The sequence below is a fragment of the Phascolarctos cinereus genome, unplaced genomic scaffold (genome assembly GCF_003287225.1).
Source record: "Phascolarctos cinereus isolate Bilbo 61053 unplaced genomic scaffold, phaCin_HiC Scaffold_3;HRSCAF=262, whole genome shotgun sequence".
NCBI lineage: Eukaryota > Metazoa > Chordata > Mammalia > Diprotodontia > Phascolarctidae > Phascolarctos > Phascolarctos cinereus.
Window position 1 is genome coordinate 119308739 of NW_027555736.1, and position 72089 is coordinate 119380827.

A 72089-nucleotide genomic window follows, 5' to 3' on the forward strand; every position below is an offset into this window, starting at 1 on the left:
ATTAAGAGGGATCAGAAAAGGCCTCTTGTAGAAGGTAGGGCTTTAGTTGGGAATTGAATATAGGGAAGCCAGGAGGTAAAAGGTGATGAGAGAGAATTCCAGGCACGGTAGACCTCCAGAAGAAATACACTGAATGGGGGAGATGGAGTGTCTAGTTTGAAGAACAACAAGAAGGCCAGTGTTACTGGATCCCAAGGTGGGAGATGAAGACTAGAAAGGTAGGAGGAGGCTGAGTTATGATAGGATTTGGCAACAGATTGTATATGGGGAGTGAGAGTGTAGCTAGATTGTAAGTCTAGGTGACTGGGAGGATGATGGTATCCTCAATAGTAATAGGAAATTAGGAGGATGGGAGGATTTGGGGGAAAGATAATGAGTTCAGTTTCATACATCTTGAGTTCAAGATGATCAATTGGCAGTTGGTGATAGGAGTCTGGACGTTAGGAAAGAGGTCAGGGCTGAATAAGTAGATCTGATAATCATTAGAATAGAGATGATAATTGAATCCATGGGAAGTGATAAAATCATCAAAGGAAATCATATAGAAGGAGAAGAGAAGGCCTCCTAGGATGAAACTGTAGTTCCATAATTATGGTGTCCATATTTACCAGATTTAAAACTGGAACTATGGTCTGCTAAAGGACATCCCTTTTGCAAAACTTCATTAAGTGTGCACTCTCTTTTCTTGAAATTTTGACTGTCCTGGAAAATGTGGGATGTCTGGTTGATATCCCCATATATACTTCCATTTAAATTGATAGAATTAAAAAAATAGAGCCAGAACAGACATTAGATACCCTAGTTATGGTAGGAATAACTTGGGACCTGGATCAAAATACTAAGGATCCTTTGCCAAGTGATCTTTGTCTTCACCACATTATATTAGCTCTGTGTGTGGTTTAGGTAGAGTAGGCAGGGAGAATAAAATGAAGTCAGATAGTGATTGTCCCAGGGTAAATAGTGCAACGACTGCTGGTTTGGGGAAAGCCCAGTCTCACAGCAGCAGTGCTGGTAGCAGGAAAGGTGAACAATTCCTTTTTTGATTCATCTCTGGCTCAGTTTTCCTCCCCACTGACATCCCTGGCTCTATGTTGCCAAAGCATGAGCCCTGCCCTGTTTTTCTGCTTACTGTGAACAATCATCGTATCCAGTTATTCAGCAAGCCGTAGTGATAATACATAGACTTGAGGCAAATGAGCAGGAAGTGGAAGCCACAGGCTCTTCCAACACACCTTTAATTGGTTAAGCAAATCAGAACAGAGTTTCCTAAAGACTGGCATCTTCCCCAGTCTCATAGTAGCACCTTACAGGATGAGTTCACTTACATGTAATTGTCTGGAGAGACATGAAGCAGGGAGGTCAATTTGGAGGCTCTTATAATAGTCCAGCTGACAGGTGATAAAGGCTTGAACCAAGATGGTGGTCTCTAACAGACCATAAACTTTTTCCATAGTAGGCGCCATGTCTTATACATCTTTGTATTTCCCACAGGTCCTAAAACAGTGGTAGGCATTTAGTAGATGCTTAATAAATTATTTGGTTGACTGCTTCCTAGAAGGGATAACTGAGAGCTTAGTTAGAATGATTGGTCATGAAGGTCTAGGCTATCAAGAGTCACAAAAATGTGATTGGGGAGCTGGAATGGAAAAGTTTTAAAAGCATAAGGAAAGTTTAAACATGTGACTTGAAAGACCTAGGAAAGTGTGTTCATGGATAAACTCCTTCTAGGAGAGACATATCATTTTTCACAGGCTGAGGGCCAGTATCCTAAAAGTGGCATTCTATACTGAGAGCCAACATCCTATAAAGTAATAACTGCTTTCATCTGGATCCTCAGGACTGGATGGATGTGTTTGGATAAGACCATGACTCCCAGAGAGTCTGCTCCCCAGTAAGAAATTCTTGCCCCTGTCTTTCCACGAATTTCCCCTATAGGAATCTCCTCACATAATGGAGACCTTCCTCTAGTTATTTTACTACTTTGAGGGTACCAACGTTATACTCAAGATGTCTGCTATATCTGCCTCTCAATAGATAACCAGGTCTTCCTTTTTTCTAGTTACTGATGTCCCCACTGTGATGTCTTTGATGTCATTTCTCAGACAAAGCTAAGGTTGCTTATAAACTGACTATCCCATTTGCACTCACCAGGCTCATTCCGTTGCATGTTGCTTTACCTGTAATCACCCTTCTCCTGATGCCATGGAGTTTCATAATTTATAGCTATCTAGCATCATTGGGAGAAGGCTGTCAAATGAAATGATGCACGTGAAGCAGTTTGTAAACCATAATGTAATTATCATGTCATTGTGCATTGAGCTGGCTCCAGAGTCAGGAAGACCTGGGTTCAAGATCTGCCTCTAATTCATACTGTGACTCTGGGCAACTTAAATCATCAGTGCCCAGAGGCAACTCTCCAAGCTTATAGCTTGTAGAGTAGGTACCCTCTGCACTGGTAGAGAGATTATTGGGAGTTTCCTATATCAATGAAATCACTGATTGTCCAAAAATTAAACAACAAAAACTGTAATGTATGTACAAATGTCAGCCACAATTTTCTACTAGATTGTAAGCTTCATAAAGACGAAGATTGCATCTTAGCTAAATTTTCGATGTCACACAGAGTTCTCCCCACAGCAGGTGCTTCACAAATATTGGCTGAACTGATTTCAGGCTAGTTTAGGAACAGCCCAAGTTCTGGGAGAGGGAAGGTTGGAGAGGTATCGAGGCGTGGGGTTGCTTGTATTAATCAGTTATTATTCTGAACTGAAGTGAAACTCTAAAGGATAAAGATGAGGAGGATATTCAGAGGTCAGGCTCCCCGGAGTCATGGAAGTTTGGCCTGGAAGGGACTTTAGAGATCATTCAGTCCTACCCCCTCACTTTGCAGAGATGGAAACTGAGACCCAGAGGTTTGTCCAAGCCACAAGGCTGGTTCATGGCAGAAATTCTAGCCTAGAATCTTTTGAATTTGAAAGGAAATAGACATCCTGTGTGACTCTAGAGCCGGAAGGATCAATGGATAGATATTACAGAATGCAGATTTGAACTCATTATTGGGAAGAAGTTACTGACAATTTGTGCTGTCCACTAAAGGAAATGCATAAGATTATTTCTTTTAGTTTGTGGTGGTTTGGTCCCTGGTAATAAAAGAGGCAGCAGCAGTCCTCAATTTTTGGTTGGATGACTTCCTCAGTCTAGGTTTGGGGATTGGGGACTGTTTATTATCTGAATTGGGTGGGTGGGGGACCTCCTGAAATTATAATTCCCTCCCAGCGAGACTATGCCCTTGTGAGGGGGAAACAAAAACAAAAACAAAAATCAAAACCCTGGCAGGCATAACTGCAGCTCTGTGACAATTATGCAGAAGTGGAAAGGGCTGAGCTGGAGGGAGTCAGACAATTCTAGCATAAATAAGGATAGGAGGGCCATGCCCTGGCTTGAATTTTTCCTCAACAGGCTCATCATCCTTGTATTACTCACTTTGTCCTGAAGCAGGAACTCATGAAGCCCTTCTGACAGCGTAGGTGATTGAGCATTGGGTGTAGAACTGAATGAAGGCTTTTTGCACCCAAACCCTGATGAATTGCTTAGACTCACATTTCACCCAGGACATTGATACTGGAGGAAAAAGAATGTGGGATTCCCCTTCTCTCTGTCTCAGTGCCTATCTAAGGCACATGACACTCTTTACATTTCTACTAGGAAAAAAAAATTAAAAAGACCAGATATGACATCAAAAGAAACCGTAAGATATGTATTTGCTCTCTTCTCTTCCTTACCAAGTCAGAATTAATCTCAAATCTCCCCCTTACCTAGTTGCCACTAGAAATATGATGAGTAAAAGTGGTCATTTCTCTCTCACATCTTCCCACTCACAGTACTAACAGTTCTTTAGTTGGGACCTCTTGACCTTTCTCTTCCTCTTTTCACTATAAGGTGGGGGACCAGAGGCCAAATGTAGAAGACTTCTCCCTTCTAAAGACAGATGGAATTTTTGAAGCCCCCCAATCCTGTGTTAGCAGCACATAAGGTCAGATCTTGAGAGCTCCTGGTGTTACCTCTGTCTCACTAAGAATAGCCCAAGAACTGGTACCCAGTAGCCCCATCTCTCTGGGCAGGAGGCAGAACATGCCAGCTCATAACCTTGCTTAGTGGCTCTGCAATGCGATCCCTGCCCTCCATGGCCACACCCCCTGTCCCTGAGTTATAAGATCTCCTTTTCCCTCAAAGCCACCAGAGCACCAAGGCTTCCCCTGTCTTGATATTAAGCTCCTCATCCTCTCCTGGGTGCCTATGGCTGGGCTGCCAGGACAGTAGCTAGGGAAGTCACCCAAGATGGCATGGAATACTAACCTTCGGTGGCGACTGCCACTCACCTGTTTCATCTTAGAGGTAGTCATGGTGGTCCTTTTTGGGGTGTTTGTGCGCTATGATCCTGAAGCTGATGCACACTGGATCGAAGAGAAGAGGCACGGTAACATTTCCAGCGACATAGAGAATGACTTCTACTACCGGTATCCAAGTAAGTAAAAACACAGGATTTGCCTTCTAGGCAACTGACAGACACCCTTCTCTGGTTTCAGTTTCTATTGAAATCTCTGGCTGGACTTGGAAAACCTCCCTTCCTGAGTCTGGGACAGCCCCTCCACCTACACATTTAGTTTAGGCAACACCCTTTAAAAGCCTTCAGCACAAGGCAAATATTCTGGGCTCAGAAGGTACAAATGCCCAACTCCGTCCCCCTCAATCCCATAAGCCACGTTCCACATACATTCAAGATTTAAACTGGGTGGGACCTCACTGGGATCTTAGTTCCAGGGTCTAGTTTCATTGTGAAGGAGGGATAGTGGAAAATGGTTGGCTAAAATAAGAGCAGAGGCAGAAGAGATGGGGAAGACAGGTCTAGGTTAGTACCTTTTTCTTCAAAGGAAAAAAGGTTAAGGAGGGAACAATGCTGAACTAATTTTTAACCTCTCACTGCCCTTTAAGAATGTTCTTTCTTTGACAGCAAACATTGCCTTATGTCTGATAGAACCAAGTTACTTACTTACCTACTATACTTGGAAAAATTCCTGGGGAATGGAAGAATTTGCATAGTCTGAAACTTCAGGACATAACAGTATTTAAAATACTGGGGGCGGGAAGGGAAGCGGCAAATTTGGGATTCAAAGGACCCAGATTTGATTCTGGCTCTGCTACTTTGGGTCACCCATGCTAAATTACTTCATATCTCTGGGTCAAAACGATCCACTTGGACTAGGTGATCTCTAATTTGACCAGGTCAGGATTAGGGTCCATGGACAAGGGTTCTATGGATAGATTTCAGGGGATCCATGAATTTGAATAGAAAAAATGACAGCTTTGACCATCATTGGTTTCCTTTGCAATGCTATGTATTTAACAACATTACTCTGAGAAGGGGTCCATAGGTTTTGCTAGACTGACACCAAAAAGGTTAAGAATTCCTGAACTAGCTGATCTCTTGGTCTTTTCCAACTCAAAATCTATGATCTGATGAGCTAAAAAATAAAATAAAATTAAAAAATCCAGCTTTATATTCTGTCCTGGACCAACCAGAATATAGCAAGGGCATCTTCTTGACCTGGTCTCCCCCATATCCCTCTTTTATCCCCACAAATATCCTTATTTATTAGAAAGGATGGTGGCTACCCAGGGAATAGCTATTGGATTTGACATTAGGATATGTTAAAAGACCCTACCCCACTCTTGGATTTTTGGTTTGTATATCTGCAAAGTTTATGAGGGTGGTCTTAGTAGGGCACCACTGTGATGCTTGGGAAATACTGGGAGAACACTGGCAAAAAAGCCAAGGGCTACCAGTATTTGATTTGTGAGAATTCCATAGAAGTCCAGATCTTGGCAGTAGTGGGGCCCAGAGGAAATGGAGATCACATTCTCTCAGCCATCCCATTTGTTTTGGTAGGGCAAGATAAGGACCCAGAAGAAAACTTTTTTTTTTGGTCATATTCTTGGCTTAAGCTTGGTGGGTAAGAAAGCTTTTTCTGCCAATCCTGAGAATGAATGAGGAAAAAAGGAGATTAGGTTTTAGATACCAGGACACAGTGGGGACTTGGTGTGGGGGGAGGGAACTTTTATTTTGTAGCATAGGAATCTTGCATTTAGGATTAGAAGGTAAAGTCCACAGAGGGATATCCACACACCCATTACTTACCTAGGACACAAATAGTCCACAGGACATGTAGACATATATGTTACTATGTCTACATAGACTTTAAGCAAAAATGTGAAATAAGTTTCCTCTCTTTCTTTACCAAGTTCTTATCTTTCCTCTGATCCTCTCGCCTCAATCTGCCCTTACTTTCACTTCAACTGAGATAAAGTGAAAGGTCTTAACTCCACCTGTAGGTATTTGCATTTTAATGGAGAATCCTTGAAGAATGAATGCCAAAGGAATGACTCTCTAATGGTGGAGTTTCAGATACTTACTGGATAAGGACCAAAAATATCCCCTTTCTTTTCTAATACTATGCCAAACATGTATACAGTCTGACTCTAACAGAGTTAATGTATGACTTGACGTCTCTGTCTTAAATGCTTGAATCAGAGGAACCAGACAGCACCAGAGGTGCAGGATGGCTGTGGAACTGAAGGAAGGAATGCATTGATCTTTTTCTACTAAACTGGTTTCTTGATTTCAGCTTTCTATTCCTTCCAGTCAAGAGGGGTGTAACCATTTTAATAGGTTGAGAGGGGCAAATTTTTTTTTTTAAACTCATTCTCAATTCTTGGCAAGAGATTGCTAACACCTGTGCAGGAGCCTCATCTTCATCCATTCAGTTCCCTGCCTTCTCCCTACCCCCAACCCCCCATTAGTGGGGCTAGTTTTTCTCATTTGCTTTCCCTGGAGAGATCGGATTAAGCAAGATCAGGTCGCATAAGGAAGGGGTGGCAGAGAGGGTAGGCTTACCTACATTGTAGTCAGAGCAGCTCCTTGGGGAATACCTCTTGAGAATTCAACCTTAATCCCATAGTTAATTTGAGGGGATTTGCTAAAGAGCTCTATTACACCAACCAATGGTCCCTGGGGAAGGCTGGGTCAGCTGAGGGCAGTAGCCCAGAAAGGACTGATGTTGCTAACAAAGTAGAGTGCAGTAGAGGATGAAAACCAGGGTGGCTAGGGGTCTAGAGACATAAAAAGAAGAATTAAAAGAATAGGACCCTGGAGCAGAAGCAAAGGATCCTAGAGAAGAGACTTGGTGGAGGGGAAAAGGGATGGTGTAGTTTTGTTGTTGAGTCATAGACTCTTCATGACCCTATTTGGGGTTTTCTTGGCAGAGATCCTGAAGTGATTTGTCATTTCCTTTCCCAGCTCACTTTACAGAAGAGGAAACTGAGGCAAACAGGGTTAAGTGACTTGTCCAGGGTCACACAGCAAGTAAATGTTTGAGGCTGGATTTGAACTCAGGAAGATGAGTTTTCCTGATTCCCAGCCCAGTACTCTATCCATTGTACCAATGGCATGGTAGTTGTTCTTAAATATTTATAGACATATTGAGAGGTAGCATGGCACAAGAGAATGAGCACCAGATTTAGAGTCAGTCATAGAACTCTGGGTTTGCTATTAAATCAATATCTGCCTAACCTTGGCCAAATCATTTCCCATCTCTGGGTCTCAGTTTTCTCATCTGCAAAATGAAGCCCCTTCCAGCTCTAAATCTAAATACGTAATATTGGAGTTATTGGATTTATTCTGTGTTGCACTAGAAGCCAGGATTGGTACCAACGAGTGAAAGTTATAGGGAGGCAGATTCTGGCTTAATCGAGCACTCTTCTAACAGAAGTGACCAACAGTGGAAAGGGCTTCACTAAAAGCATGTAAGTAGAAGTGGGATGTCACCTTGTCAGGAACATTAGAGTGACTTCCTGAGCTAGAGGTTAGACAAGATGTCCTGTAGACAGGGCATTCCAAATCTGCAATTCAATGAGCCTGGGACCTGCTCTGAAGCAGAACCATAAACCAGAGCTGGAGTAAAACTGGGCTGCTCTCAAGAGGCCAGGTTTAAAGGGTGTCAAGGGTGCTTGGAGCTCTGGCAGAATCCAGCTTAGCACATAGCCAGAATAATGGGCTAAAACAGCAGGTGGGGATGAGTGTCTCCCTGTTCAATCCTGCGTCTCACCGCTCCACTCTAGATCCCTCTCTGCCCCTCTGCCTGGCTGCAGCCTCATGGCAGGGGCCCTGGTCCATGGCGACATTGTCTCACTCCTTCACCGATGATATGCTTAGTTAATCTTCTTGCCTGGAGCACAGTTTGTGGTGGTTGCATAAGCATAAAAATTCCTAGATATACCTCGGTTTTGAAGTTGGGGGCAGATATACTAAGAATAGGGTAGGGAAGAGGTGAGGAGATTCTGCTATTTAAATAAGAATATTGACATATTGACTGTCTTTAGGATTAACCTGAGGAAATTAGAGGGAGCTCTGATTATCCCCTGAGGACCACCAACCATTTGCCTGGTGCCATTCCAGCTCTGCTACTTACTAAACGATGTACTGGCTGTCAATTACTTGAGAAAGTCTACTCTCTTGGCCTCAGTTTCCTCATATACAAAATGGGGCTAATACTAGCACCCATATCACAGGTTTGTTGTTGAGGATCAAATGAAATCATGCGTGAAAAGAGCTGTAGAATTGGAAAGTCTTTAAGCTCCATAGCAAATGGTAGCTATGAGGAAATAATCTCTAATTTGCCTTCCAGTTCTAAACCCAGTAACCTGAATGTTTGCAGCATTTAGGAGAAAGCAATGGTGGCCTGTTAGCATGGTGGACTGCCTCAGGGTCTGGTATCTTCAGGTCCAGCTGACCTGCTTTGTGGGGTCTGCCCCATCACTGCCTTAACTACTTTTACTCACTGTCCCCCTCTTTCCCAGAATACCATCCCTCTTCTCTCCACCTATTTAAATTCTACCCATTCTTTGAGACCTAGCTCAAATTTCTCTTTTTTCCTTGAAGTCTTGCCTGATCACTCCAGGCCACATCTACTTCTTTCTCTAAATCCTTGAGGCTCTTACTATACATGCCACTGATCTTTGCACCCAATAATATATAACTTCATATTATTATCCAGTTGTTAACTATGCATCTTTGGCATTTCTTTAGTCGTAGCCCCTACTCTTAACCAAGCATGTGCCTACTGAAATGCTGAATAATGATCGTCATCATTATAATAACTGAAAATAAGTATTTATATACAAGGTATCTCAAAAGTCTTAGTGTAGTTTAAAGCTATTTTAATAGCTTTAATAATAAGCTTATTATTAAATGTAATAAGTAAGATGAAATATTATATTTATATTATATAAAAGTAAAATGTTAAATTATTAATGATAAAAATAAGCATTAATAACTTAAGCTACTTTTTAAAAAAGCTTAAAATGGCACTAAGACACCCTATATAATTTGGGACACCCTATATAATAATCTAAAATTTACAAAGTACATAACTCATGCAATTTGATCCTCATAAAAACTCTGTGAGGTAGGTTGTTGTTGTTGTGTTTGTCCTTTGTTCTTGAAGAGGATCAGGACATCAGGGAGATGGTGACATGACTTGCAATTGACTTTTATTTGAGTGAGGGAGCCCTGTGCAAAGTCACCAGGCTTCTCACTTTCTCCTCCACATCCATCTGGGTCCAGTGGCCCAATATTCATCAGGAAGGATGTGACTGCAGGTGGCCCAGGATGCAATGGGAGACTTTGACCCTTTTAAGCTAAGGTCTTTTCTGGTTCTCACTCTGAGTGGGGCAACACCCATTCAGTGAATAGGCCTCTTTAAGAAGTGAGTCAAGGGATGGCCCCTTTAATTAAAAAAAAAAATCAGACTAGGAGGAGGAAACCCTCAGGGTTGCTGGCCAAAAGAGAAACAGTTACTATTTACATTTATTCTGAGCTAGGAGGGCCCAAAAAATAACCATTAAGTGGTGCTTGGACAGGGACCTATTGTTGTCCAATCTGTGAACTCCAGAGTGAATTGGGTTTCAGGCTTGGTCTTTGAGAAAGAAATCTAGCCAGTAACTACAGCCTCTATTAGCCTCCCTTCCCCTCTCCCCCCTTTAAAAAAATCGGGAATTTAAAACTCAGAAAGGTTATGATTTTCCTTTGCTCACAAAGGTAGCAAATGTCAGAGATGGGATTTGAACTTAGGTCTTGGCTAACTCCAAAGTCCAGGGTTTTTTCTTCTCTATTGAACTACCTCAAAATTCAGGTTTGCAAATATTTTAACTGAAAGATACTATAAAGGACATATGAAGAAAGACACTATCTTCATCCAGAGAAAGAACTGATAAATAGAAATATGTATAGAATAATTTTACACACACACATATATACACTGTTTGTGGCTAATGGTAGCCATCTCTCAGGTGGGGTTGTGGGAGCAAAGGAAAAAAAAAAGAAATTTACGTGATAACTTTATTATATATTTAAAAAGAATAGCTAGTTGTACAAAATAGATTTTGCAGCCTCATATGTAACCACCTTTTTATTCTACTATGTTATGGAAATGCTTGTTTTATTCCATACATTTAAAAATAAATAAACATACTATAGAGGGAAGCTTTTGAATTGTCTACAAATTTCAGTTACTCTTTAGGGGTTGGAGAACCTGTAGCCTCGAGGCCACATGTGGCCTTCTAGGTCCTTATTTTTACAGAACAAACCCTTTTATTTAAGGGGATTTGTTCTATGAAATTTGGATTCAGTCAAAGGCAAGCACTTGAGGACCTAGACTAGGGCCATGTATGGCCTCGAGGCAGCAGGTTCCCCCCATCCCCATCTTGGGTCCAGATCTATATAACAAATTGATTGTACCATCCACACTGCATTGGATAATAGAATTTAAAGGTGATCCAACTCCCTCATTTTAGAGTTAGAAAAACTGCTGCCCAGAGTTCAGTAGCTTGCCTGAGGTCAGACAAGCAATAGGTAAAAGATCCATGATTTGAGCCCAGGTCCTCAGACTCAAATCCAGCGTTTTCCCCTCCAAACCACATTGCCTCTAAGTAAATAACAGACATTAAATAAAAGCTTTTTAAATTGAATTGAAAGGAAAGGGCCATAGGGAGAGAAGCCAAGGCCAGGGCTGGAAACTTGCCTGTGGCAAACTTCCTGGCCTCTACTCCTCTGTCTCTAAGAGTGCCAGGTCAGAATGACTCACACAGGTAGGGATGGCTTGATGAAACTTAATCTGGAAGGACCAGATTTTTACAATAAAAAAGCCATGGGGGCAGGCAGTAGTTTTTTGTTTGGTGGTTTTAGAAAACTGGCCATTGGCCAAAAGCCAGAGAATTCCCCACCTCTGGCTGGTATAAAAACAATTATAATCCTCATCTATAAGAATAAATAATTAGTGCCTACTCTGTTCTTAAAGTGAGTGATATAGAGATGTCTAAGACACAGTCCATGCTCTCAGGAAACTTATGATCTAGTTGGGGAGACAAGGGGTATATAAAAATATGAGTAACAATACAGGGAAATAGTAGTACATATTAGAGGCAGGATTTGAACCCAGGTCTATTGTGAGTTTCAAGTCCAACTTAATATCACAATGCCCAGATAATAGTTGAGTATTTAGTTTGAGGTAAAGGAGTCAATGTAGAACCATTGAACTGATTCTTCTTTTTCATCCTAAGAGAAAGCAGGAAGGCTTAGTCTTTGAGTAGTTTAGTAACAGCCTTTTTTTTTTTTTAAAGGCAGTTGGGGTTAAGTGACTTGCCCAGGGTCACACAGCTAGACGTGAAAAGTATTTGGTCTGAGGCCAGATTTGTACTCAGATCCTCCTGGCTTCAGGGCTGGTGCTCTATCCACTGTGCCCTTAGCTGCCCCAGGAACATCCTTCTTAGAACACCTGCCCCATGAATATGGAAACTTTCATATATTATGGCTAATGGAGGGAATTAACAGAAGTAGAAGAGACAAATAGAGGTTGGCAAGAATATACAGAGCTGTACACACAATGGTATGGTTACTGATCTAGAGCCATACATTCTAGAGAATGAAGTCAAGCGGGCCTAAGGAAGCATTGCTAACTATAAGGCCAGTGGGGCTAGCTGAGCTATTTAAAATCTTAAAAGGTGATGCTGTTAAAGTGGTGTACTCAATATGCCAACAAATTAGGAAAACTCAATAGTGGCCACTGTATTGGAAAAGATCAGTTCATGTCCCAACCTTAAAGAAGGGCAAAGACAAAGAATGCTCAAATTATTGAATAATTGTGCTAATTTCATACACCAGCAAGATTATACTTAAAATTCTGCAAGCTAGGCTTCAGCAATATGTGAACTGAGAATTACCAGAAGTGTAGGCTGGTTTTCAAAGAGGCAGAGGAACTAGAGACCAAATTGCCAACATTCACTGGATTATGGAGAAAGCAAGGAAGTTTCAGAAAAACATCTACTCCTGCTTCATTGACTACACTAAAGCCTTTGACTATGTGGATCATAACAAAATGTGGCAAGTCTCAAAGAGATGGGAGTACCAGTTCATCTCACTTATCTCTTGAGGAACCTGTATGCTGGTCAAGAAGCAACAATTAGGGGCAGCTAGGTGGCACAGCGGATAGAGCACCGGCCCTGGAGTCAGGAGGACCGGAGTTCAAATCTGGTTTCAGATCAGACACTTCACACTTACTAGCTGTGTGACCCTGGGCAAGTCACTTAACCCCAATTGCCTTGCCAAAACAAAACAAAACAAAACAAAAAAACAGAAGAAGAAACAATTAGAACTGAATATGGAACAACTGTTGGTTCAAGATTGGGAAAGGAGAACAGTAAGTCTGTATATTGTCACTTTGTTTATTTAACTTAAATGCAGAGTATGTCACATGAAATGCCAGGCTAGATGAATCAAAAACCAGAATTAAAGTTGGTGGGAGAAATATCAACAATCTCAGATATGCAAATTATACCACTCTGATGGCAGAAAGTGAAGAAGAATTAAGAAGCCTCTTGATGAGGGAGAGTGTAAAAGCTGGCTTGAAGCTTAACATAAAAAAAAAATTAAGATCAAGGCAACTGGTCCCATTACTTTCTGGCAAATAGAAGGAGAAGAAATGGAAGCAGTGTCAGATTTTATATTCTTGGGCTCAAAGATCACTGCAGATAGTGACTGCAGCCATGAAATTAAAAGATGCTTGTTCCTTGGATGGAAAGCTATGGTAAATCTGGACAGCATCCTAAAAAGCAGAGACATCACCTTGCTGACAAAGTTCTATGTATTCAAAGCTATGGTTTTTCTTTCTTTCTTTCTTTCAAGGCAATTGGAGTTAAATGACTTGCCCAGGATCATACAGCTAGTAAGTGTCAAAGCTATGGTTTTTCCACTATATATGTGGCTTTCTCTTGGGAAGAAAACAAACAAATATCCAAGACTCTGTGACAGCTCTCACTCCTTCAACTTGATGTAACCACAGGGTCTCCTCTCATCTTGCTCTAGAACTTGTGTTCCCAATACCTCCCATCTCCAACCCCTGTTCTGTAGAAAGAATAAGGCAGGATTCAAGACTGGGTTCATTGTTACTGAAGGACCTATTCTTGATTTCTTCTTAAATTTTAAAATTTTATTTCATTAAATATTTCCCAATTACATGTACATTTTTTAAACATTCATTTTTAAAAATTCTGAGTTCCAAATTCTCTCCCTCCCTCAGCACCTCCCTCCTCCTTGAGAAGGCAAGTGATTTGATACTGATTATACATGTGAAGTCATGCAAAACTTATTTCCATATTAGTCACATTGTAAAAGAAAACACAGCCAAAAAAGAAAAAATGAAGTTTTTAAAAAAAGTATACTTCAATCTTCATTCGGAGCGTCAGTCCTCTTTCTAGGGGTAGATAGCATTTTTCATCATGGGTCCTTCGGAATTATCTTGGATTATTGTCTTGATCAGAGAAGCCAAGTCTTTCACATTGGTCATCCTTAAGTATTGTTGTGACTGTGTACAGTTTTCTCTTAGTTCTGCTCATTTCACTTTACATGAGTCTTCCGAGGTGTTTCTGAGAGCATCCTGCCCATCATTTCCTATGGTACAATTAACTCTTGATTTCTAAACCTATGATTCCCCCACCTCTACTTCCAGATCCATATTTTGCTTCTTGGGTCTATGTAGCCTGCTCTAGGGAAACACATTGCTCTAAGCCTGGATTCCAGTGGCAGACAAGATGATGAACCATGAGCACAGACCTCTTGTCAAAGGCAGTTCAGGAGTCCTAAGGGCTAGGGTCATAGAGAGACCAAAAACACGAAATAGCTATGTTGCCTTTATAATAAGAGTTCCTGCTTTTCCTTCTTCAGGCTTCCAGGACGTCCATGTTATGATCTTTGTGGGTTTTGGCTTCCTCATGACCTTCCTGCAGCGCTATGGTTTTGGTTCTGTTGGTTTCAATTTCCTCTTGGCGGCTTTTGGAATCCAGTGGGCGTTGCTGATGCAAGGCTGGTTCCACTCCTTCCATGATGGCTACATCCTCATCGGTGTGGAGAAGTAAGGGGGACTGGGTGATTGGGGTGGAAGGCATGGGTTCTGAAGGAGCTTTGGGGTGGTGAACCAACCCGCTCAAACATTCTCCCATCATATTTTACAATCCCAAAATCTGAAACCAAAGTAAAAGAATTGAGAAAGATCCTAGCAATCACCATGTACTATTCCCTCATCTTATAATTCCATTAATCCTTTATTCTTCATGCATTTATTAAGGACCTACTATGTTCTAGGCATTGTGCTATTTCTTGAGGCTGCCCACGAAAAAGTGAACTGGTATTTTCCCTCAAGGAGGGCATTCTACTAGAGGAAGAAACAACATGAACTAGAGGAAGAAACAACATGAATTCAAATAAATCCAAGTAAAACATATCTAAAATAAACAAAACATAATTCTGTGGGATCACGGGCACTGACAGCTGGAGGAATCAGGAAAAGGTTTGAGCAAGAGTTGACACTTAAACTGAACCTCAGAGGAAGCTTAGCACTATTTGTGACACGTAGTAGCTGCTTCATAAATGTTTATTGAATTGAATGAAGAGTTATAGATGATGAGAAATTGCATTCTAAGCATGGAGAGGGTAAGTGGGCAGCTTGAACAAAAGCACTGAGGGAAGGTGGGAGGAATGGAATGACATATACAAGTAACAATAAGCAACTGAGGTCCAGAGATGTAAATGCAAGATGACTTGCTCAAAATCTCATATTGTGACAGTGTCTAGCACAACTGCCCTATACATCTGTCTCACACATACTGACTCTTGGACTCCACAGATATACATATACTCTTCCCTGCACTGTCACCTAGGACATTTGATTCAATTCAACTTACATTTATTTAAGCAATTACTATGTGAACATGATTGCACTAGGCACTGGGGATTGTTTGGGGGGGCGGAGAGGAAACATCAGTGGGATCTAGATGCTGCAGGAAGGTCTGGGGAAAGTTGGAGAGGGATACTTATCCCACATTTTTTCTGTGTTTGGGTGTTGGGTCCATAACTAGCCTCTTTGTAGTACTGAGTATTGCTATAACAACATAAGAAATGCCACACTGAAACAAACAAATATCTATCCAGCTTGGCATTTTGTTTAGTAGTGGCACCTGGGGATGTGTGGTGCTAAAGCATAGTTGCCCGTAACAACCTCAAAAGTCTAGTAGTGGAAAAAGCAGTGGTCTAGGAATCGGGGAATTTATAATTTAACCTCTCATTGATCCTCAATTTCTTCATATATCAAAAGGGAATAAGTAATGTCTTCCCTGTCTACTAGACAATACTGTTGTGATGATCAAATGAGATCATAGCAGATGCTGGGCCTAGAGTGAGGAAGACCTGAATTTGAATCCTACCTCAGAAATTTAATAACTATATGACCCTGGACAAGTCACTTAACCAACTTTTGGCCTTGCCACTGCACTCTAAAGGATGATTGGGACTTTCCATTTGACTTGCAGCCAAAATCTTCTCTCCTAGCTTCCTAGTAAAAGTATTACTTTCTTTGGTCCTGAAACCATCTGACAAACTTCAAGGCATGTGACCTAGTCTTCCATCCTGGGGTTTGATGAATAAATGTAAGTTCTTAGTCTTTAGTGATATCTACTCTTTGCCTTTGTCTTGAGGTTCCATTTAATGAGTACTTCCTGTGTTCATGGCCCCGTATGGAATATCAGGCTGAATCAGGCTGAGACCCTGTGCTTAAAGAGCTTAGAGTCCAAGTCAAAGAGTTGAGACATGTATACCGATAGCTGTGATAAAGGCAGGATGCAGTAAGTCCCATAAGAAGTGAAACCAATTGTGATGGGAACTCAAAAGAGGGAGGGATCACAGCTGATTAGGGAAGTCAAGAAAGGACGAGGCCTCATTACAGCAGGCCCTTGAAGTGAAGGGAGTAATAAAGGAAATGGTGGGAAGACATTTTCATTATAGAGAAGGGTATAAGGAAAGGCATGGTGGATCATAGGCTTAGAGCAGGAAAGGACATTGGAGGCCATCTAAGTCCAGACCCCTCATTTATAGATGAGGAGACTGAGGCTAAGGATGACTTACTTGCTCATGGTCACATAGCTAGTAAGTGTCAGAGCCAGGCTTTGAACCCAAGTCTTCCTGACTGTAGGCCTAGCACATGAGAACTTGAAGACAATAGCTAGCCCATTTTGGCTGGAATGTAGGGCAAGTGTAGAAGAAGGGTGGGCAATAAGGTTGGACAAGGTAGATTGTCAGACAGATCACAGAAGGTCTTGAATGTCCAGTTAAGCAATTTGGACTCTAGAAAAAACTGAGAGCACAGTCCCTGTCTTGAAAGAATTTCTAGGGTGCCCAGACTCTTCTTCACCTCGGGGATCCCATGCTATCTGAGGGGCCCAAGGTAACTCACAAATTCCTCTGAAACTGTCTCCTTACAGCCTCATCAATGCTGATTTCTGTGTAGGCTCTGTCTGTGTGGCCTTTGGAGCCGTCCTTGGCAAGGTCAGCCCGATACAGCTGCTCATCATGACCCTGTTCCAAGTGACCCTCTTTTCAGTGAATGAGTATATCCTCCTCAACCTTCTCCAGGTGAGGTCACCGTGGCCTCGATGTGATTTTAATTTAGATGAACCATAGTAGACCAGCATGATCCTGGCAGAAGCAGGAATCTAGTTAGTCCTTGGGCCTTCAGTCTAAGAGACTCATTTCCCCTCCCTTGTCTGGTTCTGGCGACCTTTGGTATGAGCTCAACTTTAGCATAACTCAGAGATTGTTTGTGAGTGGACAAAATGACCGGCAAGGCTACAGGGAAGAATGGGGAGAATAGAGAGTCTAAAAAGAGAGGAACCTTGATGGTCTCAAGCCTATATTCCATATCAGTTCAGGCCTGGGGAACCTGCAGCCTTGGGGCCGCATGTGGCCTTCTAGGTCCTTTGGTATGGCCTTTTGATCAAGTCCAAGTTTTATAGAACAAATCCTTTTATTAAGGGGATTTGTTCTGAGAAGTTTGGATTCAGTCAAAGGGCCACACTTGAGGCCTAGAGGGCCGCATGTGGCCTTGAGGCCGCAGGTTCCCCACTCCTGAAGCCTTTTGAGAATTGATTGACATTGACATCCTTCCTAAGGCCACAACCTCTGTCCTTGGGGGAGTGACCCAGACAAGCAAGGATTAACTCTCCATTTTCATGCCCAAGGTAAAGGATGCCGGTGGCTCTATGACCATCCACACGTTTGGGGCCTACTTTGGACTTACAGTGACTTGGATCCTCTACCGACCCAACCTGGCACAGAGCAAGGAGAGGCAGAGCTCTGTGTACTACTCAGACCTCTTTGCCATGATTGGTGAGAAATTGAGCCCAGAAATTGGCAGGGACCAGGGGTGGGCTGTATTTGACCTTTGAAATCTCTGTTTACCTGGCAACCTGGTGGGATCTTCATCAGCCAGCACCCTACGCTCTTGACCTCCAGTCTGAAACTCAGGAACTGTCTCTCCCAGCAGTGAACCTTCAGGTTGTGGGATCCCAGAGATATCCATGGTGGTGAAGTAAAGAGAGAGGGATTCTGGGATTATTCATTCTCTCCCTGAATCTCAAAGCTCTGTCCCTTAGCCTGTTTACCTATGGAGCCTCATCCCACATTTTCTCCAATGTGTCCCATTGGCAGACACTGTAGTAGGCAGAAGTTCAGTATCAGGACTGGTGAAGGTGGCTTGTTATCCTGTGTATTATTTTCTCTATTTTATTACAATTATTCTTTGTAGTATAAACTGTTTTAGTGCCTAACTTCCTTTGTACCAGGCACCTTGTTCTTGTGGATGTACTGGCCTAGCTTTAACTCAGCTGTTTCCAACCATGGAGATGCCCAGCACCGGGCAGCCATCAATACCTACTGCTCCCTGGCTGCCTGTGTGCTCACCAGTGTGGCCCTCTCCAGCGCCCTACAACGGAAGGGCAAGCTTGACATGGTGAGTAAGAGGTAAGATGTGGGGAGGGTTCTGGTGTTTAGGAAACACAGCTAGATGCCCCTTTAATATTTGGAGGGTTGGGATGATGTAAACCCAAAGTTGGACCAGTTGCAACTCAAGAAAGTTCTCCCTAAGATGCAACAAGTATTTTCAGTCTGAATGAAAGCTTTTATCAATGCACTTGTCTTATTCCTACCATCTACTAATTTCATGAGGATAGGAACAATTTCTTATTCGCCTTTTTATATCCACCCAAAAGCTCTAGTATAGGGCTTTACACATAGTAGGCACTCAGTAAATGGTGGATTTTAAAATTTTTAAAATCAAAATCAAAATTAGGTAACTATCTTAGATTGTGTGAGCTTATGAGTAGAAACCAGATGGACAATCAGAGGGTTAACATCTACTGATGTACAGTAGGAGCTCAAACTCCTAATTCTAAGTAATATTGAGAGAGGGGAAAAAAATGAGAGATACTAAGGCTAGCTCTAAACACAATTGTGAAATGTGTCTTTGGAGCCTTGTAATGTTCCATACTGCCCTCTGGGCTACCCATTACTTTCTTCTTTCCTATGTTGTATCTCATCTTCACGCTAGACTCTCTGGATCCCTATGCTGCTCAAGATTCTCTGCTAATGTACTAAAGAAGACTCTTAAGGCCCTTCTACCCCTAGATAGCAAATGTGTATTTGGACGGTTTAACGTGAGCCCTATGGAGACAACATTCTACTCTGCTTTTCATATATTATGTTTCATGGATTCCAACTGTTCTGTGCCATGTGAATAAGGGTTTCACCAATAAATTTTGATAGCATTAATTTTTTTCCTTCTTAAATATTTGACATAATTGTATACAAATTATGTAAAAATGCATAATATAAAACAAAATAATATTAAGTGTGATGTTATCAGATAGGCTGAATTTTCTCTATTTTGCTCCAAAATTTCCCTGACCTAACTTATTTTAGGGCTATTTCCCAACAGAGTTGGAAATCCATCTTACCCAATCCATTAGAGTCCATTTAATCCAATCCATTCTTAAATAAGAATCCTATCTATGACATACCTAAGAAGTGGCCATCAGCCTCTGCTTAAAGATCTCTCATGAGGGAGAATGTCAAACAACCCAATTCTACTTCTGGATAGCTCTGTGGTTGTTTTTTCCTCATGCCAAGCCTAAATTTGCTTCTAAAGCTTTGGCCCTACTGCTTCTAGTTCTATCCTCTGGGTCCAAGCAGAACAAGTCTACTCTTTCAACTAATAGTTCTCCAAGTATTTCAAGACAGCTACCCTTTTTCCTTCTGTCTTCTCTTGGACTCTAAACTGTGTATGCACAGTTCCTTTGATTGATGCTTTCTGAAACCTGTCACCCTCCTCTGAACCCTGTCCAGCTAAACTGAAAGACACAATGATGTAGTGGAAAGAGAATTGAACTGTAAGACATGAGATACAGGTCCTTTCTAAAATATAGCACCCAGAACTGAGTGTATTACTTTTAGATGATACTCCTAGATCAACCAACACCAAAATATTCCACGGTCAGGGCTATACTGAAGCCAGCTCTTACCAGTTGTTAATTTTCAGTGTAGCTGTACCATGAAAATTGGCAAATGCTAGCTTGATTTGGGCCTGGAGTCAGGAAGACTCCTCTTCCTGAGTTCAAATCTGGCCTCAGACACTTACTAGCTGTGTGACCCTCAGGCAAATCAATCAACCATGTTTGTCTCAGTTTCCTCATTTATAAAATGAGCTGGAGAAGGAAATGGCAAACTATTCCAGTATCTTTGCCAAGAAAACCCCAAATGGAGTCACGAAGAATGGGACATGATTGAAATGATTTAACAATAACAACAAAGCTTGATTTATTGTTTTGTTGACTGCCTAGACTTTAGAAAGTGATGGAGAAAAATGTTAATAATGTAAAGTAAACCTAAAAGTGTGTTGTGTGCATCATTTTCCTGCCTGAGAGCCGGTCAATAAACATTTACCAGCACCCCCTTGTCCATGGCCAAATTAGTTTGAGAAAGATTGGCTAACTGCATTAGTGATGCCAATGGTAACATTTCAGTTCAAAGGGGAGATGAGGACAGAACTCAGGCTGGGTTGGGAATTATGCAACTTTGGGGCTGGTAGGGCTCTCCAGTTTCCTTTATATCATACTATACCAGTGGGTACACACCTATGTATACATTCATTCTTGCTAACTTTCATGAAAATAAAACCATATTGAAACAATCCAGTACTCTAGAATTTACCATACTACACAGATATACTGATGTGCACACATATAAAGGGTTGACATGCATTTAGAGTAGATAGACAATTTGGAGTGGTTGTATATGCACACGCAACATAAAAGAATGTGAACACAAGTCTGTAGTCAACTGCACTGCTTTGTATTTATGGGATTAACCAATATCTTTGGCTTTCTTGACTGAATGTATATTCTGGCCCTTAAGGCTGAGATTTCCTGTCTGTAGCAATGATTATGTTCCCCTTCCCCAACAGGTTCACATCCAGAATGCAACACTTGCTGGTGGCGTGGCTGTGGGGACAGCAGCTGAGATGATGCTCATGCCCTATGGCTGTCTTATTGTTGGCTTCATCTGTGGCATTGTATCCACTGTGGGCTTTGTCTACTTGACAGTAAGGGCTGCCTAATGGTGGTGGAGAGGAAGGAGAGAGATAAAGGAAGAAAAATAAGGGATGAAGCGGGGAATCATGATGAAGGAATCATTTCTAGATGGGGACAGGATGATTCTGGACTCCCCAGTTCTGGGCTTTGGTGGCCTCTCCATTGCTAGACACACAGCCAGCGCTTTTCTCTCCCTAGCCATTCCTGGAGTCTCGGCTGCGTATACAAGACACCTGTGGCATCAACAATCTGCATGGCCTGCCAGGCATCATTGGGGGCATTGTAGGTGCTGTCACTGCCAATGAAGCTAGTATAGCTGTCTATGGACAAGAAGGGTGAGGTGGGGATGGGATATGGGGGATAGGGATGATCTGGGTCCTCCTTGACTTTTGTTTCTACATTAACTCATTCCTGGCCAACCCCAACCCCCTATAGGCCCACTCCCCCAATGTTTCTTAGGGACCTCCCATCTTTTTCTTTCTAGATATTCCCCTATTGTTTCGATTTAATTCTTCAAACATTTATTAAACTACTATGGGCAAGGCACTATTGGGTGGACATCCAGAGGCAAAAACGATTCTATTAGATTTCTCCCCCTTCCATCCTACAGTTCGAGTTTCTGGGAATCCTGACATAGGACTTTAGAATGTTAGAACTAGAAGGAACTTAGAATCACTTAGCTCAATTACCCTCTCATTTTAAGTTGAAGAAACTGAATTCCAAGCATTGAGAATCTATGATCTTGGTGGCCATTTAAACTAAGGGGCATTAGCCACAAAGGAAGCAGGTTACCATCAACACCAAACATTTATTGAGTCCCTATTCTGCTTAGGACAGGGAGGTTCAATGCCACTCATGTCTTAGCTTACTTGGGTGGTGGGGTGTCTCTCTTTTCTCCTCTAGGCTCAAGAAAGCCTTTGACTTTGAAGGTTCTAAAAGTAGATGGAGCCCTCAAAAGCAGGGCCAATACCAGGCAGCAGGCATCTTTGTGTCTCTGGCCATGGCCTTTGTGGGAGGTGCCATAGTAGGTGAGTTATTGGGGGTGTATAAGGGAAGGGAAGGCTTTGGTACCTATGGGGACATATGGAGTGGATGTAAATTGCATTTGGGATGAAATGGGAGCTATAGGATATTGATTCAGAGAAGATTTACATTTGGACTGTGGGTTACTATAGAAACCAATCTTTATTTCCCTGTTAGAGTGGCAGCAATATGTAGTGGATAGGGTATTGGACTTGGAATCAGGAAGAACTGGGTTAGAATCCTGCTTCAGATACTAGCTATAAAACCCGGGGCAAATGACTTAACTCTACGAACCTGAGCTTCCTTCTCTGTAAAATGGGGAGTATTTATTAAGAACCTACTATATGCGGGGCACTGAGGGTAGTAACACCTGTGGTACCTGCTTCACAGGTTTTGTTGGAGACTCAAGTTAAAAGAATGTATGCAAAAGAACTTCACAAACCCTAAAGTGTTATGTAAATGTCAATTGTTCTTTCCTCTTTGGGGATCTGGGCCTCGCTTTTCCATTCTGTAGCTTGCTGTTGTCACCATGTGGCTAATTTTGGTATTACAATGGCACCAGCTCCCACTTCGGTCTCTGGAGGATGAGAAATGAATTCCTATAGGCTAGTTGACAGAATGTGAATCCTGGAAGGTATATATTCACTCCTCTAATCCAGTTTTCTTATTTTAAAGAGGAGGAAAACAGTCCCAGGGACTTGTTCAACTTATTAGTGATAAAGACAACTCTGAAACCCAAGTCTACTGACTCCCAAGTCTAGTGAACTTTCCTACTAGAGATGAAGAAACTCATCTTACCATCTGCCCAAGAGCCAGACAGGATAGACCAAGATGGAAGGTGCCTCTTAAGGAAGTAAACCCACTCTTATCCTCTGCTTCAGTTTCCAAGCACATATTGTCTCCAGGGCACTGTGCTTGAAGCTAGGGGACATACAAAGATTAAATGAATCAAGTTCTTTGCTTTCGTGGAGATTCAAATCTAGGAAGGGGGAAAGGACAAGCATACAAAATGTTGTGAGGCCCTGTGGATAGAGAGCAGGCCTCAGAGCAAGGAAGAGGTGGGTTCAAATTCTGCTTCTTACATGCTGGCTGCTGCGTGACTTCATGAGCCACTCCTCAGTGCTCTAGGCAACTCTCTCAAACTATAAATTACAGAAGGTGCTGACCTACCCTTGTAGAGGAAATTTCCTCTTCTGGGAATTCCCTGTGCTAATTGAAATCGTGGTCCAGTCCTGTCCTCATCCCCAAATTAATCACTACAATGTCAAATGACACATGGGAATTACCTAAGAAGGAAATTGCTATGCAAGTTTGTTTGTTTGGGTTCAGAGGGTGGGAATTATTGCTGATATTGAAGGATCAGGGAAGGCTTCATGGAGGAAGTAGCATTTCAGTTGAGTAGGATTTTTCTGTTTTTGTTGTTGCTGAGTCATTTCAGTCATGTTTGACTCTTTGTGATCCCATTTGGGATTTTTTTGGCTGTGATACTAGGGTGGTTAAGTGAATTGCCCAGGGTCACACAGCTATAAGTATCTGAGGCCACATTTGAACTCAGGTCCTCCTGACTCCAGGCCCAGCACTCTAATCCACTGCACCACCTAGATGTAGATGTCTATTGAGTAGAAGAGGTAGGATTAAAACAGGTGAAAGATGAGAAGTAAGAAGATAGAGATGGGCTCCCAAACATAGGGGATGAACAAGAACATGGCGGTAGGATTCCATGGAAATGTACAAATTCACCAGAGCATAGTGAACATAGTGGGACTGGACTGAAGCTCATGTTGAAGGAAATAGTGTGAGGTCAAGCTGGAAAGAGTGGGGAGAGGTGGGGTGCACATTGTGGAAAGTCTTGAATATGTGGCTATTCCCATGCTCCTCATTTATCTATACATGCAGAGACTAGCTTAAATTGGCTTCTCAGCAGAACAGGCTGGGTGAGAGCCCTGGAATAAGGGCATTCTCAGAAAGGGAGTGGGACGAGAGAGGAAAGACTTGTTTATTCTCTCCACTTGACCCTATTTTGGGCGGTTTTATTTTAAGGCTTTATTTTGAAACTTCCATTTTGGGGACAACCTGCAGATGAAAACTGCTTTGAGGATGACGTCTATTGGGAGGTAAGTGTCAAAGGATGAGCAGTCCTTTTCCAATCCAGCTGTATTGGTGTTTTCATTTTATAAAACCAGGAAATAATTGACTGTGGTCAGGATGATGGACAGAAACTTGGTTACCTGGTGATGTTCTCCTTAGCTGCTGGGGATTGTGGAAGCAAAAATGCTCTTTTACTCTCAGAATCTTAGGGGCAAGAGGAAAGTATATTTCTGGGTCTCTTAATACATCCAGGGTAACACAAAATGGGTGCTAATTAAAATGACTCTCAAGAGATATCTGGTGTGGTTCCAGATATTCAGGGCAGAATTATAAGTAAAATATGGAATAAAACCTCAGTATTTCAGACTTCATTAATCTAGAATTTGAAATTAGGTAATTTCAAATTAATCAGGGATAATCAGTTAAGAGTTTTTCTTACTCATCTATTTTCAAAAAGGTTTTCCTAAGTAAATTAATTTCACTGGATTCAAAAAACTCTGAGTTTCTCCCAGGCATAAAACTTTAATATGTGTCCACTTTAATATCTATCTACTCAGAAAGATCGCAACCTCTCTATAACCTAGTATAACTATAATTGTAACTATACATGTACAACCATCTTCTGTCATCCCTGAATGACCAGGGAAACCCTGGGGGAAGGGGACCTACCTGCTAGCTGTGGGTAGGGGAAGGCTTACACAGCATTAATCAAGTTCCAGTGTTCTAGACTTGATTGTGAACTCAGATGGACTAATATATCTGTATATTAACTATGTTACTGTAAATTATATGTATATATTACTATTTTAGCTAAATCCTCATCTATACACTTACTCTATGGTATACAGTAACCAAGTTCCTGTGTTTTAGACCTTGACTGTGAAGTCAGCTGGGCTATTATATCTGTTTATTAACCATATTACTATATATTATATATGTTACCATATTAGCTAAATATTCATCTATATACCTACTCCATGGTGTACAGTAACCAAGTTCCTATGTTCTAGACCTTGATTGTGAACTCGGGTGGGCCAATGTATCCGTATGTTAACTATATCACTATAAATTATATGTATATTACTACTATATTAGCTACATACCCACCTATATATCTACTGTATGGTATTCAGTAGTCAATCAACAAGTCATAAGTCATTAAGGCTTGAACAGTAATAGGCAAGGTAAAAGGCTAGGAGTTCAGGTGGTCCGGACAAAAGTCAAGGGCTTTTCAGACTCAAGAGATTGAGAGTCCAGGAGATCAAGATGAAGACCCTGAAATAGGTCAGAAATTGATGAAGAATCAGTAAGCCAGGGAGCCACTTGAGTGACTCATGGTACCATTGATCAGACTAAAGGTTGTAAAACTGACATGTAAGCAAGAGGTGTCTGAGTTAGGGGCCCAAACTCTTTGATTGGACAGGGATTGGAGTTAGGATATGTTGGGGACCTTAGTCTACAAGTTTGAGCAGTAGAGTAGCTACAGCTGGCTGAGGAATTAGGAAATTGATAGAGGCTATGGCAAGGGAGAGAAAGACCTGAGAATACATCAAATTACAAGTCATTCTTTCCAAGTCATGAAATAAAATCCCCTAAAAGACTCTTATCTCATTTCTCCATACCCAATGTGTATATGTGTGTGTGTGTATAGATGTATATATGTATATATATATACTACTCAGAATCCCTGCTATTTTCTCCCAATTAGTCCAAATTAGTATGGTTTGATTCTGAGCATGAGATGGATACCATTACCTTTGTCAAAAAGTTCCTCTCTGGAAGTATAGTACAGCAGAAAGACTGCTGAATTTGGGATAAGAACCCCTGGGATTAAATCCAAGCTCTGCCATTTACTCCCTAGATGATCTTGGTTGGGGGAGTCACTTAATTTCTCTGGACCTTAGGTTCATCATCTGTTAAGTGAGGGAGTGGGACTAAATGACCTCTCAGGTCCTTCCCAGCTCTAAATCTGTGATCATATGAATATGTTACACTATTCTGTTCTTTCTCTTACTAACCAAAAATGTGAACTGTTATCTGTGGAGGCTTTCAGTAAAAAAGAACATCCACATTATCTTTAATTCTGCCTTGAATAACTGCAATCTGGCTCTTGGGAGTCATCTTAACTAGCACCTGCACTTCAACACCTCCAGGAAAGGTGGGATATTCAATCTTCAACACGGACACCTATGTAACTATTAGTCTCTCTAGTTGTGCCGGCTGCTTAAAAATTCAGAGCTGAACCTATTTTAGATTACAGCTAAAATGAGAAGGGGATGTATTAGTCTCATGAGTCCTTTTATGTAACCAGCTCTAATATGTTACCTCTTCTTACCCTCAGAAACTCAGTCTAATTTTGTTCTGTTTTGACCTTCATAATTTATTTTAAAGATCGCATTACACCTATCTTTGCTCTGTAAGTCTTTCAATGGCCTCTGGCCAAAAGCAATAAGACATAAAAATCTTGATCTAACAAAAGTTCTGAAAGTGAAGTTTGTCCCCATAGACCACTAGGCTGAAGGATGCTTTGATCCTGAGCATGAGATGGATTTATCTGGTGGGAAGATGTCAATTCAGAGATGTGTAATATGCTAAGTGACCACAAGGTGGCACCTGTGACATACCATATGCCCTAGTGTGGAGGGTTTCCGCCCCCCCCATCAGTCTGACTGACTCTTATCAGGTGCACCCCTTCATTGCAATCACCATAGAGCAATAGGAAAGGATTAGGAGAGAGTATGTTGAGGTGGCCTAATGACCTTCTCTTTATGCAGGTGCCTGAAGCTGAGAAGAACAACAGCTACCATCATGAGGATACTACCCTCAAGCCTGTGGCATCATAACACAGACACCAACTACCCATGGAAGAGGAGCAGGTGGGAGTGTGCCTCGGAGTGGAATTTCTCTGGTTTGGGGAAGCCCCATGAAAGCAGGTGCATTTTAGGACAAAGGCAAAGTACAGCCTGGACCCTCCAAAAGAGCAGACATAAACCTGCAAATGGTCCGCAGAACTGATCATATTAGCAGAACATGATCAGCCAGGGCTGGGCTCCATCACCCAATCTCTCTAGTCCAAGGTCCATAACCTCAGAACCAGCCTAGAACTGAGCTGGCCTCTTGAAGTAGGGACATGGGATGAACAGCCATTTCTCTTGTTAAACTCTACCTGCCACTGTCCCTTGGAATTTGGGATCCTTTGGGTGGCAAATCAAAGAAGAAAGAGGAAGAATATGGGTATTCTGTTGGGGTAGAAGGAGTGTAGCCTTTTACCACTCTATCTGGGTGGTAGTCAATCTGTCCACAAGCACTTACTGTCTTAAGCACTCACTATGGGCCAGGCACATGCAAAGAAAGGCAAAACTGTTCCCTGACCTTAAACTTACATTCTAATGGCAGAGACAACATGTCAATAACTATGTATGTACAAGATGTCTATCAATCTATCTGTATGTTTTATGTGTGTATGTGTGTGTGTGTGTGTGTGTGTGTGTGTGTGTGTGTGTAGTGTAAATGAAAGGCAATCTCCAAGGGCAGGCACTTGGAGTGGGAAGACTCTGAAAGGCTTCCTACAAAAGATGGGATTTGTGCTGAGTCTTAAAGAAAGCAGGGTTGTGCTGGTATTTAATTCTCTTGTGATGTGTAGTGTGATATATTTAGCAATGAGCTTCACACATATTGGGCATATGGTAAACATGTAGGGGAGAGCACTGGATTTTGAAGACTTGGGCCCAAGGTTCTGTTCTGGCCTTTATCACTTTCTAGTTATGCCATGCTAAGCAGGCCACTTCACTTTCCTTCATTTATAAAATGGAGGGTACTAATACCTACCCTGCCTACCTCACAAGATTGTTGTGAGGAACACATGAGCTAAGAGAGGGACATGTAAATGTAAGGAATTGTTATTGAATCCTGCCAAGGCTCTGGGGCTGAGAAATTTATCTGTAGGCCTGGAAGGTGGCTAGGCCTTCAGCAGAGGCCAGGGTTGTGCTCAATAGATAAAAGGCTTGGGGAATCCAGCAAGATTAGGTATGCAGGGGATCAGAGGGTAAAGGGAAAGGTGAGCAGCAGCCTCCTTAACCCCCTTTATAGAGGAAGAGTAAAGTCAGCAGGGTCCAAGAGTTAGGGTCCCTAGCTTTCATAGCCCTCTGGGCTCCAGTAGGGCAGTAGACATGTGACAAAGTATTTTTGGCTTCTTTCAACTTCAGGCCTCCTTTGGACCATCTCAGCCTCGGTGACCTCAGGAATGAGAGTATGTTTTTCCTAAGAGCCAGACTTGATGCAACGACCTGCTCCTCACTTCCACCCTCTGGATTCTCTACCCATCCACTTCTCCTACCTCCAAGCACAGGATTTTGTACTCTTCAAAGAACCTCCAAGGCAGAGATTGACATGCTGCCTGGAAGAGGTCTGAGTACAGGGGAAGAAGAACAGATAAAGGTGGGGGGAGTAGCCTGAGATTGGGTTCTAGAGGGATGAGAACCAGGGAGTCTATGTTTAGGTTATAGGACCCATGGGAGTGGGCAGCCAGGGCCTGGGTCTTCCTTTTGTAAGGGAGGGGAGGAGCATGGGCAAGTTTCATTTGGACCAGGGGTCTTTCTGGGCTGATAATCTGGATCTTGAGAGATGACGGGTTCTGCAGAAGAGAGAAGCAGACAGTAAAGCCACTATGCCTGCCAGCTCATGCCTCATACTCCACTTCCCTAGTCCCCCTGCTCCCTGCCTACCCTACTTCTTCATCTTGTATTGCTGTTGATGCCAGCCTGAAAGAATAAAATGGCCGTGACATCTACTGCAAAAAGTGTGAAGGCTTCTATGGGAGTAGATTTAAAGGGTTTCATAATGGAACCAGGGGTAGGATCCAAGCATCTTGCCTTCTAGTTCTGGGATTAAAATAGAGACACCAAGGAAACAAATTCAGCCTGGAAAAGAAATTCAGTAAGGTGAATTTAGAATGTAACCCCAGAATCCTCCCTCTTTCTGCCTCTAGTCTGAATGCCTTTAAGGATCTGGGATGCTACAACCCAGCCTCTTCCCCACATTTTCCTTGTCCTTAAAAACTTCAGAGGGTGATATGTGGAGAAAAGGGGAGATAAGTCAGAGTTGTATTCCTTTTATCCCTCATTGCAGCAGCAGAGCGTAGAGGCAGAGGGTCTTTGATTTGGTCCATGGAAAGGCTCTGTGTAGCAAAGGACATATCCTTGGTTGTCCTGGGGAAGGACAGGGTGTGGTATTGATAGACCAGAATCACCTTCCCTTGCAGATATTTTCTGGCTGGTCCCTACCTCAGCCTATGCTCTTAGGAACACCCCTTGTTTCTCCCCACCTTTGTCTCTAAGTGGCAGCATGACCAGAAATGAGCTCTGGGAAGATTCTAATATATCTCCCTTTGAAGAAGAATCACATGAATTTGGGAGTTTGCTTGCAATCAATCCCTTTGTTAAGCTCACTTCCAATTCTCCCCAGCCTTTTCCATGAGATTTGTCCACCGCCTTATTCAAAGACAAGCCTTCTCCTTCCTTCTTGCAGTGTTGTTGTCCTCTACACTTGGGTCCTTTCTCCCAAAGGAATTGGAGCTTTCCTGGTTACTTGATCCTCTGAGAACAACTCAGCCTCATTCTGAGGGGTTCTGAACCTGAACTGTCCTTCAGTCTATACAGTTCTGCTGCCATCTTGGTCTGGGCTTTACAGTCAAATTGCACTACTGAGTGGAGGAAATTAGTGGAGAGCTGGAGGTTCAGGGAAGAGGTGAAATGTAGCATATGGGTATTTTCTGAGGCTGTGGCTGAACTGTTTAGTTTCCATTAGTCCGTCACCTTCACCACTCACACCCCTCACACATACACTCCTCCTCTCCTATCCTCACCCCAACCATCACTTTAGACTACTTGAGTCAGTAATTCTCAGCTCTCCCCATCCTGGGGATGTTGTCCCAGGGAACCTAGCCCGTAGGAAAGATCCTACCTACCATGCGCTCTACATAGCCCATTTCTGAAATTCTCTCTGAAGGGATAGGGATGGGAGACAGCCTCTCCTGGTCAATTTCTTCAAATACCTCCTTCCCATCCCCACACCCTTATCCCAATCTTGTTTATCTCTTGCTCATAAACAGGACAACTGTTCTCAATGGCACGTCATTTGGAGGAGACCGAGATCTCAATAGCCTAAATCTGCCCCTGGGGAGGGGGTGTTGGGGGCGGGACGAGCAAAAGACCCCCCTCCCCTTTAAAAAAAAAAGCACTTTATTCCTTGCACCTGAGGAGGGATTTGAAACGTAACCTATTCATGTTCCTGGAGATGTAACACCCCTCATTTTCCATGCTGGGTAAAGACAAAAACCCTTTACAACATGTTTCTGGAACTTGTCAGCAGCTGCCAGGAGGGGCATGTTAATTAAACGTCGGCAAAGATGGAAGCAAGAGGCCCCGGCTCTAATTGGACAGTTTGCTTCTCGGAATTGAAAAACATTGTGACAAAGGAGGAGGTGCGGAGCGGCTCACAAAGGGGTGCCGCGGAGGGATCCGGCAGGCGGCAGGCGGGGAGATGGCTTTGATTTCAGCTGATTCAGGTCCCCGGAGCTCCCCGGCTGGGGAAGGGCTGGGAAACCCCCTTCCAGGGGGCTGTGAGGGGCCGGTCCCTACCCCCCAGCTCACTGCCCCGCTGCCCCCAGGCTCCAGGGGAAAGGCAGACGGGCCAGAGCCTGGGGATTTTTTTTTTAATCACCCACAGATAATTTCGTCCATAGAGTAATTTACCATTTTCAAAGCCCTTTCACACGAGCAGTTTCACTTGATCCGAGCTCAGCTATAGCCCTGTGAAGTAGGCGGGGCAAGCATCCGTAGTCTTCTTATTAGTTGCAATATGAATGCACATTTGTGTAGCCCCTTAAGTTTTAACTAAGGCTTTCCTCACAACAGTCTCTTTGAGGTCATCAGGGCAAGGATTATTGATTCTCATTCTTCAGACTTGGAAACAGACCCAGAGAGATGGTGGTGGTGGTTGTCTGTCCTTCCTTCTCGTTCGAGGTTTGCAAAGCGCTTCGAATTTGTTATCTCACTTGATCTAGTAACAACCCTGTGAAATCGGTGCTATTATCATCCCATTTTACAGATGAGGAAATTGAGCCTGAGAAAGACTAGATGACTTGTCCAGGATCACACAGCTATCCCGTATAGGAGGAAGGTTGGAGAGGTTTTCCTGACTTCAACTGCAGCCCTCTATACTAGTGGTGTCAAATTAAATAAGAAGTGGGGGCGCTAATTAGCACAAAAGGATCCCTCATGGTTACATATTGATTTAGTTTTAAAATGTAGTATTATCTAGATTTTATTGTTTTTTTATATATTTTAACTATTTCCCAATTACATTTTAATCTGGTTCCCAACGTACACGAAGTGTTGGGGGGGGGGGCTCATGAAGCTGCTAGACCTTTGCTCTTTTTGTTGTTCAGTCATTGTTTCAGTCATATCCAACTCTTCATGACCTCATTTGGGGTTTTCTTGGCAAAGATACTGGAGTGGTTTGCCATTTCCTTCTCCAGCTTGTTTTATAGATGAGGAAACTGAGGCAAACAGGGTTAAGTGACTTGCCCAGGGTCACACAACTATTAAGTATCTGAGGCCAGATTTGAACTCAGGAAGAGGAGTCTTCCTGCCTCTAGGCCCAGTGTACTAGCTACTGCACCACCTAGCTGCTCTTAAATCCTATACCACCTGTCTTTAAAGTGACTTGTGCAATGTCACATAGCTAATAAATGAGAGTTAGGATTTAAACCAGGTTGACTTGATCTATGTCCAGGCCTCATTCCATAGCACTGCACCCAAACTGAAGAGAGTGAAGCTCAGAGAGGTTATTTTAACCTGCCTAGGTCACATTGCTTAGTAAGGGGCAAATATAGTCCTGGAGCCCAAATCTTTTTACTCCTACTTAGTCTGATGTTTGCCATTTCCCCACATTCCCTTTCAGAAACAAAGAAAGGAAAGAAAGGGAAGGCCCCTGGAAGCTATTCTCTTGGATAAACTTTGAGCCAGGCATCCCTCAACCTGAAGGGGCCTGTCTGAGAGATTTGTGGTGGGAAAAGTGTTCAGAGATTTCTAGAAGGGACTAGAATAGCTAGAAAAGAAGACAATACTCTACTGATGAACAGATGGACTGTCTCTATCAATAACTCTAAGGGTTTAAGGTTTGTAGGCAAATTAGACATTTCCTTTCTTTCTGCATCTGCCCACTGCACATAGAGTTGAGAGTTGGAAAGGACCTTAAAACTTATCATCTCAGTATAGTAGATGGCCTAGAGATCCTATCCACCTACTTTATGCTGAGAGATAACAGAGATCAGGGCTCAGAAGGACAAAAAGCTGGTCTCTAGCTTAACCAGATCCCCAGGGACCAAGGGACAAAGGCAGTCTCTCAGAATTCTGAACTGCTTTCCCAAAAGTTATGCAGTTGAAGAAATAGAGAATGGTCATGGGAAGACCTATAGGAACTATAGTAATAGCTGGAGAATAGTCCAGCACTGACAGATGCTGCTCCTTCACTCCCAAGAGGTTCCTCACCACAGTCACCCTGTCTGACCTCCACTCGAACTGGCAGGCTCAGGTAGCAGCTTCCACCTTCCACCTTCTAGTGGCAATGAGGCCAGTATTGAGAATGTTGTAATAAGGCACCATATTGCAATCACAATGTTCTTAAACATTTGTCCCAGCCCTGGGAGACAGGATCATGGAGTTAGTTGGCTCATGCCCATGCCTGAATCCCACCTTCTGCTCTCTGATTCTTCTCTTCTTCCTGTCTTTACCTCCTTTCTTCCCCATCCCTAATTCTCCTTCAATCCACTCCTCATTTATTGAATGGTAAGCCATTATGCGAGACACTGCTTCATCCTTTTTTGCTCTTCTGTAGTCCTTTGCCTGACTTTCTCATTCCTCTTTCTTTTCCTCCACTATCACTGCATTCCCATTTGGGGGAGGTGGAAGGGAGGGGGAACACGAGTGAGAGTCTGGTTGGTATCATTGTGAACCAGAAGGAAGTGTGGGAAAAGATGCCATTGTAGGCCTCAGGCCCAGGGGATTAAGAGGTACAAATTGGATGGGGAGGGCTGAAGCCATTGACCAAAGCTCCCTTGAGTCAAGTTCCCAAGGGGGGGAGAGACTGGAACAGCCTGTGTTCAAGTGGTCTCTAGGGCCCTGCTGGCTCCATGGATAATCTCCCAGGAGCTCCTGGCCCAAGGAGCAGAAAAAAGTACTCATGTAAATATGGCCACCTCCTCAGGAGTGTGAGGTGGAGCTGATAGTGGGTCTGAGGAGGTGGTAAGAGAAAGAAAGTCTCTTAATCCCATGGTTAATAGGCAGGCAGGTGGTCTTAGATCACAGGTCTGATTCGTAAAGGGCAGCTCACTCTGTGCTATTAGGAGAGCTTGAGGGCATTGCCTTTGTCAACCTGGTTGGGAGAATTCCAGAGAAAACATTTGTTCTGAGCCAGGTGATTTGGCAAAAATATAGATAGGTAGGTAGATAGATAGATAGATGATAATGATGATGATGATGATGATGATGATGATGATGATGATAGCTAACATTTTTACAGTGCTTACTATGTGCCACACATTGTGCTAAGCACTTAAATATTGTTTCATTTGAACCTCACAACAACTCTGGGAGGTCAAGTGCTATCATTATCTGCAGTTTGCTGGTGAGGAAACTGACACAGACAGCAATTAAGTGACTTGCCTAAGGTCACACAGCTAGTAAGTGTCAGTCTGGATTTGAACTCAGGCCTTCTTGATTCCCAGCGCAGCATTCTATCCATTGATAGATAGCTAGAACATTTATTAAGCACTTACTATATGGTAGGCACTACATGTGCTAAGTGCCAGAAATACAAAGAAAGGCAAAAACAGGATCTCTGCCCTCCCAGAGTTCACATTCTAAAAAGGGAGAAAACAACATAGGGCAGGAAGCTGGAAAGCAGAGCAGAGTGAGAGAAGGCTACCTCCTCTGTGTATGCCTGTTGGTATGGGTGTTCTGCTAGTGTGTCCTGCTGTTGGCATGAGAGTTGGACCTTTCTATTTTCAGGAAAATTGGGGGACCTAGTATGTTGGAAGTTGGGAGAATTCTTTATGTATGTATGTATGTGTGTGTAAGTCTGAGTCAGAAACTCTCTCAGTGATTGAGGCTGTGTTCACCATGGCAGAGAGACTTGAAAGAAGGGTGTCTGTGGGTAAGGGGATTCTCAGTTGGATGCATCTGGACAGGATGAGGGGTGTCACAAAGAGAAAATGAGAGACAGTGTACCTCTTGTAAGTAGGAGGAGGGTGGGTGCTGAGAATACATGTGCTTGAGCTGGGTGTGTGTGTGTGTGTGTGTGTGTGTGTGTGTGTGTGTGTGTGTATGTGTGTGAACGGCCCTTCAGAGCCTTCTGAAGGAGTTCTGTAAATTGTAATCAGATTAAGGCAGCCAATCACTTAAGGCTCTTGAAAAGGGCACACGATTTCTAATCAGTCCTGAGCACTGAGGCTCACAAAGGCTCTAAGGAACTCAGCAGGAGCCAGGCCCTCTGGAGGGCGGGGGAGGGGACTGCCTTTCTTTTCTCTCTGTCTCTTGTAATTATGTCAATTTGCTAGCCAAATTGTTTGCTTGAGTGGACAGTGGGGGCTTGTGCCCCTATTCATGTGGTAATGTGGGAACAAGCCTGGCCTCCTGACTGGGACCAGGAGATGTCCCTGACCTTCTCAGTCAGGGTGGAAGCTGCCTCCAGGCCAGGAGTGAGAAGTCCCCATGTTCTCTGGTTACGCTCCAAGAGGGATGGACGTAGGACCATGTGGCCTTTATCTCCTAGACTCCCCCAGCAGGGAAACCTCAAATGCTGGTGCCCGATGGTCACACAGGCTTCACTCTTCCTTCGGGAATTCCAAAAACTTCAGGCTTTGGGACTCCTGATGCTTCCTTGATCACCTTTGAGAGCATAGAATCTAGATTCAAAGCCATATACTGCCCCAGCTTGGGACTAGGCGGCAGAACCACTGAGCTGGGTGGAGAGTGGTGGGGGTGGGGAGAAAGGGAGAAGCAGTAGAAGAGTAGACCAGAGAACAGAGCTGAACAGAGAAGGTAGGGCTTATGGGAGAGGTAACTCTCTCTCCTTCCATCTATCTCTTCATATATATATAATATACACATTGCTTATTTATGTATAAATACATACACATATTTTACATGCACACATAGCTATACATGACACAGGGCAAGAATGACAGTATCTAAGGGTGGGAAATGAACCACCCCCTGGCACAGAAATGGTTTGTTTTCCTGCACAGAATATGACATTTCACAGGTGGCTGCTTTTTGCAATCTCACTGAATGTCCTTGAACAGATGTCCCATTCAAGGAGAAAACCAATGATCTTCTGGCCCTTGGCTTGTACTCTGAAGGCTTTTGTGAGCAGAGGCTAGGTTTCCAGGGTTTCTGTTCCATCCATACTAAAACACTCGTTGTGGTCTAATAGATTATTGAATCATAAATAGAGCTAGAAGGGTCATCCAGTCTAACTCCCTCATTTTACAGATGAGGAAACTGAGTCTCAGAGAGGTTAAGTGACTCATAACTAGTAAGTGTCTGAGACAGGATTCAGACTCAGATCTCCCTGACCCTGAGTCCAGATCTTAATCCACTGGGACACCTAACTTAAAGTCAGGAGGAAAAACATATTTCTGACACTAGCTGTATAACCCTGGGGCAGGGTGTCCATATTGAACAACTTTTGTTTACTTTAGGAGCTTTTCACGTTCTGGCATGTGTTTTAGTTTTGATCTGACTATAAAGGGTGCACCTAGTGAGGCTGAGCTTTAAATATTCCCCCAGATCCCTAAAGATTCTTTTCCCATAATTCTCATGTTGTCCACAGTAGACATGGATAAGCCTCTGCTGTTCCTGGAAAAGAGGTAGGAATAAGCTGAGAATCAAGACTCTGGATAGACAAGTCAGGCAATAGCCCAGAGGACAAGTCATAGGGTGGGGACACAACAGAAAGTAGTGTTCAGTATTACTTTTCATAGATGCACCTATCTTTAATGCAATAAAACTTTGCTCTTCATAGCAGAGAGATATCTAATATGGATAGTCAAGGGCTGGGTAGTGCAGTGAAGGATCCAAGCCAGTGGTTCTTAACCTTAGGTCTATGAACTTGTTTTCTTTTGTCTTTTTAAAATGTTTTCATGATTATTTTAATATACTTGGTTTCCCTTGTAATGATATATATTTAATTTTATTCATTCAAAAAGATTATTCTGAGAAGGAGTTCATAGGCTCGTCAGATTGTAAAGAGTCCATGACACAAAAAAGGTTAAGAATCCTTGTTCTGATTGTACCATGAACAAGTGACATAGGGGGTACAATTCTCAGACCCTAGACCCCCAAAATTCTGGGGGAATATTTTTGCATGGGGCCTTTGGTTAAGATGAACTCAGAAGAGCTGGCTGAGTGCAGCAGAGAAGTCTATTGTAGTATTGTAGCTCATAAGCTCAGGATTTTTGGAGCAGGAATGAACCTTAAAGTTATCAAATCCACCCCATTATTTTACAAATGAGGAGACAAATACCCAGAGAATTCTGACTCCAAACCTTCCTAGTCTACCATATTGACTCAAAGAGAGCCTAGATAACTACCCTAATGGAAGTGATATGGGGGGAGGGGTGGTTCCCTATAGTGAGTAGGAGGTTAGACCAGATAACTTTTAAATTCCCTTTAAAGAGTTAATGAATTTAGGGCATTGGGGTAGATTGAAGAGGAGAAAGAATAGAGAAGAGAAAGGCCAGAGTGTCAGAGGAAGCAGAAATGTAGGTAGGTCTACAAATACAGGTCTGAGCCTTATAGAATCAGATAGATGTGAGTTGAGCAAGAGAAGATTTGAAGATCGATCCATCTTGATAACTTCAGCCCCCTAATGCCATTAGAGTCTTGGTTTTTTGCTCCCCCTCCAAGTCATTTTAATATTCCCTTCTGATGGGGATATTAATTCAACACCTGGGGCCCCAAAGATGCAGGAGATCATTCCCCTATTGCTTAAAGAACCATTTACTCCAAGATATCTTCTGTCTTCTGACTCAGAAGACTCTTGAGCTAAGGAAACTAAAAGCACTATATCCTTTTTTAAAATTTATTTTTCTGATTATTAAATAATTATTTTCTCTCCCTCTTTCTCCTCTCCCCCAACTGAACAATGAAAAAAGAAAACCCTCATAAATAAGTATAGTCAAACAAAATCCCACCTTGGCCATGTCCAACATAGGCATTATTGGTATTAAAGGAACATGAGACCCTTTGGTGTAGTAGAAAGAGCACTGGGTTGAGTCAGCAAAAGGGGGAATTAAAGCCTAGTCCTGCTACCTTCTACCTAGGGGACCTCAGGCAAGTGACACAACCACTCTGAGTCTGTTTCCTCATTTGTAAAATGAAGTAGTTGGATTATATTACCTTTAAAGTCCCTTCTAGCTCTAAGTCCTATGATGTTTGAAAAAGGGAAAGATAGCATAAGCCAGGGGGAGAGTTGGTTGGGAAGCACTGAGCTGTCAATTTTAGGGATATTTCTAGCTCAGGAGTAAAGGATGTTATCAAGAAATTATACGATAGGAGGAAATGATGGGTTGGTAAGGATGAGGGCTGTCAGGCAGACAGTCAAGAGTACTGTCCTCTGCTACCCTCAAGATATGGGGAGAAATTAAGGAAGGTCCCCAGCATTTTGGGTGGATCCTTGGGGCAAACTGGTTAGACAAGAGTTGAATAGGATAGACACCCATCTTAAATAGGTTGCAATCTGAACTTCTGGAGGCATTTTCCAGATGGGTGAGATCAGAGGTCCATTCATATACTCTCAGCACAACTCTTACCCTTCTCAGGTTGCTTCAGGCTGGTGCTTTCCTCCTAACCATAGTATTTGCCTTGATACTCTTCCAAGTAGCTGATGACAACCTGGTTCTCTGTCCACACTCCTGCCTTGAAGGCTCAGGGAGGTTAAGTGATTTGCCCATAGTCATACAGCTGGTTAATGTCAGAACCAGTTGCTCTTGGACCTAGAAGCTGACCTTGAAGCTCACTGATTCTAATTATGTTAAATCCTGGGATAAAGAGGACAGGGAGAAAGGAGGGAGACATAAAAGAAGCCTAAGATGTGGTCACTACCCTCAAGCAACTTAGAGTCTTATTCAGGAGAAAAGGTTAATATAAATGTAAGAGTTATTAGTATAATAGTTACCCTTTCTACATCGAAGGGGTCAGGGACACATTGCCCCTGTGATCTGGAAAATCTGCATAAAATCTTTTGGCCCTCCCTTCATATGAGAGAAAAGTCTTAATTTTTCCTTTTCTTTTATGGGGTGTTTACAGTACCTCATTATAAAACTTGGGTTAATAGTTGGTCATAGGCTCTGGGTCGTCTGCTGGCCTTTATGTGTCATCTGTGGCTTCAGCAAAACTCCCTCCAAATTCCCATTTAATTTCTTATGCCAACCCATGATATAGCAAAACTGTGATGTGAAAAGTTGTGATGTAGAAAGAATAACTATATAGAGAATTAAATGCTAAAATGAGTAATAATACAGCTAAAATATGTTGGAATTGAAAAAAAGGGGGGGCCTATATTGCCTTACCTCGTGCTCTAACCTAATATGGGGACTCTGTAGTATTATTAAGGTAGAAAGATACAAGCAGTAGCCACACCAGTCTAGGAGAGTTCACCTACCAACCTGGAAACTACTCATTTGTTGCTCTAAAAATTTGTGGTTGAAGGCAGTGAGAAGTTGGTGGAATAGCTGTTAAAGGCTAGGGTCCAAGTGAATCTGTGGACATTGTAAAGAAAACCAATTGTGAAAGCCTGAAGAATTTTGATCAATGCAATGACCAATCATGATTCCAATGGACCATGATAAAACATACTGACCGTCTCTTGACAGAGAGGTAATGGACTCATGGAGCAAACTGAGACATGGAATTTTTGGACATGACTAACACAGGAATTAGTTTTGTTTAACTATGAGTATTTGTTACGAATGCTTTGTTTTTCTTTTCTTTTTGATGGAGGAGAGGCAGCAGGCCATAAGCATTTATTAAGTGCTTCTTACATGCCAGGTTCTGTGCTAAGTGCTGGGGATATAAATACAAGCAAAAAGAGAGATATTCCTTGCCCTCAAGAAGCTTATGTTCTAATGGAGGAAGATAAAACATAAAAGGGAATTGTAAAGGAAGGAGGGAGAATGAAGGTACTTGCTCTGAGGGAAGTTCCAAAGTAAGAAGGCAGATGAGTCATAGTGGTAAAGTCTAGAGGAGCCTAGCCAGGAGAAGAATGAACTGTGGTCTGCCTCAGTCCATCCCCCAAGATGGAGGCACCTGGAAGGAACTCACCAATGGCAGAAGGGGAGTCAACAAGGTGGAGTGCAACTCGGGGTGCAAAGACAGCTGAGTCATAGCGACAGTCTAAAGAGTCAGAAGCACAGCTGAGAGGGAAATAAGTAGGTGGAGGGAGAGAAAAATAGATTTTTAATATTTAAAAAAAGTTAAAATTTAAAAATGACTCTGTGGTATATGTGTATGTGCATATTACCTCAGAGAGAAGTAGTGATGCTACAAAATTGAGGAAATGATGGGTTTGGTACAATAGAGTCAAGATAGCAGCGGGGTAGGAAATTGTGAATAGGACTGAATTGGAGACTAATTCTTGGAACTCGACCTAAGTATGAAACTAGTCACTAATGGCTCTTGTTTTAAATATCCTTGACTCCTCTTGTTCACCAAACAATAACAACTTAATTTAGTGCTTTATCCTCCCAACAACCCCATATGGGAGGTTGCACAAATATTATTAATAGTTTTCAGAAAAGGAAACTGAGACTTAGAGAGATACAGTAACTTGCCCAAAGTCACATAGCTGAAACTTGGAATCGAGGCATTTTAGCTCCCAAGCCCAGGGTTCTTTTCACTGTCCCACGTTGTCTCTCCTACCTTGCACATAAGCCAGTCTGTTTCTGCCTGCCCCATACCTGGATGACCCCAGATGCTTGTACTTCAGCAGAACTCTGTGGTTGGTGCCAGTGGGAATTCTACTTTTGCTACCATGACAACTGAAGCATAGTGGTTCTGGGCCTAGAAAAGAAGGTGTAGTAAGGTTATCTTATAAGCGTCCAAGATTGAGAGGTTGTTACTAAGTGAAAAAAGATAGATTGTTGATTTGGAAGACTTATAGAAAATACAAGATGATTTAACTCTCCTGAAGATTCAATGACTTTTTTTTACCCTCTCTATATGACCCCTTCCATTTATCCCCATCATTCATTCATGCATTTGCATTTATTCAGCACATATTATTTAGGAAACCAGGGAATACTTGGGTAAATCACTAGGTAGCTAGGAAGGGAGAAAATCCACAGTCCTTGCCTTCATGGGACTTATCCTCCCATTTTCAAGGTATATTCAGGGGAGACTTAGGACAGGGAGAACTAATAACAAAATCCTGGAAGGAAAGGAAAAAGACTGCCTGAAAAAAAAAATCAAAGAAAACAGACAGAATGCATTGTGCCCTTATTGCTATACCCTCTCTTTCCTGGTTTCGTCTTTACCCACTCCTAGTTCAGGCCCTGGCAACTCTAGGATGGGGGGAATGAAGGGTTCTGAGTTAAGGATTTATTAGGGGCGTGACCTGTGCCTCATTCTAGTTAAGCCTCTACCTCAAGTTTATAGGTCATTCTAAGCAAGTCTTTTGCTGTGCCCTTCCCATTAGCTCTTATTTCCCTGGTAACTCCTCTGCTGCTCTGGAATCTGGCCTCATCTCTCTGGGGGTGATGGAAGGGGGGGAGATAGTGGGTAGGGAACAGTAAATCAGATCAACTCCAATACAAGCCGGTCCACAAAATAATTTAGGCCACAACAGCAGGGCCCAGGCAGGCTCCTGACTGGAAGTCTTGGTTTATTTCTTATTTTTCAAAGAAGGGACCCTGAGAGATGGATTGACAAGGGTGTGGATGTGGAAGAGGCTGATGGAAGAGCTAAAAGAGGTAGTAGTGATAATGAAAGCAGCCTTGGGTTACAAGTCCCTCTGAAAATATGGATGCCCCTTCCCTTCTTTTCAGAAGTGGCAGACTATGGGTGTGGAATATTGCAAATGCGGTTGGCCACAAAGATGTGTTTTTTGATTTTGTTGTACTGCTTTTATGTCTTTTTTAAAAAAAATCTTTGTTATAAGAGATGGCTGGCTATGTAGGTAGGAGGGGTATATTAGAAAATAAAAGTAATATAGAGACAAAGGAGATCAGAACACAAGATTAAAAGAAAAACAAAAGAAAATGTGGTTGCCCCTTTCTTACCTTGCTTGGTCGGATTTAGAGACAAAAAAGTTTCTAAATGGAAACAGGCTTCACTCCACCTCTTCTTCATCCAGAGGGGCTCCCTTGGCCCCTAGAATGAGTCTCACTGAGGAAGCCCCTCAGACAAAGCATTCCTTGCCCTATGGACTGCTCCAACTTTCACTTTCCTTCCTCCCTGGCCTGGGGTTTTCTAGGTTCAGGAACACCAATCACCCTCTTCCTAATCTAGCCAAGAGAAAAACCTTAACCTACTCTCACTTCTCTGAACTAATATATTTAGACCTTCTCAGCTAAGGCATGTCATACTATCCATTCATCCTGAAATTTGTATTTGGTGGGGTGAGGTTTTTGGCAAGTAGACAGTGAGCGTATCTTCATTAGCTTTATAGGGGAAAGCTATGTGGTCCTAAGTGAGATGGGGCCAGGAGCTGAAGCTACCCCTTCCTTATATTTGCCATTCTAATCTTTTATTTCTTTTCCACATTCCATTCGAATCTTTTCTTTTCTTTCTTTATGGTGTGGGGTAGTGGACCTGCAGGAGATCTCTGATGGACAATAATCTGACAATGTGACTAGCTTCATCTTTTTTTGCTGGCAAAAGAAGAGAAGAAGAGTAGGGACAATTCCCTCATTTCCCTACCCCCAACACAGAAAGGAAGGAAGGCCTTTTTGGGGGTGGGGGCAGGTGACCACCAGTTGCTGGGTGAGTTTCAATGATAAAAGTGTAACTACTAGTAATTCTAGTGCCAGGGGCAAGACACCAAGAGCCTCTTCCAAGTAACTTTTTAAGACAAATTTTGTTGAGGCAGGAGAGAGACCTTGGGAACACACCTTAGACATTGGAATATGAGACCCTCTGTGATGTTTTTTAGAGAGTCCTCTTTCTTGTTTTCCTTTGGATACTGAATTGATTTCTCCACCAACAACAAATATTTATTACACACCTGTTATGTGCCAGGCACGAGAAACACAAGTACAAAAAAATGAAATAATACTATGAATAAGGAACTTACATTTTAATGGGGAAGACAGTAAGTGCATATATAATTATATACAGCATAAATATAAAATGAATAAATGTAATTAGATACAAAGCAATTAATATAATATTGTTTGGGGGGAGGGTGCTGGTAATTGGGGAAAACAGGAAAGGCTTCATGCAGAAGATGATATTTGAGCCATGTCTTAAAAAGAGAGACTCTGAGATAGAGGTAAGGAGGGAATGCATTTCATTGGGATAGATAAAGCAGTTATTTAAGTACTTACTATGTGCCAGGCACTGTGCTAATCCCTGGAGATACAAATATCAGCAGTCAAAACAGTCTCTGCCCTCAAGGAGCTTACATTGTAAAGGGGGAAGTCAACAGGTAAAGGAATGTTGGAAAGCAGAGGCTTGACAGAGATTGTGGGAAGTGTTGTGAAGGCTTGCTATTGTTGCTGTGTCATTTTAGTGGTGTTAGAGACTTTGTGGCCCCCTTTGGGTTTTCTTAGCAAAGATACTGGAGTGGTTTGCCATTTCCTTCTCCAGCTCATTTCACAGATGAGAAAACTGAGGCAAACAGGGTTAAGTGACTTGCCCAGGGTCACACAGCTAAGTAAGTGTCTGAGGACAGATTTGAACTCATGAAGATGAGTCTTCCTGATTTCAAGCCCAGGGCTCTATCCACTGTGACACTCAGCTTCCTGGAGGGTTGGAACCCAGTAAAATAAGGCAAAAAGCTCACCTATCAGATCTTAAGGAACATGGGGAGAATCTAAGTTTCTGGGAAGAGGGAGGTGGGGATGGTCAGAGAATATGACCATGGCAAAACTTGGGGAAGAAATTTTTGTGTTTGTGGGTAACTGTTAAGTACATATTAAAAAATAAGAATTCAATACTTTAGAAAAGGTACTGGGTGGGTTAAAACTCTGGGACATTGTGACATTGCTTCTGGGGAGACTGATAAGGGAGGGACCAGGGTGGGCCAGGTTAGGGAAGCTGGGAGCTTCCTATTTTAACTATTCTTGTTAATTAGATGCTAAACTCAACAATAAGAATTTATTATATTCCAGATACTGCTTTTTACCTGTTGAAAAAGGAGAAGTACTAACCATAGCTTTTAAATGTCTGGGCCCTGGGACAAAGCTCTGGCTGTTGTACCCTCATGACAGTTGAGCTCAATGGGCCCACTTAGTCACCCTAGGCTTCATCTCATCTAGCACTAGGTTAAAGGGGTATCAAGCTCTGAGAAGATACCTGTGGGGAGAAATTGCTTTCCTCTGAAGTATTTGGCAGATTGGCTCAGAGGCCAAGCCTGCCTGGATAATCCCAGCAACAGTTACCCTTGCCATTCTTAGTGGTATTATGGGTAACAACTTCTGGAAAAAGTGGAGTGGGATGGAAGAGGCACTTCCTTCTATCAGTGGCCAATAATATGCAGTAAAGAAATGGAGACAGAAATGGGCGGCTCTGTGTTTACTTTAGGGTTCTGAAAGGAAAGTCATAGAGCTCTTTCTCAAGAGATCCCAAGTTTAGGGCTGGGTCATATGGCTTCATATTCTTGGCTGAGATTTATAAACCTCACCTCCCTGTTCTTTTCCCACACATGCCTTCCTTTTCCATAGCAGCCCTGGCTTTCCATTTGTTATGCAAAGAAGGCCCCTTCCCATTCTCTTCCCCTATAGCTCCCCTGCCACCCACCCACCCACCATATACACAGAGCTTTAGTGGAACTCTGGTATTTAGGTTACTATGTTCTCACAGTTCTGTGGCCTTGAGGGGGGTGAGAGGTAAGGATGGTGAGACACTAATAGCTAAGTATTTCCTCTACTCCACCAGGGACTTGATGCTTTCACCTGGATGAGTCAAAAGCCTTCTAGTCCTCAGACCCAGAGGCCCTTGGTTCCAGAGAAGAAGGGGAGAATTAAGAAGCCATATTTGTAATCTCCCTAGTGTCTCTCCATTAAAATCCTTCTTCCTGAAGCCAGTAAGTTCTAGGAGAAGGAAGTTGCCTCCTTACAGCTACCAATGGTCTTTTTCCAGGCTAAATTTTAAAAATTTCAAGAGGCATACTAGAAGAAACCTTGGAAAACACCCAGTCCAAAGGTTCTTAGTTTTGTATATGAGTCATGGACCTCCTTATACGATGTCTGATGAAGTCTATAGTGTGTCATGGACCTCCTTATATGCTGTCTGATGAAGTCTATAGACTTAGAAATCTGTAGACCACTTCTTAGAATCATATCTTTAAATATATATAACAAAATATATCAGGTTATAAAAGGAAACCGATCATATGAAATATAAATATCTATATCTATATATTTTTTTTCCACCATGAAACAGAGGCTTTATTTGGAGTAGTGGAAAGTGGTGGAAGTTGAGTTATAATATCCCAAGAGATGGAAATCACCACCCAGGGAACCAGGGAGTCTGGTTTCTCAGGGTTGTTTTTCCATTGAGGTTCCAGGAAGCCTGTAATGGAATAGTTAGTGCTTTCTCTGCTGTCTTTCATCTAGAATCTGAATATATTTTTTAAGAAAACAAGTTCATGGACCCCAGGATAAGAACTCCTGGAGTTTAGCTTCTTCATCTTACAGATAATAGGATCATAGTTGGGAGGGACCTCAAGGCCACCTAATTGAATCTCCTTGCTTTATGTAAATATGTAATCAGGAACGGAGACTCAATGGGATGAGTGATCCAAGATCACAGAGCCAGCAAGCAGGTAGTAGGGCTGGAACTTGAACCCTTGATTCCAAATTTAGCATCTTTCCCATTGTATACACTGTTCCTTGTAAGCTTTTATAGTTGTCATTAAATCTAAGAGACTGAAGCTTTCGCCATCATAGAATAACAATTAGGTGGACCCTGGGTCTACTCCTTATGTGCTAAGCACTATGCTAATCATTGGAGATACAAATACAAACAATGAAAACAGTCCCTCCCCTCAAGAAGCTTACATTCTAATGGAGCAATACAACAGGTAAATGAGTGTTGGAAAGCAGAAGCTTGGCAGAGACTGTAGGAGGTATTGTGGAGGCTTGGAACTTGGCAAAATAAGGCAAAAAGATGGTACAGTGGAATGAGCACTGGGCCAGGAATCAGGAAGACTCAACTTCCTGAGTTCAAATCTGGCTTCAGACGCTTAATAGCTGTGTGACCCTGGGCAAGTCACTTAACTCTGTTAGCCTCAGTTCCTCATCTCCAAAATGAGCTGGAGAAGGAAATGGCAAACCACTAGTATCTTTGCCAAGAAAATCCCAAAAATGGGGTCATGAAGAGTAGGACGATCAAAACGACTGAACTAAAGGAAAGAAAGCTGGAAATGGTCACTTGAGGTGATTCCTAGAGCTGACAGCATGAGGTGCCCTTGGCTAAGGTATCTTACAGCTTGGGGCTATTTTTATATCTCTTTGGAACCCATTGCCCCATTCTGGGCCCCACCAGCTCTTGGGTCAGGCTGATGAATGCGCCATGATGGGAACTAGGAAGCTTCTGTTCCTTGACCAGTACAAACCCTCCCAGTGGCATTCTTTTTGATCTTTCTTTCTCTTGGTCCCTCTTTTCTTCTAGGGCAGCCAGGTAGTATGATGGATAGAGCACTGGGCTGGGAATTAAGAAGACCAGGGTTCAAATTTGCCTTCAATCACTTACTAGCTATGCAAAGCTAGCAAGTCATTTGACTTCTGTTTGCCTCAGTTTTCTCACCTATAAAATGGGGATGATAATAACAGCCTTCCCAGGTTATTGTGAGGATCAAATGAAATACTTGTAAAATATCAGCACAGTCCCTGGCATGTAGTAAGTGCTACATAAATATTAGTTATTGTTATTATATTATTATATAACAATTATATTATTATATATCACACTATAATTACATTATATATTTATATTATTATAGCTTTTAGCTATAATATGCCTGGCACATAGTAAGTGCTATATAAACATTAACTATTCTCCTTCTTCCTTCTTTGACACTCTCTTTCTCTGTCCCCTTGTTTACCTCTCCTTATCTTTCCAGTTCTCTGTGATTTTTGTTTTTTTTGGGGGGGGGTAAGAAACTAGTCAATGCGTAGGTTTACTTCCTTTCTTGGAGGCTCTGGCTCTTCCTTTAGATGTGATGTTCCATGGTCCATCTTTATGACACAAGGTGCCAGCTTTTTCCTTCCTTGTAACAATGCTGCCCCCTTACTTAACGACATTGGCCAAGAAAGTGAACAACATGTCCTCTTGGATTTGTTTCAGTTCTGAGAGTCATGATTCTATGAAGGCTGAGAGGAAAGTCTGGTGGGAAGGTGAGCAAGCCTCATATCTTCCCTGCCTCTTCTCCCACACAGTATTAAATAAAGTACTTTTCTTCAAATGTTGACCTTCATCAAAGGTATTGGTTCACTTCTCTATCCCAGCTATCAGGAGGTAAAATCAAAACCATCCTGACATAGGTAGCCCGGTGCATGGATTTTGTCACTGGATACCTCCTTGTCTCTAACACCAGAAAACTTTATTTAGCGGTCCCATTTACTTAAAAAAAATGTCCCTTTCTAGGCTTTTGTAGTGTTCATGAAATTCCTAACATTGAAGCTATGCATAGACTATACATAGACCTATACATACCTATACATAGATAGCAAAGGTACAGTATAGGAATAGTGAATCCAGAAGGCCTCTTTCAAAATTAACATAGCTATGTTTTGGCTTATTAGCACAATAGCATAGAATTTTTTAAAACTCAGATTAGTTAATATCTTAGATTTATCACATAAGCTGGTAGATACCTTGGGCTCTGAGGGGATAAGAGTTGGATGGGTAAGTTTCAAGCCTAAGGAAACGGAGGGGACCAGCAAAAGGAGTACTTATGGCCAGAAAGGGTGGGTTCAGGCTTAGGGCACCCATAGTAGTAATTTTGAAAGTGAGGGTTGGGTATTGAATATAAACTTTACCTTCACAATTATTTCTAAGGCTTGTTTTTTTCATGGAGCTAGCTCGTTGAGATTATAGGCATCATTATTTTCAAGGCTTTTGTGAGTAGGTTGGCAATAGGGGACTCCTCTGCCAGCCCTTTGAACAGTGAATTGTATTTATTTGGTGTTTAGTCAATGTTTGTTGAATCAATGAACGGATCTGAAAGGATATACTCAGATCAGAAAGAATAGCAACATAGGGGTAGGTAATGAGTCTATCCAATGTCTAATGGTCATCAGAAGTACAAGAACATGGAAAACACCTTTATGAGAGAGGGATTCTGGTGTCATCGTGCCCCACAACTATAACCATATGGCACTTACCTTGGTATCACGGGTTGATTCCCAAAGTGACCTGATACCTAACTTGCCTAACTTTTCTCAGATTTCAGATCCCATTTGGAGCTCAGGAAGGAATGTAGGTTACAGGGTACCATTCAGTTGAAATGGTTCTATGGTGTGGTATAATCCCAGGCACAATTGGATTTAGAAGAGAGGAGATCTGAGTTCTAGTCCAGCTTTTGTCAGGGACCAGCTGTGTGGTCTCTGACTAGTCATTTAATGTCTCTAGGTCTCAATTTTCTTACCTTCAAAATGACAGAAGTGGACTTAGATGATCTCTATAATACCTTCCAGCTTTAATGTTCTATCATCTAGGTCATCATACCATCATCCTGCTTTGCCTGTGTCATCCCCAGGAGAGTATCATAGAACTTGGAGGGAAAGGGTTCTGGCAAGAACATGAGTAGAAGTCATAGGCATATGCAGCCTGTGGCCTGGAATTGGACCACTGGGCTCAAACAGATCCAGTTCAGTTTAGTGGGCTTTTCTCTAGCATCTGTTTAACTCAGTCCCTAACCTAGAGTATCCCTTGTGAACATCAGCATTTGGTTTATGTCTAGGTCCCCACAGAAAAATGAAAAGGACCTTTGTTACCCATGTAAACCTCCAGGCTAGCAAGATACTAGACATAGGATAGATTTTATTTTATCTGATGGAAAATGCTAAGGACTCATATCTGAGCCCATACATGGCCAGGTCAACTGTTCTTCCCTGTCCAGCAGAAACCTTTGTATCTGATCTCTAGCTCTCTAGGTCTTCTGCTTGGAATCCGTGGGCATTCTCCTCAAAAAAAAAGGAGTATACTGAAAGGGTATATTGAACTAACTGTGCCTTTCTTCATCCAGGTATTGATGTGTCAGTACAGAAACTGGGATCCAGGACAAAGGAAGTTTACATTTTTCTAAGTAGATATCTTCAATTCCAAAATAGAAGGACTCATTATTGGAGTATAAGTACTTGGCCTTTCAAATAATTGACCTTGTCCAGAGAATTTCATACCTTGTTCAGGAGGGGCTGCTTTTGGGAGGTATATGAGTCCACTAATTACACTAATATCACACTGCAGTAAGGCAAGGAAATGAGGAGTCCCATTTACCACCAGAAATCTTATGCATTTACAATGCAAAAAAAATCTGAGGGGCCTGTTTGAATTTTTTTTTTGCAGGTTCAATATTATCTATACTTAGAAGAGGGGCTCTTTACCAGGATAGTACCCTAAGGCCCCAGGGAAAGTCATCTTCCTCCCCTTATTTCTGTCTTTCATAGGAATCCCAACTGTATTCAAATGAATTCAGTAAATATTATATGAGCACCTTCTGTGTGCCTAACAATGTGTTTACCCAAGACGTTCAATCTGAGATGGGAAGGACCTTGAAGTTAAGACCAAATTAATTCAGAGGCCAGTCAGTTTTAAAATTCTAACTCACCTACTCCCTTTTCCTCCCTCTCTGGTTCCCTAGCCTCTCTTCAAATTCACCCTCCTCCCCCAGACCTTTCTCTTATCCCCTGGAACACTCTCAATCCAGTGGCACATGGCTGTGGGCCATCCCTGCACATGGTGCTTTTCTCTCTCTCTCTCTCTCTCCCTCCTCTTCTCTCTCTCAGGCTTTTGATTTTTTGTTCCTGTCCTTCTCCTGGAATGGGTGTCGTCGGATCATACCAAGCCTGGGAGGGAAGGTCATGGATCCATGCTGGGACCTGTACAGGCTGCCATTAACCTGTCACTTCTGTTTCTAGTTGGGTAAACAGCAGTACAAATGAAAGGAAAGGAAATGTGGTAATTGGAAATTAGATTTCTCAGTGAACAGGATGGACAACTGGAAACAGAAACAATGCAATTCACCGGGGTCAGCTGGGCCCGTGGCATCCTCCATCCCAACAAAGGGACCTTGGTGTGTTCAGTGGGCTGAGCAGTGGTTCTTCCAGGCGGCTCCCCTCAATATATTCCTTGGAGTTAGGAAAAGAGACCTGAGTTTTCCATAGGGTGGCATGTTACCTTACACACACACACACAGACACACAGACGCAGAGAGAGAGAGAGAGAGAGAGAGAGAGAGAGAGAGAGAGAGAGAGAGAGAGAGAGAAGAGGGGAGAAAGCAAAGCTGGACATCATTCTCTGGGAGAAGACTCTGACCTGTGGCTGACTGATACAGAAATTATAGTCCCCTTGCCCCATCCTACCTCCAAAAGGTCTCTTTTGCTGTCCAAGGGACAGTGAAGTATGTAGAGGCATAAACTCCAAAATGGGACTAAGGAAACCATTGTTCTAGTCCTGGCTCTGTGACACATTCCTGTTTGAGCTTGGACAAGTTATTTTTACTGTTCTGGCATCAGTATGTGCAGGGGTGTGTGTGTGTGTATGTGTGTGTGTGTGTGTGTGTGTGTGTGTGTGTGAGACAGAGAGAGAGAATATCCTTGTTCTCATCCTGATTCTGCTGCTCATTCACTGTTTGCCCTTGGGCAAGTTATTTTACTCTTTTGGCAGATCTATCTATCTGTCTACCCATTCATCTATCCACCTATATATTTATCTATCTGCCAGAAATAATATATGTATATATTATATATATGTATATACACACATGCATGTACACATAAACATATATGCACATGTATATATGTGTGTGTGTAGATCTGACTAAATGATCTTTGATCTCTTTGCTCTTTAAAATTTCATACTATGATGTGAAGACATGAACTTCTAGCCAAAGACCTGTCGAATGTTAGAGCTGGAAAGTACCTTGGAGATCTCCTCCTACCCTACCCAATTTACTGATGAAAAAACTGATCCCCGAGAAGTTAAGTGATGTGCTCCAGATAATGCTGCAGTCAGAATGCAAGTCTTCTGATTCTCTCTTTCTACTGTGCCATCCTGTTTGATCTATGCCACCTCTAATGTTTGGTCTTTTAAATTTCAGGTCTATTTGTAGAATTTTTTTTTAAATCCCTTACTGCTTCCCCCTTCTACTTACAGAAGGGAGACCAGAACAATCCAATTCCCTTTCTCTACTAATGTTCATGGTACATGACAGAAAAACCCTGCTCCCATCAGTCTGGGGAAGAAATCAGTATTTAATGGAGCTGGAATAGAAGTTCCTTAATTGGGAGAGAGGAGGGTAAAGAAGGAGAAAATGTAGCCTTTTCTTTATAAGTGTTTCTACCACCCCCATAACCCTATATCTTCCTTTTAGAAAGAGTCAGGCACTTCATGGTCCTTGCTCCAGACAACAGGTCCCAGGCTGTAAGGGAGGGGGAGGGGAGGGCAGCTCCATCAGTATGCAGAAGGGGTCGGTGCTGGATGCTAGATTAGCATAAAACACTCTAGGAGGTAAATAGACCTACTAGAAGACACTGTGTGCAGTGCAGGGAATGGGCTTTGTCCTGGGCACTATTGTTCCAGCCCCCTCTGCACAGTGATGGAGTGGGGCCCTGAAGTTGGTCTCTTATACTTTTGACTGCCAGATGAAAGGGGGGAACATAAAGAAAGGAGGGGGGAGAGTGGAGGACTTTTTTTTTTTTTTATCCATCCAGACAAAGTTACAGACTCTGTTAAACGTCAATTATGGCTGAATAAAGACGTCTGCTTTGGGCTTAGCTTTGGCTCCTTTCAGCCCAGGAGGTGTTTCCAGTCCAGATCTGGGATGCCTTTGGCAACCTAATTTGGAGATTGTAACTCTATAAACAGACGCTGGCATTAATCAAAGCTGGGGAGAATGCTAAATCAGTACAGAGGCTCCCACTCTGGCTCCAGCTCAGCCTGGTATCTTGGAATGTGGGGTGAGAAAGTGGGAAAGAGAAAAGGAGGAGGCATTCCTCTCCTCCCCTAAGGCAGGCAGGGGGCTTGGGGACAGAGGGAATCTTGGAGTCACACAGATCTCTTTTTGTGTCCTTTCTGACTTGAGACATGTCTTGCCTCTGGGAGACTCCATGATATTCCACCTCCTTTTGGGGGTGACCTGCTCTGAATTGGATATCAACGATGCTTCCTTTGGGAAGGCTACAGATTTCTCCCAGGAGAAGTAGGGCTAGGCTACTGATGCAAGCCAATATTTCCTTGGGTGGGTGAGGGTGCTGGAGTAGAAAGAAAATGCAAAGAGAGCTCTTGTTATGGCTTACAGGCCAAGCTTAGGAATGCTTCTTATTTCTTGCAGTCTATATTCCTTAAACCACATAGAAAGCAAAAGGGATTGTCTCTCCCCTCTCTCCCAACTAAAAGTGAAAGGTATTGGATGGTCCCTGGGTTTTTGGGGAAAATACCCTTATTATTAGGAAGACTGAAGAAGGCCAGATCAGTCTTTAGCTGAAGGAGATACTAACCTTCCCTAAATTATCCTGGTTTCATTTTCTTCCTAAAATAGTCATAGTTGCAAAGAACTTAATTCTTCATGGTTTCAAGTTTGAGTTCATTTCTCATTTCCATCTTAAAATTTCTTCTCAAAGCCCCAGACCTAAATGATACTAAATTCCTCTTTCCTCCAATGTGTCCTTTGGTCCTAAATACCAAGCAGCACTCACTATTAGAATAAATTCAGATGTCAAGAAAGCCCAAAGGAGATGACTCTTCAGAGACAGTTTGGGGAAACAATTGAATAGGGTAGTAGGAGAATAAGATACTATCAGGGACTTGCCATTTGATCAAAAAAGGGGGGGGATTTAGGATCAGGGCTAGGGCAATTGTGTTCAGGGCTGAGTTCAAATTGCATTAAGGATGGCAACTTAATTTTCTGGCCCGAGAGGACCTAGAGTGAGGGTCTGGAAGGTGAGAGGAGAGAGATTATCTTTCGTAAATCTCCACATTTAATATACTTGGATAACTGTATTTGGCCTCTTGGCTGGAATTAGCCAAGGCACTGGATTGATAATGATGGTCCTAGAGTTGGTTCTCTTTTCCCAATAATTAGATCCAATCCCATGTTGTCATTGTACTCCTGGGAATATAAGTCCTAGGTCATGCATATGGGTATATAGTGTATCTTAAGTGGAATATGTGTATTTGGGAATCTGTGTGAATCAAGGTACATGACTACTTTGGGTATTATCACATATATGTTTATGTACCAACATAGGAGGCAGCCCTACACAGAAACCAAAACAATGATAACAATAGCAAAACTGATGAGGGTGTCAAAAGACTTGAGTTCACATCTCATTTCTTCCATGAAATATATAGGTAAGAAGATGCTCCACCTTTCCTGACTTCAGTTTCTCCATCTGTATAATTGAATTAGATGACCTCTGAGGCTCCTTTTAGCTCTAGAAGACTACAGTTCTGTATATCCACCTAAATAGTGACCCTTCTAATTTACTTCAATCCACCTCATGCAGAATTTTTTGTTTACATACACACAGCCAGCTTGCTTATCAATAGGTAAACACAAGGGCACATTCCAAGTACAAGAAGCTCGAGGGCAGTGGTACAGTTAATACTCCATAGGGTTTAAATCTAAGATTTGTTCATAGGGACGTTTCCAAGACAGACTTTAGCAAATGAGGTAATATATGCAAAGCACTTTGCAAATCTTAAAGCCCTATATAAATGCTATCTATTGTTACTATTGTTATTAAGCCCTGAAGTGCTATGTAAATGCTAGCTGTCGTTATTATTTTTTTATAATATACCTAAAGTAGGTACACACAGCAAGGGTTGGGACTTGGTGCTTAATCTTACTGCTAGGAAGATACTAAGGTCTTGCTATATGAAGGCCTAAGTAGAAAGGCAATCTGATTCAAACCAGTTTTGTTTTTCAAACTTCCTGAGCCTCCTCAACGCAGAACCTCAAGCCTCTATTGAAATGTTGGTTGGGCTCTGGAGGTGATAGAGCACAAACAATGACTTGGTTAACAACATCTCCCTTTCTTCCCCAAGCCCTTAAAAATTGACACACACACAAAAATATGACAAAGAGCCATTATTTAACAGCTAGGCCAAAGGATATGGACAACCAGTTTTCAAAGAACAAATGCAAATGATCAGTAATCACTTGGGAAAAAATTGCTCCAAATTGCTAATGATAAGAAAAATGCAAATTAATATAATCCTGGGGATTCACCTTGCACCCAGCAAATTGGAAAATACAGAAATAGAAAACATTAGGCACAGTAGTGCACATTGGTAGGGCTGGGAAATGTTCCAACATTCTAGAAAATGTTTGTAACGATGCAATAGGCAGTGTCTATAGCTTGTCAGTTAATAAACATTTATTAAGTGCCTACTGTGTGCCAGGCCCTGTGCTAACTGCTTATAGTCTCTGCCCTTGAGGAACTCAAGTGGGTATCTAGTGGGTAATAATAATCTAGTGATTTGAAGTCAGGAAGATCTAGATTCACATCCCTCCTCTGATACTCATCAGCTGTGGGACCATGGGTAAATCACTTATCCTCTCGGTGTGCTTCAGATTCCTCACTGGTAAAATGAGGGGGTTGGGCTCAATAACTTCTAAAGACTCTTCCAGCTAATAATCTATGATCCTATAATAAGAACATTTACTCATTTTTTTTCCCCCTGAATTCTTTGACCTGGTGATCCCATTACTGTTCATGGACCTCAAGGAGGTCAAATGTCAAAAGAAAAGTTCCATATACAACAAAATATCTATAACAGCACTTTTTGTGGTTCAACAGAAAAAAACAACTGGAAAGAAAGTAGGTTGATGCAATGAACTATCGAACTGTATGAAATAATGGCTATGAAAAATTCAGAAAAACATGGAAAGGCTTATATAACCTAGCATAGAATTAAAAAAAAAGCATAACCAAGAGAATACTGTACCCAACGACCTCAATAATGTAAGTGAAAACGACATTGAAAGACATTAGCATTTTTGTGAAATGAAAATCCAAATCTTGGCTCTGGAGAACTGAGGCTGATAATCACTCATCTCAGCAGAGAGTTGGTGGACTACAGGTACAAAATGTTGCACATACTATCTGATGTAGTTACTGTGACAACTTAGTTTATTCAGTCGTTCTTTGCAACAAAGTAAGGTTCTGTGGAGGGGAGGGGTATTGGGAGGCAAGAGAGTGATATGAACATGAAAAGCATATCTCACATAGCGGCTGTAGACACACTTATGTGAAGCCCCAGGGCAAATGACCTGTACTTATCCCTGTTCTTTGCTAACTCGACATTTCATATGTCTAGGTGCGTTGCTAAGGCTTCCTGACTTCTCAATAGGGGAAGTAAATTACATAATTCTCACATTCATTAGCTTATTGCCTCTGCCATAGGAAATATGCTGTTTATAGAATTGATAATTAAAGCAATGGTTGTGGAGTCAAAAGTATAAGGGTTTTCTCTAGAAAGGATTGGGGGGGGAGTAAAAAAGGCACTTGGTGTATACACATAAATCAAGTATGTTATAGGTAGTTTATTCTTACAAAGAGACAGGAATGCTAAGTATAAGAGAATAACATTCATTACAGAATGGTTAGAATAGAATTCAGGAGCTTAACTTATTACTACCAGAAGAGTCAGCTGGGAAGCTAATATTCAAGCTTCATCACAAACAGTTTTTTTTTTGAAGCTGCTAATTAGCTATGCTGCATTCATCTGGCATTGTCTGATCAGTTAGACATTTGATCTTTCGGTGGCTTCCTTATGATGCCAACTCCTCCCTTGGCACCATCCCACTCCTGCCTTTGCTTAGGCATTGTCAAGTTGCTTGATTCAGGCACATCCCCCTGCCATCCCTTTCTATTTGGGATGACACCACCGTTGCCACCATGCCAGGAGGAAATGCTGCCATTTAAACCATAGGACTTTAGGAAAGGAAAGGAAGGAAAAGAATAAACATTTATATGCCAGACACTGTACTAAGTGCTTTACAACTATCTTATTTGATTTTCACAGCAACCTGATGATGGAGGTGCTGTTATTCTTATTTTACAGTTGAAGAAACTGAGGCAAGGGTTGTGACTTGACTAGGGTCAACAGCTATTAAGTGTCTGAGGCTGAATTTGAACTCAAGTCTTCCTGACTCCAGGTCACAAAATGGAGGTGCACCGAGAAAGGAAAAGAGTGAACAAAAAGATCTGGGCCTATATCTTGAGTAGGTGGGGGGAGGGGAGCCCACACGACCCTTCCACTTTTAGCATGGTTCTTCACTCAAAGCTATTGAGTGTCATCTTGTTCCCTCAGACAGCAGTGCCCCCAAAGCCATAGCTGGTGCTGACTCAGGCCCTTTTGAAAACAGAGACAGTTCTAGCTATCTAGCCAATGTTAAAAAACAAACAACAACAACAAAAAAAAACCTCCTTCTATCCATATAGTAGGTCAACTGGAACCAGTTCCAGAAAGTCTACATATGCTCCAGTCCTAACAGTTCTCCCAAAAACAGGACCTTAGTGTCTTCTATGTAGATGATATCATCAAATCAAACTTACAAGGTCTGAGCATGTTCCAGATCTCTATTACAATCCACAGTGTGCCTTCTGGTACCTGCTACCTTCTGGGTTTTCCCTCTGACCACTTTAGCTCTTGCAGTTTTTCTTGAGTTCTGAAGCTGGCCTCATCTTGCTACCATGACCTCCCACTATTTCTGGGACAGTCCTGATCCTTCTACCTATCCTGACACAGGCTTAGGAAAGTAAATAATAATAATAATAATAATAATATAATAATAATAATAATAATAATAATAATAATAATAATAATAATAATTCTTTGTCTCTTGGTTTGCCTAAAATAAGGTGAATTTTTCAAAAGAAAATTTTACTAAGAAGTTTTGCTAAGGATCTAAGGAGAGATACAAGGATGCCTAAAGCATAGCAATTTATAATTTTATATCATGTAGGGTTTTTTAATCTAAACTTATGTCTGTTCAGATGTTATGTAGGCTGGTACAGCCAGTAGGGATTATAGGATCACTGGTTTAATAAGGGGCCTTGAATGTCCCCAAGTTCTTAGTTGACCTCAACCTATGCAACTCACTCATTTTACAGATGAGGAAATTGAGGCCTAAAGAGGTCTAATGACCTAATTATTGTCAGGATTTAGAAATGACGTTTTCTAAGCTAGAGGGAAGAAAACTCTGTTTCTTTATTTGTGGTGTACTAGGCTTAGAGTTGGCTCTGTTAGAGAACTACTTAATCACCACAGCATTCAAAAGTCATAATATATAGTAGTAGAAGAGTTCCCCTTCTGTTTATTGTCTTTCAGCACCAGTTCCAGAGATTAAGGAATATAAGGAAACAGGGAATTCTGGGACCAGTTCACTATGATCATCACTGCAGTGTTCTTTTCTTATCTTCTTTTTGTGTAGGTTTGTTCCTTGTGTAGGAAAATGTGGTCACTTATGGGGAAGGTAATACCTGCATAAAGACACTGCTCCAGGGAGGAGGTGAGGAGGAAGGATTCTGTTATAGAAACATCCAGCCTTACTATGTCTGACCATCCAGGAGAGGAATCAAAAAGATAACCTGAAAAAATATTATTGTAGTATAACAGAATATTAGTACTTAGAGGGACTTTAGAAATTATGTGGGCCGATCTCATCGTTTTCCATCTGAAGACACTGGAACCTTGGGGTGGAAAATGGCCCAACCAAAGACACAACTTGATAATGATAATGGGCAGAACTTCGATTTGCTGATTCTTAGATTACTCTTTTCCAACTATACCACATTATCAATGATAGAAGTAAAATGGAACCCAAAGAAATAGCAAACACTGGAAATGATGCCAAAGGGTCCCACTGGGAATTTTTAGAGTTTGAGTTCTGTACCCCATCAAATAGCAAGAAGGGCCTGGGATTTTGGAGATAGGAGTGGGATAATGGAAACTAAGATTTTTGAGGCTACTGACCAGACACCTTCTTTGAAACAATTAGGCAATTATAAAAGTGAGAGTGGTGAGGTTTCTCCTCCAGATATTCCAGAATTCAATTGAATGTGCTATCCTCATCAAAGCAAACTAGACTAGACTAGAATAAGCCTTTCTAGAACAGAAAAGGACCATAGAGAAAATTCAGCCCCTCAGTTCACAACCGAGAAAGCAAGGGCTTAAAAAGATGGTCACTTATCACAGATCACATAGGTAGTTAGTCACGATGGAAGAGAAAACACATATTTTCAAAAAGCTGTCACTGCACAAAACACTTTGGGAATTGCTGTCCTGGCCTATGGCACATTTTCTGAATATCCTCAATGGTGGCAAATTTTGTGTCCCATTTTCCTCAGCTACTAGTGCCCTGGCCCCTCTCAAACTACCTAGTATTTAATTACTTTGTAGTTATCTTCTTTATATTTATATTTATTCTGTATGTATTTATTAATGATGAGCATTCATATAGTGCTTTAAGGTCCACAAATATTATCTCATCTTAGCCTCCCAACAATCCTGGAAAGTAGGTGCTATAATTATCCCTATTTTATAGGTGGGGAAACTGAGGCAAACAGAGGTAAAATGACTTGCCCAGGGTTACACAGCTAGCACGTGTCTGAGGGTAGAATTTGAATTCAGGTCTTCCCAACTCCTGGTCCAGCACTCTATTTCAATACCTATCTATACGTACTTGTTGTCTACTCCACTCATTTGGAGCAAGGACTGTTTCACTTATCGTATCTGTGATCTCCAGTCCTTAGGACAGTGTTTGACACAGAGTAGGGTCTTAAATGCTTGTTGGTTGATTGATTGATACATGGCCCCAGAAACTAATCAAACTCCTGCCTTAGTCTAGACCCTAAATATTTTAGGGGTTCAAAATATACATTCCTTCGTTCATCTCTTTCTTACCATTCCATTCTACTGTTCTCCCCACTCCTTTCTAAAATTTAGCTCTTCATTGTGTGGCTTCCTCAACATCTAAATTTACTTTGAAGGGAGCATTACTAAGCAGTTGTGACCCTGGAACACTTTGAAAAGAAGAATCTCACGTGGTTTTGTTCTAGACTTTTGAATAATGCTGTTTTTGTTTAAGAAATAACAGTAGAAAAATTAGATATTTAAAAAAAAAGTGACACCACTAGCTAAAGTGTCAATTCCCAATGAGAGGTTCCCTAAACTATTTTCACTAGTGGCATCATTTTTCAAATAAGCCTATAGTTCTCTAAGGGGACTGCTCTGGAGAGGGCAACACTCATTCGGATGCTAAGCTCTAAGTGTATTTGCCTGGCTTTAAAGTCAGCCATATCTGATATTTATCTTAACACCTAGTAAACGGAGCATTTTCTGCAGGCATCCAATAAACAACCTGGTATCTAAGAACATTTCCTACAGGCTCTCTTGGGTTAACTCCTTGCTAAAAGTGGACTGTGGCCCTTTCAGAGGGCTCTAAGAGTGGGCTCAGGGAATTGAGTGAAGAGCTATCAATTCCGAACTGCGCCCATGCTTATTCCTGTGAGAGGACCTTACCTGGATGAGGAGGAGGCAGAACTGCCTTCTGTTTTTGTCTCACCTGATCCAATGACTGTGCCTACCTCTGTTCAGGGGGCGGGACCTCACCTCTTTCTCTGTGATAACTGGATGGCTGGCAAGACAGACAGGCTGAGTGACAGCTGGGATGGTTTAATTGCTCCTCGGTTGGTCGATCTCTCTCCTTCCCCTGTCTCAGATCTGCATTTCAATGTGAGAGGACCTATAAGTAGGATGCTGCTCAAAGGGGTTAGAATGATTAATCATTTAAAAAGCAAGGTCTTAATTACAGGCCGCAATTTTTGCTATTTAAGGAGTCCATTAGTTGCCAGAAAGAAGAAGAAATAAAATTATCACAGGTTATTCTTCTCAAGTATAGTGGAATGGGGAAAAGAGGGGAGTGGGGGCAGGGGTGTGAGTAGAATCAGCTGCTTGTTTTAACAGGGAGGGGGGTTGGGGGACCAAACCTTGTTTGGAGGTGTCTGGTGGGAGGTGGGAGAGTGGGTATTTAGATGTATGGAAGGGAGCAAGAAGTCCTATTTTGAGAGCCCATAGTCTGCTGAATAGGGAGCCTGCTGAAGGGGAGGGGCAGTGGAGGGGATTTCAAATGAGATTCATTTATTGTTTCTGAAGCCCCTGGGAGGTTGAAGCCTTCTTGCTCCCTGCTTCATACTGATGGAGCCCCCAGAGATTGGTAGAAGCTCTTGTTCTCTATGGGCCTATCCTGAAAACTAGGGTTGGAATTCCACCTGTTGGTAGCCCCTGAGAGTCTTGCCCTCCCAGGATTTGGCAGCTGGCAGCCAGACCCTTCCTAACCCTTGACCCCTTCCCTGCATCAGGATGAGGGGTTAATTGCCACATCCCTCCCCTCTGACCCCCCTGTGGGTTTTCCCTCTTGTCTGGTCATTTAGCCATCACATTATACAAAAGGGGGAGATTAAACAGAGCCCAGGCCCTTCATGCTGTAGTGGATTAATTTACTGATCCCCTGGGGATTAGAGGTCACCAAGATCAAGCACCACATAGCCTCAGAGCCCCTCGACAGCCAGGGATGTGGGCCGAGCTAGGCCAACAGGAAAGCCTTGATTCAGGAAGGCAGTGTGACATGGTAGAAAGAACGGTAGCTGCAAGTTGAGACCTGGGTTCAAATCCCTGCTCTTCCTCTAATAAACATAGAGTAAACTAGTTCACATTTCTAGGCCTCAGTTTCTTTACTGGTTAGATTTGAGTGTTGGAATAGGTCAGGGATTCTTAATCATTTTTTTGGTCATAGATCCTTATTACAGTCTGGTAAAGCCTATGGCCCCCTTTCCAGAATGTTTTTAAATGCATAAAATAAAATATATAGGATTGCAAAGGAAACCAAAGGTTAGTGAAATAAGGATGTATTTTTTTTAACCATTCAGGTTATAGACCCCTGAAATCTATGCATGGACCTCAGGATCTCTAAAGAAACCTACAGCTCTGACTCGATGATAGGGTGCTTTCTTCTCTTTGTTAAAGGTACCATAGAACACATGTACTAACCTACACAGGAGACACTGTGCCCCAGGAGACCTGGAAACAGGAGGGGTTTTTTGATTCCTTCATTCATGCCTAGACACAAGTAGCCTCCTCAGATAAACCCAAATGCCTCATATTTGTGGCTGGTTGTTGAAATTTGATAATTCATTACTCTTTCCTCATTCGTTCCTCAACAGGCAAGTTCTTTTGTCCTTATTAACTAGTCTAGAGGTATCTTTGTTCCTCATGGAGACCCCCCTTCTTTCCCCTTTTTGGTGCCACCTCTCAACCCATTTTTATTCTTTCTTTTGACTCACTATTTCTGTTTTTTCCCTTGCCAGTTTCAAGAATTTCAGAAATCCATATCCAGATTGCAGAATGTGGTAGTTTGCTTCAGATTTTATAAAACATGTCATATAAAAATATGTAACTTGGGCGAACCATTAACTTAAATTTAAACTTGGAGTGAGTCATGCCTGAAGACATGCTGGTTGCTATGATAAAATGTATATACTTAAAATAACCTTGCAAATAAGAATCAAAGTTTACCAGCCCACTCATGAAAAAAAAACCACAACTTTTTTTTTTACCTTCCCCCAAAACAAACAATACACACCAGGAATAAAGAAAAAAGGGAAAGAGATGGGGACCAAACCTATGATTTCATTGATAGAGAACTCTTTGGTGAAGAAACTCCTTTTACCTATGCAGATTAGCATCTTCTCTGCAAGTTACAATCTTAGAGAGTTGCCAGAATACTAAAAGGTTAAGTGACTTCACCAGGGTCACATCCAGTATGTGTGAGAGTTGACACTTGAACCCAGATCTTCCTGGCTCTGAAGGTGATACTCTATTCATTATGCCATGTTGTCTCTTTAAAAAGAAGGAAAATTATCTACGAATATTGGATCCTCTCATCCTTCCCCTCCCCATCCCCTTCACAGGCTAGTAGGAGAGGAATTATTTGCAAGGCACTCTTTGGTTTTTATGTTCACATTAATGTCATTAAAAAAATTTTTTTAGCATGTTGATTCCTTAAGATCAAGGATAATATTTGTTTATGTACAAAGCTTAGTTCAGTTTAATATTCTATTGGTCTAAATATAGGTCATTTCCCTAAAATGGAGAAATTATTTTTGGAAAAGAAAAGTATAGGCATACACTGAAAATACCAATTTTAGGCTGTACTCAAGTTCCATACAAGCAAGATTTGGGGGGGGGAGTGCAGCTTATGATCAGAACAATATGGTAGGATTTGATGGTACAGTGGATAAATGGTTGCGTAGAGACAGATGAACCAGAATGAAGATAGAAAGCAGTGCCAGTACAGACAGAGAAAACAGAACTCAAATCCCCAAATTAACTTGTGTAGAATCAGATCATCAACTGCAAAACAACTACTGATCTATTGATTCTTACACACACACACACACACACATCTTTCAGTGTTGGGGGGAGAAAGAATGAATGTATGTCCCTTTAATTGCCACGTGCTCTCCTCAATCTGTGCATATCTGATGCTCTTCCACCTTCCTCCGCTGAATGCTGATTAATTGCAGGGTTAGGCTCCCAAAGCAGGCTGGACCGCATTATTTCTGATGTTTGCTCTTTTCACTGGGGGAGTAAATGCCATGAATCCACAGTAATCAGCAGCTTTTAGCTTGTCACTCTTCTGACACTCTCTACTTAGACCAGGAAATGGCAAATGTGGTGGAAATAAGAACTTTATTATCCATTTCTTTCTCTCCTAAAGAGGGAGAATGGGGGAGGAGGGCTGCCTCTCGGCTCCCCCTGGGATTCTGATGGGAGCTGTATACCGGCTGCTCTCTTTCCACTACCCAGATGTAAGGATTTGTTGGGATGGGTCATCTAAAAGGACTACTTTGGTCCAGAAAATGACATTCCTGTTTCTTCTCTAATCCACACAAAAAACCTGTTCCAAGATGGCCTACAGTCCTATTTAGAAAAATTAAAACCCCTTCCCCCACCAGTGTTTTTCTCTTCTTTACCAATTGACGTTCTATAATTCTAGGGCCAGTTGCTGGGGGGAGGAGAGGAGGATGGGGGGAGGGGCAGGCAGCATTTGTTTATTTAATTCTGTTTATGAAGGCCAGTCTTCCTATCCCTTTCAGAAATGACAGTCTGATGCACTGTCAGACTAGCCCAGTGGGAAATCAGGCAAATGTTCAGGGCCTATAGTATTTTCTTTTAGCAGAGAAAGGCGGACGTAGCAACTAAAAAGTCATGAGGTTCCACCTCTTCTTTGTCCCTCTCTAGCCCACCTCCTCCATTACACTCATAGGATGTCACCTTGAATGTACATCATCTCCTGAACTCTGACCCTCCACTCCCTGTGAGATTCAATCCACAGGCTTGACCTATAGGACAGATCTAGCCCCATCCTGGCTCCAGTGTCTGGAGGCCCTAGGAAAGAGCTTGTTAAGTAAGGAACTGGGCCCTAAGCACAAAGTCAAATTCTGAGCAAGGAAGATTAAATAGAAAATCAAACTGTTTCAGGGCTGCAAGACATGCTAGGGATCATCTAGTCCAACCTTCTCATTTTACATTTGGAAAAACTGTGGCCCAAAGCAGTTAATCAACTGGACCAAAGTCCCAACAACAATAAGTGTCAGAGACAATTCTAGAAGCCTGATTCCTTGATTTCCAGGCTAAGGCTCTTTTCACTTTCTACCACATGTTTCCTATTGCATAATTTCAAAAAATTGTAATAATTAAATTCAAGTCCACAAAAAAATGTATTAATCATGTCCTGTGTATATGGGGTGGTTGAAAGAGTTTTGCACTTGGATTCAGGACACCTGGGGGCAAATCCTAGCTGTGACACTAAGGTGTTTTACTGTGGGTAAATCATAATCAATCAGCAACCATTTATTTATTTTCACATTTATTAATTTATTTTTAGTTTTCAATATTCATTTCTGTAAGTTTTTGAGCTTTAAATTTTCTCTCCCTCTCTCTTCTCCTCCCTCCTCCAGACAGAGTGCAATCTGATATAGGCTCTACGTATACATCCCTATTTAAATACATTTTCACATCAGTTATTCAACAAATATTTATTAAGTACCTACCACGTTCCAGGAATTGTTCTAGGTACTGGGAACAAAAGCAAAAACTCTGAGGTTCAGTTTCCTCATCTGGAAAAAAAGAGGATAATGAAATTTCTACTATTTACCACACAGGGTTATTGTGAGAAACATCTTATTTTTCACAAACTCTTTAGAGATGTTAAGTGAGTTGTCCAAGATAATACAAGTAATTAATGGCAATGGAAGGATTTGAATCCAGGCCCCTATGATTTCAAGTCTAGAGCTCCTTCTACCACCAAGCTGTTCTGTCAGAAGTATGTACTGTATCTTCTAATGGTCATCTGAGCTGATGTGCTGGGCTGACTCTGTGTTTTAAATAGATCCCAGATTAAGAACAGCTAGCTTTTGTAGCACCTTGTGAGATCTGTACAAGCTACTACCAAGCTTTCTTGGACCACTCTTACTTTGTGGCAATCTGGAGAGAAGGAGGACAGAAGATAGGAGGAGCATCTGTAGCCTTCCTAATTCAGATTTCAACCCCACTCCCTCAACCTACCTACCCAATAGTCCTGCAGTTCTGAAAGCACATATTGAAATCCTGTTCCAAAAAGGGACGTGGGTGGGGAGAGAACTCTATCCTTACTCACATGGGATTTAAACCTGGAAGGGCCTTTGGAGATGATTTAGTCTCATTAGATAGATGAGGAAAGTAAGGCCCAGAGAGGTGAATGGCCTGGCCAAAATCACAGAGGTTTTAAGCTGAAGAGATTTGAACTCAGGTCCTCTGACTCCCAATCAGGATTTGACTTCCACAATGGTCGAACAGGCAAGGGTAATAAAGCCTATTTCCTATCTCATTGAGTTGTTGTGTGACCTTAGGAAAACCAGTACAGTGTGCCTCATTCTCCCCATCTATAAAATGGGAATATTGATATCAGTCTACCTCCTCTGAAGATAAGGAACACAGTCAAACAATTTCACAGTCATGAAATATAAATTGTCTTTGATAAAGATGATTCAAAGTAATATTCCTCTTTGGCACCCAGAAGGGGATCTTCAAAATATCCTAATGGAGGCTTCCTCTATGGTCCTCTCTTCTACAGATTTATGTGACAAACTTTAGGTTGGACACCTTGGAGAACCAGTCATCTTACTAGTCAAGTTCACTCTTGGAGATCAGTTTCTTCATCTGTAAAATGGAGGGTTTTGACTAGATTAGTGATGTCAAATTCAAATAGAAATGAGGACTACTAAATTATACATAAGAATCCCTGTGGGCCACATGTGAACTTAATTTTAATGTAATATTATCTATATTCTTATTTATTTTGCTAAATATTTGACAGTTATTTTAATCTGGTCTGGACCACACTTGGGGGTGTTGTGGGTGTGGACCCTGTGTTTGCCATCTCTGGGCTAAACGATCTCTAATGTCTCTCCCAGGTCTAAGTTTTATGATCCTATGATTCTATGACCACTCCACAAGCCAGCCCCCTTTTTCTGACTGTCTCCTCAGAGGCTCCAGGGTGACTGACAAGAGGCTCCAGACTGACTTTTGTAGTCCCCAAATTCCTCTCCAAGTTTTATTATAACCAAGTCACATGGAAGCATGACATAAACCAACATGGCCTCCAAAAGGGAGGGAGGTAGAGCGATAGAGAAAGAGAAAGAAAAAGAGGAAAGAGACGTTGAGAGAAGAAAGAAAAAAAAAAAGAAAGAAAGAAAGAAAGAAAAGAAAGAAAGAGAAAAAGAAGAAAGAAAGAAAGAAAGAAAGAAAGAAAGAAAGAAAGAAAGGAAGAAGGAAGGAAGGAAGAAAGAAGGAAGGAAGGAAGAAAGAAAGAAAGAAAGAAAGAAAGAAAGAAAGAAAGAAAGAAAGAAAGAAAGAAAGAAAGAAAGAAAGAAAGAGAAAACCAGTCATAGGAGGCTCTTTCCTTTCTTTTTGGCTCTTGCCTCTGCACAAGTTGCCCCTTAGCCCAGCTGTGTTGAGCCCTACAGCTGTGGTCCTGGATTCTATCTTGGCCTCTATAGCTTGCCCCCTCACCCCAGAGGCATGCTGAGCCAGGCCTGTGTTTGAGAAAAAGGCAATTCAGTCAGGGTTACTGGCTGTGCCTTTCCACCATGGGAAAAGACATTGTCTCCATGTCAGGAGGCCCTCAGCTGGGGAGCCTCTCCCTCTCTCCTTGGCAAGTTGGCAACATCCCTGGGACAGCCCCAACCCCATCAGTTCAGGTGGGAGTGCCTTTCACAGCCTTCTTCAATGCCCTGCTACTGATCTCATTCCCTCCTCTTAGCTCAATGAGAGGGCAGCCTTTCAGCGGTAAACATCTGGTGTGTGGCGTGGGGCTGTCTCACAGGCCAGGCCCTGATGCTTCCCTCCACGGTCCCCCCAGCTCCAAAAGGGAGGCTGGAATACAAACAACACTCCCTCGACCACCCAGCTCCAAGGACTTCTCCGGCAGGCTGTCTGCTTCTAGGGAGTGTCTTCCACTGCCTGGAGAGTAGATCACAGAACTTCCCTATGGAGCTCTGGCTTTGCCAAATTTCAAGAAATTGTTGCCTATTTGAGATATCTGGGAAGGAATCACCCCCCTCCCCCAACATCATTAGATATAGAAGCATCCTTACATTTCTTATTGGAAAGTCAGAATCCCCCACTATCCCAATATAATGTCCCTTATGCCCTGGCTCCTCTTTCCCCCTATGATCCTGGCCTTGTACCCTGGGAATTTTGTAAATGTGACACCTATATTTTTAACCAAATATAGGAAAAGATGGGATAGGAAGACTAAAGTTTTTGGGGAAGGAATCTGTAAGACATGGCAGAGAAACATGATCTGTTAGCTGTTTGCTGGCCCTACATTCAAAAATGTTTCTGTATGGTTTGTTAAGTAAGTAGCCCTGGCAGGATGTCATACTGTCCTCAGAGGAGATGCTGAAGAACAGAAACTGAAGCTGTACATTTATTTTAATAGAGGGAAAACTCATTCTTGATACTGCATCTCACACCAACACAAACCTTGGTAGGTTAGTGTCCATGTATAAGTGTGCAAGGGAGAGGTGGTATGAAAGGTTAATATGTGATAAAAATCATTTTTCCAAGTTTAGCTGCTTCACATGAAACTACAGCTGTGATGCACTCCCTTATAGGGGGTAACTACCCCAGTGATACTACCATTCTCTTTGGAAAAAAAGTACTTGGGAACAGAAAGAGAGCCTCTCTTTTAGACATATTGCCTTAGGACTGTCTGAGTGGCCAGTAGGGTGCTCAGTGAGAACCCTGGAGGTAGCCCTGGGATCCACAGAAGTCAAGGGCTTCCTACTGAACCACTAGTGGTGACGGCTCACTTCAAAGCACCAGGCCTCAATTAGGGGCAGCTGATTACAACATCAACGCCATTCTACAAATGGCTGAACCAACAGGCAGGAAGCCTTGGGGGGTGGGGGACCCGGCACTGAGACTACTGGAGCTCCTCACTGGACAGCCACAGCTAAGAAGGCAGCTACTAGATAGTCACGGACACAAGGAGCAGACCCCATCCTCACCCCATGACAGGCCGGCCAGGGCAGGGGCTCTTTGTGACCTAGGCAGAGGGCAGAGTATAGCAGGAATTCGAGCTAGCTCGCCTTGGAGCTCACTTCACCCTGGGGCTGTCTCCTAGTCTGGTGACACCCGCTCTCCCCTCCCCTCCTTTGAGGGGCTCTTCAGAACCCCCACAGCTTCCCATCTCCCATCAGAATTCGGGCTTCTCTCCCTTCCCCTCTCTCCCACCAGCTGCAGCTCCTTTTGTTCCCTGCTGAATTCATCTGCTGACAACTCAAAGAGAGGGAGGGAGCCAACAGTCCCCATCCGGGGCTCTCCACAGGCTCTCCCCCTGCCCTCATTTGCGATGCTTGAGTAGGGATTTCTCTATTTGCCGAGCTAACAATGCAGGTTCCCAGGGCCAGACTGATGATGATGACATCACTGCTGCATGGTGGGGGGGGGGGAGGCGGGCCCACAGGGTCAGGCTTCAGGAGGTGGGGGTGGAGGGGTGGGGAGGGGTGGAGAGGGTTGCAAATGGTGGGGAGTGGGGGTATTGCATAATGCAGAGGCAGCCGTGGGAACCCGAAGGATCTGCTGGGAAAGTCTGTGCCAGTTGCTTTCAGACACAGTCAAAGGAGTCCCAAGGACTCGGGTGGTGGGAGAATGGGGCTGAGTGTTCGAGAAGCATCATGGGAATAGGAGAGAGAGAGACAGGAACAGCCTCACGTCCTCCCTCTCCCAGCAGCTCAGCTGCTGGGAGAGGGGGTGGGGAGAGCCGAGAGAGCAATCGAGGGTTGCACCAGGATCTCAGGACTTCACAAATCTGTAACCTTTTACCTTAGGTGAAGGCTTACTATGCGTGAGGAAATAACGCCACAGACAAGAATTTAGAATATCTTAGAATATTGGTCTGGCAGGGATGGGAATCTAGTATCTTTTTTGTACTCCCAACTTTCTCCTATTCAGCTGTAGTTCGAGAGACGGGGTGGATTGGAAACCTCTCTTTTCCTTTTGACATTGGGCAAGGGACTTGAGTTTCTCAAATGCCTTCTCATTTTTCCCCCCCAAATCAACAGGCATTTACTGAGTGCCTGCTATGGGCCAGGCACTATGCTAAGTGCTAGGGATACACGTTTAACGCAGAAAACACTCCTTATGAAAATGAGTCGTCATTCGACTGGGGGAGAGAACGTGTGCATATATAATAAGCACATGTAGAATAAATATAAAGAAAATAAATGCAGAGCAGTTATAAATATAAGGTAGTTTGAGATGAGGGGGTTAGATTTGATGACTTCCAGCTCTAAATCTACGATCTTCTCCCCTCCATTTTTTCTCTACCAGGGGTGGGGGTGGAGGAGGAGGTGAGCAGTTTCAGCCACCATTGGACTTTCACCTTTCCCTTCCTTCTCCTTTCTCCTTCTCAGTCCACCTATAAGCTGAGGTAGTTTCTACCTCTTGAAATGAAGGTCATTTTAAGTTCTGAGAGAGGTCCTTCCTGGTATAGAGTCCTTCCATCCTGAGCCTGTGTCTCTTTCAGCCTTAGCACAGCCAGCTGGCTACCAGGCTGTATGTCTTTTAGGCCATCTGTTCTGTTATTATAGCACCTCAGATGCTGCCTAAAAGCTCAGTCCTCTCTGAACCCACCCCTCTCTTTATCCAGCTGCCCTAACAGTTTGGGGAACAGGGTAGCCTGGCACCTTTACTCTTTTGGGTGGCCACGCTGGTTCAGGAGAATCAACCCCCAACAGGGTGGTGTGACCAAATATGATGAGGAGGTAACTTCATACAGAGGAAAGAATACTGGATTTGGACTCAAAGCAACTGGGTTTAAATCCTGGCTCTGCTATTTACTGATTATATGACCTTGGACAAGTTATTTAACTTCTTTTGGCCTTAGTTCCGCGTCTATAAAATGAGGGGATGGACAAGATAGCCTCCAGTGTTGCTTCCAGCTCTAAGTCTGTGATCCCGTGATTCTGAGAGCCACCTCCATAACACCAAACCGAGACCTGATGATATGCGCAGGAGACACTAAGCTCAGTCTTGTCACGAGCAAGGGGCCTTATTGCCCTGAAAAGAAATCATAGAGTCACAATAAGTTAGCTCTGGAAGGGATCGCTTAGTTCATGAGAAAACTGAGTCCCAAAATGGTTCAATGACATGCCCAATGTCACATAGTTTAGAAATGCCAGGATTCTGTGTCCACACCCAGCACTTGCTCCTCAGTTTGGCTGAATTAAATGATCATCTTTACACAGATGAATCCCAGATCTTAATGTCACTAATCCTAGTCTCTCCGCTGAGTGCTGCTCCCAAATTTACAATTTCTTCTTAGACACCTTAAGCTCCACATCCTCCAGGCATTTCAAAATTTCAAAGTTTTCTTTTTTTTGGTTGGGCAATGGGGGTTAAGTGACTTGCCCGGGGTCACACAGCTAGTAAGTGCTATGTGTCTGAGGGTGAATTTGAACTCAGGTCCTCCTGAATCCAGGACCGGTGCTCCAACCACTGTGCCACCTAGCTGCCCCCAGGTATTTCAAATTTAACATGCCCCAAACAGAACTCACAGCCTTTAGGCTGCTACATGGTGAAGTGGTTAGAATCCTAGGTCTGGAGTCAGGAAGAGCTGAGTTCAAATGTGACCAGACACTTACTAGCTATGTGATAGAATAAGTTAGTTAACCTCTGCCTGCCTAATTTTCCTCAGCTGTAAAAAAGGGCTAATAATAGCACCCATCCCAGGGTTGTTGTGAGGATTAAATAAGATAATAATTGTAAAGCACTTCAAATAGTGCCTGGCACACAGTAGGCACTTAATTAATCCTTATTTCCTTTCTCCCCTCCTCCCTTTTTCTAGACTTTCCTGTTGCTGGTGAGGGCACTACCATTTTTTAATCACCCTGATTCAAAACCCCAATATCATCTTCAATGCCTCACCCTCACGCAACCCACATATCAAATATGTTGCAAAATTGTCATTTCTATCTTCCCAAAATTTTTAGTATATATCCCCTTCTTTCTACTCATATAACCACAACCCTAATTTAGGCCCTCATCTGGACTATTGCGATAGCTTTCCTTTTTTTTTTTAAGGCAATTGGGATTAAGTGACTTGCCCAGGGTCACACAGTTAATAAGTGTCAAGTGTTTGGTCTGAGGCCAGATTTGAACTCAGGTCCTCCTGACTTTAGGGCCAGTGCTCTATCCTGCAATAGCTTTCTAACTGCTTCCCCTGCCTCCAGTCTCTCCCTACTCTGATCCCTCTTCCTCCACTCGGTGGCCAAGGTTTGACCATGTCACAATCCTGTTCAGTAAGCTCCAAGGTCTCCCTTTTACCTCCAGGACCAAAGAGAAGTTAGCATTGAAAGCTCTTTGTTACCTGACCCCTTGCAGCTTTTCCCATATTCTTACACTTACTACCCTCCATGAATATGATGCCACTCCACTGCCCTATTTTCAGTTTCTAGAATACGACTCTGCATCACCATCTCCTTGCCTTTGTCAGGCTGTTCCCCCTACCTGGAATGTTCTCCCCCCTCCCCACTGCCTCTCAGTTTCCCTGGATTCTTCAAGACTCAACTCAAAGCCCTTCTACAGAATGCCTTTCTTCATCCTTCCAGCTGCTAATGCTTCTCCTCTGAGATTACTTTCCACCTACTCAGTATATTTAGTATCTTATTTATGCCCAATTATTGACATATCCTCTTCTCCATTAGAATGTACACTCCTAGAGCACAGAGACTGGGTTTTGGGGTTTGTCTTTCTCTGCAACCCTAACACATAGCATAATGTCTAGCATATAATGATGCCTCAAGATGCTTGCTGACAGATTGCACCACTGTTGCTTCATCATGTACAGAAGCCAGACACAGCTGTGTGGTCTTAGGAAAGTCATTAAATAGCTCTTGGCCTCAGTTTCCATATTTGTGAAATGAGAACATTAGACTACATGATCTCTGATGTGCTTTCTAGAGTTCATATTCTGGGGTTAGTTTTGCCCTCTGCCTCTGAGGCATTCAACAGACTCTGTGGGCTACACTATCCAATATGAATGATTTACTTCAAAGTATGGATTTGAAGGCCAAGTCCCTTGAAGTGGATTGAATCAAAACCCTTAAAAGAGTAAGAGGGATGAAGAAAGAATTAGAACATGGTTCATCCAGCATCAGCTTTAACATCTCTCTGGAATATGCCAGAGAACTTTTTGCTAAATGATTTTTTTTCAATGAATTCTTTTCCTGGGCTGTCCAGGGGAGTCTGTGCAATGAATCTGAATCAGCTCATGAGAACTGAACTTTAGACCTCTTCCTCTTACCTGTGCTGTCAATAACAACTACATGTATACAATTAATTTCTCATGAGGGAATCTCCAGCCATATAGCTCCCTGTCTCCTCACCCCCAAAATGAGAACTCCTCTCCGTAAGTACTTGAATGGATTGATGACTGAAAAACCATTTACTTAGCAGTTGCTATGTGCCCACCACTGTGCCAAGCCCTGGGGAAAAGAAAACAAAGGCTAAAAACTAAACTACAACAAACTAAAACTATGTCTTTGCCCTCAAGGAGCTTACATGACAAGAAGGAGAAAAATACATACAGAGAACAGTGGCCAAGGAGGAGTATTTTGTTTAGGAAAGTTATAGGGGTGATAACTGGAATTATAGGTGACATATTCTTTTCACTAGTCATAGTGAGTTGATTATGGTTCCAGAAACAGGAAGTAGAGGTGGGGGGGGCGGAGATAGGACTAGGAGAAATTGGACGCTGGTCACAGATGTGGTTAGCTTCATTTTTGCTCTTTGCTCTCCAACACCCTGGGTGGCATGAAGAGCCATACCTCT

The 72089-nt window shown here is 42.4% G+C and overlaps 1 protein-coding gene across 1 annotated transcript; it reads left to right on the forward strand.

The window, feature by feature from the left end:
* The first annotated feature begins 3888 nt into the window (after window positions 1-3888).
* RHCG (Rh family C glycoprotein) lies at window positions 3889-28993 on the forward strand. Its single transcript, XM_020964944.2, has 11 exons — window positions 3889-4525; window positions 14333-14519; window positions 16921-17071; window positions 17677-17824; window positions 18280-18446; window positions 20955-21092; window positions 21280-21416; window positions 21985-22109; window positions 24145-24218; window positions 26967-27068; window positions 28398-28993. Exons 1-10 carry the CDS (start codon window positions 4339-4341, stop codon window positions 27033-27035), a joined length of 1383 nt encoding a protein of 460 aa, XP_020820603.1. The 5' UTR covers window positions 3889-4338; the 3' UTR covers window positions 27036-27068; window positions 28398-28993.
* Window positions 28994-72089: the final 43096 nt, after the last annotated feature.

What these genes read in the sequence shown, in the direction of transcription:
- RHCG (XM_020964944.2), top strand. Translation starts at nt 4,339, where the DNA reads ATGGCATGGAATACTAACCTTCGGTGGCGACTGCCACTCACCTGTTTC. An exon ending in TGGGCTTTGTCTACTTGACA is followed by an intron (nt 21,093 to 21,279) that starts GTAAGGGCTGCC and finishes TTCTCTCCCTAG; the next exon opens with CCATTCCTGGAGTCTCGGCT. An exon ending in TGTGGGAGGTGCCATAGTAG is followed by an intron (nt 22,110 to 24,144) that starts GTGAGTTATTGG and finishes TTTTATTTTAAG; the next exon opens with GCTTTATTTTGAAACTTCCA.